Below are 72,089 nucleotides of genomic sequence, written 5' to 3' on the forward strand. Positions count from 1 at the left end.
ATATATACGAGAAAATTTTCCTTATTCTGCTTGTTCTTTTTTTTTCGTTTTATTTTACTTGTTCCTTTTTCCCTTCTGTTCTCTCAGTGTCTGTCGCTAGTGTGGCCCCCACAATCAAGCTTTCTCTGCCGAGATGCAATTCAATTTTGTGCTAAGTGCGCATAGGGCGGCACAGGGGGGTACGTCGTGGTTTGAAGTCGTGCGACAAATATCTGTAATAGGGTGGGGCGGATTGGAGACATTGAGGCGGGACATATCTCACCAGAGGTATGAGGACGAGACCGGGAATGACGTACCGACAAAGTTGCGTTCTATTTAGACAGGCAGGCTTCTTGACAATCCTCGAGAGGCACAGACGCCACCCCACGAGAATGCTGATAAGCTTCTTCTCAATCCAACGTACGGCTGCTGTTGTTCAGATGATCTACATCCGCCAGTTTCAGTTGTACAGTTTGCTAACTTATAACACTTCGGCTTCAACACTGAAGTCGCACCAGCGGACGATGTGCAAATGGCGTGACTGGCTTTGTAACATCGACAGCGATCAGCCTAGGCTCATCGCTCATTGTCGATATTACAAGCCTAACCTTGATTTGTCCGAATAATAAAGCCCGCTAACCTCATCAATATTCTATCTAAACCCATACATACGTCATATTTTTGAGATAACTATCATATATTTCAAGTTTCAATAGAATAAATATATTGAAAGATGACTGTATTTAACCTAATTAATTTTTTTAATTCTCACTGAGTGTGATACTGGCTAAAGGCCGCGATGTTCACTGAAATACATTAGTCTAAATATGTGGAAACGCCAACGAGCAAAGCCTTACTGGACTGGTTTGAATCTGAAATTCAACCCGCTATTTGACCCGATGTTTTTGGTTAATTCAAAGCTACAGATCTATTTAGCAGAGAATATTATGTTTACTTGGAGTCCTACGGTTCGTACCTGATTTCAAGCTGACGTGTATTCTATGCAAACAGCCGTACAGGTAATGCTAGAGATGCATATTTAGAATCAATCTCGGGACCTTACTTATAGAAAGACAACGCATGTGCCTTAACAACAGGCATATACAATCTGCCAACCTCTGGATTTATAGTGAGCGCACTTAGATGGCCGCTCAGTAGTGTGTTTTTCGATGTTCTGATGTCTGGTTAGCTTGATATCATTCATTTAAGAAGACACAGAGGAACAGAGAAACAAATGCCCTATTTACGGACCTATTAGAAAGTCTGCTGTTTTCTTATGAAAAATCACTTGATTTGTTTGTATTACTGCTACACGACTTGATTGAAAAATTAGCACGCCCCGCCTGAAATTCTTTATGTTCGGCCCTGTTTAGGAAAGCTTCATGGTACTAGATCTTTGTTCAGTCAACGAAGATGCTCCTTTTCGCATGCGGATTACTGCGATTGCAGCGATGCGTACATAGAGCGCAGCTCTAATAAGCGCTAATCATATTCAGTACATCGCCACATCCTATCAAGGCTAGCTAGCAGACCAAAATATAGGGGGATATGCAGTGCCGAGTATATACGCTCCTATCTGTGCAAAGAATATCCAACTCAAGAGGTTAGCACAAATAGCATGGGCTTTATATTCGTATATAGAAAATATTGTATCATCTATGGAACCTTATAATTCACGAGTGCCAAACCGAGCTCATGTTGGCAGTTGATCGTTACCATGGTCGCTACATGCACGTGTACAACACATATAGGCAGCAATGTCCAGCATAAGCGAGTGCAGCGGTCATGAAGGGGCGGCTCCTGTTTTGTAATTGGGGCTCAACGTCGAAGCCCCCGAAGAGTGTCAGCGACGAAACGCCTGAGCAAGCTACTTCTAATCAGATAAAATGCTGGTTATTTAATGAGATTTGAGCACGGTGCAGTGCGCACTCTCAAAGAATTTGCAAAGGAGTGTAGAGACATTAGCAGAACTAATTTAAATTAGAATGAACTCTTTTCTTGCTTAAATAGACTTCATGGATGTTTCAGTCCAATGAACCGAATATTCTTTGTTTCTATCATCTACTTGGAGAGCTTTTGAAATAGTTACGCTATGTATACACCGCACAGCTGTAATGCCCGGTTAGACTTTTTTCGAAGATCAAAGCTACTTCGAAGTAAACCCCTTAGATATCTGGCGTTTGAGGTCTGTCAGTGTTGGCAACACTGAATAATTCAGGTAAATAATTCAAGTGAGAACTGCTCATTTCTTACCTGCCAATAGTTAATCGAGCGTGCAGCCGACCAATATTTATTATCTCTTTTTTGGTCTTTTCCTCTTCTTTTCTCAGAATGCAACAATGCAGGAAATCAAAAACCGATGGCTTTGTACAGCCGCGTGCAGAGATCATGGATGCGGAGTTAGTTCAAGATTATATCAAGGCAATGCATTTTGACCTTTTGAAGCGCTGCCTACCGCTGTTTTCGATCCTACTCAAGCGATCAACCAGTCAACCGGCCAAAGATTATATACACCCTACATGCATGCACTCCTAACAGTCTAAAATAGTCTGCCGAAAGGTAACCTCCGGCTTAGACCCAACGTGTGTACTCCAGTGTTATTGCGATCTACACCGACCCCCCACCCTACCCGGAGGCGCCCACTCAGTTGCCCCACCGGTCTTGTCGACACCGACACGGCCACCCCTGCTAGCGGCGAATAGGAGCAGTTACGAAGCATAAGAAGCGAGCAGTGAATCTCAGGCTACAAAGTCTGCCTCTGCTGTTGTTGCTGCTGCTGTGGGTGGTGTGGGTCGTGGGTTGTCAATACGTCGAAATATTTTTCCCGATTCTCTCCCATTCTCCTTGGATACTATCGTAACCCCGTCCTCCTCACCTTGCTGTTATTCCAATAAAAACCACCACTAAAGCGCCACATGCTGGAAACGCGGTCGCCGGTGATGGCGGTAGCAGCAGCAGAGGCACCGATGAATTAGCGGAGCAACGGAGCAACTGACCAGCCGGCGGAGTAGAGGGCAGTGAGACTATTTTTTTCGAACTCGTCAACGGCGGCGAGCACCGGCAGTGAGCGTGAGACAGCCAAGTAATGAAGTAAGTGATGATGAAGTGCTTCGAGCTAGTTTTGAAAAGCGTATACACATCCATATATATCCAGACATGTTAGAGCGGCGTGAGCCTTCGAGGCTTCATGACGGGCTCAATGAGGGCAACCGTACAAAGAAAAAAAGGTGGCTAAAGGTCGAGGAGGATATCCCTGTTCTTGAAGCGAGAATACCTCGTCCAGCGTGGGTGTTTCGTCCCTCTGTTCGCCTACATATTTTATTTAATCTCAATCTACAAGTGATCAATAGGTGAGCGTGACAAAAACGAATCGGTGTGTGTGAATGACCGAAGGAGAAAAATGGTGATAAAAACTTACACAGATCAAGTAGAAATATCTAATTTTTATTTCTGTTAGAACTACTCGTATAACATTTTCTCAAATAGAACAAACAACTAGTAAGCCCGACAGACTACAATCATAATATTGGAGAAATGTGATGCGTGTCCTTCAAGACATTTCGAGGCCCTGTCCTAGGCGAACTAGCATAGCATCGAGATATCTAGACATACCCAGCTAACGAACAGTTTAACCATACACGTAATCGAATCTAGTCTTGCATATCGTGCACGAGAAAACAAAGCTGACTCAATACGCTTATGAGGGCTCAAAAACCGGTGTATTAAAGACATTAGCAAGATACACAGACGACGGTAAGAGTCTACGATCTCACAGCTGGAGATTTATTCGTCCAAGCCGATCTGTAGGATAATCAATAACGTTGAATCGATCATAAAATGACTACTTTTAGTAATCTTCCGTGCGATCTTAGGCAATAACATTTTACTCATATAAATGATATCCACATCAGTGCGTTAGAAATTCAATCGATGCGTAGCACTTTTGAGCCATACGTACGTCTAACGCTCCTAGTCAGTGTATCGGAAAAATGCTGAAATTACGGATGCTATCTGCGCATTACGGCCATCACACCTCACTAGCCGGATTCTAAGGTCGTAGTCTATTCCTTAAAAAAGTAGCATGAAGTTTCTTTGTACACTCAAAAAACGAAATGTGCCTCAGTAAATATGACATATGAGTTGAGCTGTCAGTGGCGACCGGTACAATGGGACCTTCAACTTTTATCAATTTCCTTAGTTTATGGCTTAAACAATAAACTATAAAATCAATGAAAATGGTTTGAAATAATTCTCATAATAATAAGGCACATCTCATTTGAAAGTATGAAGTTTTTCAACCGCAATTGCTGATGCAACGGAAACGATAAATGTCGTTGGTACGTTAAAATATAAAAAAATAATTTAACTTAGTGTGAATTCGAAACCTGACAAAATATGTCCGGTCTTGCAGTTCTGGTACATTGTAAAAAAAAAATATAATGGTAATCCACGAACAAACACATGCCTGCAGCTGTATAAAATCAGAGCGGGTGGTAAGAAAGAAAGCCTAACCGATAGATTAGGAAAAACGAGTGGCTCACAAAAAGCGGAAATGACCACTGGACAACATCGGGAAGCGAACGTATTTCCCTGGAGGAAATCGGTTCGCCAGAAGAGTTCCTTTCTCAGCACGGCAGGAACGGGTAGACATTTAAACGGTTTGTATTCTTTAAGAAACCGCTGCTGGATATGGCGGAAGTCAAGCTTAAACTCAGTGCGTTTCTCGCAAACGTTCGAAAAATTGCGAGATAGGCTATTTTCTTTAACTTTATCACATTGGCTAGAATCGAGATATTTCGAGCGAGCCCGCTTATATGTCGGAGGAGTCTGACACTTGCTTCCGGAAGTGTGCCGAGCACCACTTGCCGTTTTTGATTGAAAGAAAGTATATCGATGCGCGAGGTTCGCATGTTATGAAATTAGCATAGTAAGGCTACTGTTAGTGTATCAGTTCATGGTTATCAACTAACCAGCTATCAGTGGGCGGCGGTAATATGAGTTTTGTGGGGAGGATGAAACGTCAATGGGCTCACCTTCAATGAAAACACATTATATCGAACAAGTCCGAGGTGACGACGACCCGTCCTAACAAAATTAGCTGAAGCCTTGACGTTTCCACCTGTACAGAATCCAAACATAAGTAGAATCGTATGCTGACTGATAGCGTGCCATTTTCCTGCCGAAGATATAGACTAGAACACGTGAGTTTGTACGTGGCTGCAACGCATGCCGCGTCGTAAAGGAAAGCCGAGAAAGTGCGTTTCTCTCTACTCCGTTAACTAATAATTCTAAAAGTAAAGACTTGCCGGTAATTCATGCATGTCTTATTTGCTATCATTTATTTATATGATTGTATATATTATAACAAAAAATTCCCTCCGTTCCGGAAATGATTAATGGAAAGCCTAAAGAGCTATGTAACCTAATACGTTTTATGTCGGCCGCGACAGTTTTGTTTACTGATCCATCACACAGATATCTCCACCGAGAGCTGGTAGAATGGCCGCCAAAACGTTTATTTTTGTTGCACTTATAATTGACCTATAATCGGCTACTGGACAACGGCGCACGGGCTATTATGCTCGTTCGAGAATATCTCATTTAGCGGTATCTGCCGTCGTACCTTTGTCGCAGCAAATAAAGCGGGCATGGTCGTCGGCGGCTCTAATTAGAGAGGCAAAAATGTTTCCTGTCGAGTATACATTTTTCAGCTGGGTCTACATGGAAGTGCATGGCGTCTTATGTGACGTGCCACAAAGCCCGCTGAAAATAGTTAGATCGGTTATAGCAAGACATAATTGTAGGAATAACAGAAGAATAGTACAGGTAGTGGAATGAGAATAGTAGATGTAATCGCAGTAATTGCGAAAGACGGTGCGCAGCGTTCGTGGTGCTGATTGTCTGTTGCCTCATTTAGACCACAACTCCAGTTGTTTCGTTCTTACGAAAGAGGCACGGTTGAGTTCAACGGGAGCATTCGGGAGACATGGCCAAAAGGCCATTGAGTCGGAAATTAAATGCCACTATTCGCTACACATTGGCCACTAAAGCCGTGGCCGCTCTGCTTCGTGAGCCAGCCAACCACGGGGATTACCCTAAGCTTTGAAACCTCCTTCTTTGTGCCCTTGCGTGGCGTACACCATTAAGGCGGTCCTTGCCTACGACTGGACCGTATTACTGGATGCACACCGCGACCGCAGATGCTTGCGGCGGACGTCACAAGCGACTCAAAGCTACTATAACACTGTCATTCGTGTGCTAAGGCGATAAGGAACACGCCTTGATGTCCTAGTTTACTACCTTATTGCTGCTACCGCAGGCGAGACAGCCTTTCATCAGTGGCCTTGGTCAGTCAAGGCTGCAATCAGTCAAATAACTAAGATGCTGTATTGAGTGAACGAGGAATGGAGGGACGCCCGTCCGCAAGAGCTTCCGTTGAGCGTAGTATTCCGCATGAATTGTCACAAACCGCAATCTGTCAATGGATGAATGCATCTTGATGGATATGTTTACAAATATATTCACGTGTACATCTGTAAGACTGATCGAACCTGGAACATCGGATAGTACACACAAAAAATACAGGCATACTAACAGCTTCTTAATATTGTCGAAAGCTAAGGTAAATATATTGTATACAATGGTGAAGTTCGACTGATTTACAATTCTACAACTCGATTTCTTTATTTAATGCACCATGAAGTACAGCTCTTTTCCGAAAAGAAAAGCTCTACTGTTCCGTCTAGTTTAGATAACGGTACTTAAATAACGTTTTGCATATTTGCTTTTATGGAATAACTGATACTAACTATATGATCTGTACACGTTGCTTAGAAGATACGTAGTTCCTATAACCGGACACATTACAGACAAGTTACAATCGAAGTTCGTAAAGGATGTAAACGTTGAAGAATGTTGTTATTTATGACATAGAGAGGCAATAAACAAGGATGGATAAAACAAGAAAATGGTCTAGCAGAATACACCTGACCGCAACTTTTCCAGAGGTTTTTTTTTCAGAAAACATGCACTAAATCATAACAAACCTGTGTACATATTAATAGATATAATACAATAACGTATAAATACTAAACGTGTCTCGAACGAATAAACAACGATAAATAATAGAACATAACAATACCTACTAGCATAACCTGTTCTTTACAACCTTCTCCAATGTGATGCAGAAAACCGCTCATCTTCGCATGGAATCGATGATCGGCTGAAAACAAGCAAAGCCTGGAGGAGTACTCCATGGCGTCGTTCAGACCTTTCAAATGAGTCTCTCGAGTTTTTTATTTCGACCATCGCCAGCAGCGGCAGGGCCTCAGACGGCTATTAGCCCCACTAGCATACCACAACCTCCTCTCACGACCTTTACTCGACCCTTTGCTTTTCTTGTTCATCGCACTGCTTCGTTGGCATTGCTATTCGTGTTGCGTTTGTCGCCGCCTACCTTACCAAGTAAGCAAAATCATTACTTAAAAAGTCCTGCCGTGATACGACTATTGGAATCATACCTAAATTTCTCACAAATATTATCAAACACACCATTCTGCGTTCAAGTCAAGCAGCTTTCTCTTTCTCTTAGGGAAAACAGACGGAAAGGTAAGGTTTGGAATTTAAAAGCAGGCAAGCTCTAGGATCCGCTTAAAAAATAAATTAGCCCGCCCAATTGACCGATCAACTGCCGACTGTAAACAGCCTGATAGCAGTAGCAGTATGGGCTGCGCAAACGGTCACTAGAGTGGAGAGTGCATGTTCAAAAGGACTCAGATGCGATGGAAAGAACATACGCTAGCGTGCGAGCCCTAAACTAATTTTTGTCGTAAAGGACCGTAAATTCTATGGGCGAAAAGAGACCAGAAAAGATGCAGGAGACAAGAATAAAGAAAAGTAATGTCTTAAGTTTAGCCCAGTCAACATAAACCCTTCGATGTCGGCGCGTTCGCAAAGTCCGTTCCATGCGCTACCGCATCTTCATAGTAAAATGATCTTCTCAACCATGGGATAAACCGACAATGATCGATATGTGCCGACCTTGAGCGACACTGCGCGAGTCCTTCTTATTTCTACTGTTGGAATATATATACTCCAATATATGATGATACGTAACACAAGACCGCTGGTTGGCGGTGAAGAGTGCAGGGCCGCCTCGAAGCGCGCATTAACTTCATCGAAGAATAGAGAGCGCGACGCGGACGAAAATGATGAACCGCTACATGTGCCCGCAGGTTGAGGCACTGAATCTTCTAGCATAAAGAATTAGCTTTAAACCGAATGGGAAAAACCAGGTCGGTCCCACGAGACGGCTGACAGGCTTCGTTAGCGATGTTATTTAGCAGCGTTCTGCTACTGTAGTGGTGATAGGAATACTTTAGAAAATGAGGTGGTTGATTGAATAGGAGCTGAACGGTGTTTTGATAAAGATGTCTGCGGCTAAACAGCATCTTGAGCACAGCCACATTTCGAAGTACTTCCTAAACTAATGGATGAAATAAATGAATTCGTAGATCGTTGGAGTCAGTCTATTGGATCTTATTCATTTTTAGCAGTTCTTCACATAATCCTTTAGGCAGCAACTGACAGCTGGAAACTGGAGAAAATCTATTTTAATATATATATATATTCACTTCATATCTTTATTGTAATGATAAATCACAAAGCAATCACGTCTGGCATTGTCACTATGCTTTGTTTGTGTCACACAAACATAACTGCGTCAGCTTAGCAGAAAAACAAATAAAGGCCGCAAAAGGCCGGTAGCGATGTTATATAGTATTGTTATATCAGGAGTCAACTAGAAGGATTCGATATGTTTCCGTTGAGAGGACACGGTATTCGATTTCAGAGGCGTTTCATGCCGTGGGAACACAGCGGAGAAGAAATACGCATTTGGAGAAAATGTCGGTCAAATAATGCAACAAACATTTGTGAGAAGTTCTATGGACGTTGCACAAGTAAGGGCATAGGTGCTGTTTATTACGAACTTTGTATACTTGCATATATGTTGTGCTAACAAAAGCACATGGCTATTTATCGCCAGTTGTTCTGCCCGAAGTCTAAATATAGGACATCAGCAGATATTTCCCAGTCTGAACATAAAACGTGGCGTTGCGTTGTGTATAAGAAAATGTATATTTTTTCACACAAATGTTACCAACAAAAGACTAACAATTGAATGCTCGGAAATCAGACAAAATCCTTTGGGTTGATATTCTAAATTTACGGTTTAGTTGAGGAAAATAATCACAAGTATAACAAATGGTCGCCTATGCATTTAGATTGGTTCAAACATAGCGAAAAAGAGTCTGTGTTGATTTAATATATGTGAAGGCCGCTCAAGCGAACACCGCGCCTTTACCGATTCCAAGGCCCTAACTATAAGGGAGATTACTCTGATACATTCTCTTTTTTTTCTTTCGTAAATTCGGTGGTTCAAATCAATTCCAATTGCTCCCACTAACAGTATCTATGCGAAGAACTTTTGCATGAGGAAAATCAAGAAGCTGAAAAATTGGGGTTCAGTATAGGTTTCGATTGTGGACTATAGAGGTGAGTATAACCTAGCACCTCCGCAGAATCTTGCCGATGGTGAAAAGAAGCCTCATTGTTGACGCCGTTGTTGTTATTGCTGCATTGCCAAAGTAAAAATTTGCGCTGGTTCCACCATGGTATCCTATGACCCGGGTGTCCCTCGAGTATTGGTCTCTTTAGTCGATGGCTTAACTCGTATTGCGAAAAAGAGACAGGCTTTAACCCAAGGGGGAAATAGAGATAGAAGAATGATCAAAAATAATGGCAGCACTGAAACGAAGCGAATGAATCAACAGAGTATAGGACAAATTGACCCTGTTTCAGAATGTAACGAAAGCCCATAATCTTAATGTTAGCTACATAATAATGACAATAATCATTGCAACGAGCCGCACATAAAATATGGGAGAAATACTAAGCTGGATATTGCCTTCGTAATATCCCGAAAGTCCTAGATACATATATATAGCACATATGCGTACTTATAAGTTCGTTATCTTCTAACATTTGTGCCTCTTATAGAAACGTAAACGTCAGAAGATTTGATCTTTAAAATTGTGGACCAAACAGACAAATTAATTATATGTACGAAGAGAAGCTACCTATAAGACAAATAAGTTGAACTGGCATGAAAGATGCCTGTTTGTGTTATTTCAGTCCGTTTTTCAGTCAACCTGCGAGAGAGCACCGCATACGGTACCATAAATGCTGACAACTTATAACTATACTAAGTTATCTACCCACTGCATACATTGCGGTTCGCAGTAATTTATTCGACGGTGTTTTCTGGTAATATCTGCACTTTTTATCGTCTGAAAGCTAAAGCCAATGTAATTTCATACACTTGTGGACGACTACGTCCCGTCAGTCAAGCTGCTTTTGTGTTTCCCAACAAAAAAAAAATAGAGCATTTTTTAATGACTCTTTGAACTCATCGTGGATAACGAAGAGCTACTAATCCGGCGATGCGGATTTCTATTAAGGCATCAAACAAAAATCTCTCTAGGGCTGAAACCTTTTGAGATGTAGTCGAGAGCACACCTGCAGGCACGCATGACACTAACTGGTCTCGATATGCCTACGTAATCATATAATGTTGAAGTTATTATAGTAAAATCAATGAAAAATGTTTAGTAAAGTATTAGCATAAAATAAAACACATACGCATTGATAAATTAGGAACTATCCAACCTGCTGGCGTCAGGGGCCTGCATCTGCACTATTATGTTAATTGTTTTATTAATATAGATACGTCGGATTAGGTTTAATAGAGGAATGGAATAAAAAGAAACAACAGTCATATTTTAGTTTAAACACGCAAGTAGATAGAGTACAAATAAGTTTTTAGTGAACGTTTCTACGGGGTAAAAGAAAAAAGTTGTTCTTTAAGCGACACATGTAGCGCCTATCCATTTGCGGTATTACCTTACGCGGCAAATTGACTTATTATTTAGTGATAGTCGGCGATGCTCTCTATTAAAAGTAGGGATATCACTTGTCAAGACATAAAAGGAGCTAACAATAAAGCTCACAGACTTTGGCTCTGAGTGTCAGTTTTCGACTTAGTGCCAATTTTGTAACTCTCCTACGCTTTCTTCAGCCAATGTCAAAAAGAATGGGTTTTTTTTCGCGTGAAACTAGGAAACTTAACACTTTGGAGAGGTATCTGTCTGATTGTAAACTCGAGCTCAGTGGACAAAGAAACGTTTTTATAGTGTAGGGAGAGAGCGAAGTTTGTCGCGGCTTTCTTCGAAGAAGCCAGAGTTTGAGCACGTTTTTAATGCATGAGCACGCTCAAACCGGAAGCTGTGTATCGACACAAAATAGGTTAATACTTGCTACTTCATTCAGTTTTTCCCGAGAGTAATATTTTATGTGAATAGTAAAAGAATTAGTTTCAATAGTGAAACGCAAGTTATTGATGAAAGTAAAATAAAAAAAAAAATACACTCAAAGATGATTAGGGGCATGGTCGTTAAGTTACAATAAAAATTAACCGAAGTAATAAATTAGTGAAAGTAGGTAAGAAACAGCTATTTCATACATATTTATTGTTTATCAATGTACTTATATACAAATCTCATTCAAGCGCTGCTTCACTGTTAGCCTCATTTCCCAAACGGGGTTTAAATGTTTTCGAGTTTAATTCGAATAGTTATAACCATTGATTCGTTCATTGCGGATCGGAGAAAGAGGCAGCTTTCTAAGCTAACTGTACTCAAATATGACTGTTCAAAACGAAATGTATCTTAAGAACATATATGACATTTCTGTCAGTCATTATTTACTGTAATTACCATTCATCACGGTCATAGCTTCAGTTTTAGTTGTATTAATTGTAGCTCATAGCTCGCTTTATATGTTCCCTCTAGAATTCTACAAACATCTTCTAAATAAAGGAGACATAAACGAGTCGCTGCTGTCATGACTGCTAGACTTTTGCTAAGTGACGCTCTGAATGTTTTAAATTTTTATGTCCGCTACTACCGTTAGACATTTTATCAAACGGCGAGCTTCAAACACCAAACGCGGACCATCACGTATCGCTCAAATTCAGCAGACGAATATACTACTCATAACGCCATCAGCAGGACCCAATAGCACCCTAGGCAGCGTAATCCAACGGGTTCCAATCTGGGCTGTTCGGTGGCCAAACATGTTCATGCAGGAGCACGCTTATACTCACAAGGCCAACCGTGCATTGGGTGACTTAAATTAGCCGGTGCGTGATCTTGTTGGAAGACGTACAGTCTATTTTGAGATACTTACGATTGCACAATAGCTTGTAAAGTATTCAGGTAGGCTTATTTAGTAACGTGTTTGTCTTCTTGTAAGAGGTGTGGTAGCGCGACATTTCCTTTACTAGACACTGCATGAATGTCAGCCGGAAATTTGCTTCCACCCAGAGTTAGCATTACCCGCAATGTTCTGGACCGTAAACAAGTTGGTGCTTATTCCGGAGGTGTACCGAGGATAAAAATTTCTCCTCAGAGAAGAATCCAAAAGCAGCTGCTGCTTCGTTCTTAGGAGAACTGAGTAGGAAATAATACTTAATTTTTTTGTCCTAAGGGAACATGTGCCTGACCTTTACGATACATGACGTGTTTCTGAAGTGTTCGTAAACAATCTGTGGTATCGCACGTTCACTCACATCAAATTTCCCTAGTAACGCCCTAGTCGAAACAAAAGGGTCGTTTGAAATGTATTTTTTGACGGCAGCGAACAACTTTGCAGCCTGCACTGTTGTTTCATTGTTGTTGGGCTAAGCTGGAGTTTGCTCCTGCTTTTTTCGCAGTTGTGTATTTATTTGCGGATCCGTGCACTGCCGACTGTGGGTGTTTCACGCAAACATGTTCCTATTTTTATATTCTAGTACTTCAATAATTTAGTTAAACTCAAGTTCCGAAAATGACGCGTAGCCTGACAGGTTCTTTGTTTTGTTATAAGATGAACTTGTCTCGCCTGGTTCCAGGAGTAGCGGGTGAACACATGCCCGTCGCGAAAAATCACCTTGACTGAGTATTAGTAGAACTATCTAAAAATTATATTATTCATCGTTCAGTGTGATATTCATAGATAATAATGTACAGCAGGTTGTGGCACTCGAATGAGGATGGATCTCAGAAAGGCTTTGAAGATCTAAGAAGGTAAGCTCAATGAATGATATTTCACTCAAAGGAGGCTTCTTCAGTATTAATGGACATTAGAAAACTACTATGAGTAAAGTTTTTCTGCTACACGTAAGGTTTGGCATCAACAAGTATCGTTCAGACCTGTGTTGAAGATTCTATCTATTGAATATAAGCAAACGTGGCGAATAGTCGTTACAAGAAAAATGATACCGAAAATTGATTAAGGTCAAAAGTCCTTATGCCAGTCAAAACGCTCTTCTTAGCCTGCCTCAAAAGTAGACCATGCAATGCGCGGCATTATGATCAACTGACCCGTAGTAGACTTACTACAAACGGAACCGGTAAACAAATTGTATTATGCACACAGCTGGTGACGTCTTAATAAAAGTTTCAGCCGAGAATGGATGGATAGTGTCATTACGTTTGAAATTGGTCTTCGTTGCACTACAGGCAATATTGTCGATCGTGCAGGTATTTGTGCTGAAACATAGATAAAAAATAATGTTTCAAAGTACAATAAAATTGAAAGGTTATTAAGGATAATGTTAACAACGATATTTCTATTCGCTTGTTCCCCTTAGCGACTATAGATAGTAGACGGCTAGCTCGAACATGGAACAAGATGCAGGAAGCGTCCTACTTCTTCCGTTGCGAGACTGGGTCCTTCAAGGCAGCAGAGGGCCGCGTATAGCTTCGACAAGGCGTTTAGGGTTTAGTAATTGATACGCATGAAGCGTGTTGTGATTGTCATGAAGGTGAAACATATTCTTGGCTAGTAAGATTGTCTTCAGTTATAACGTGCCACCTCATGCACGTCACAAAAGCGTACAAAGGCGCTAGCGTTTTGAGTTTGGGAAAGAAGTTATTCAAGCAATGTTGCAATAAAAGCCACTTGTTACCGCTGCAACTAAATGCCAGCGACCAAACTAAATACATTATCCATACTCCATTTAAACAATCATTGTAAGAATATGTCAGCTTAGTAGAATTCATAGTAAATGCAGGCCAAAGAAATATATGACTATGCCCATCGTTTCACACTTGAACATGCTATATTATATGGAACATTTTCAAAAACAAATTATTTGCCTACCTATTACGCTGTGAACAAATTCGCTATTGAATTCGTGTTATACGAAGTGTTTTCGATACTGAGCACGATTGCCATATTATCTGCGTATAATAATAGATAAAGCTTACTATTTTTGGATTAACTAAGAAGGTGCCACTAAGTTTCTTATTTTTTAGACGTCATAGCGTATTGCTTTCCCAGGGAGTATTCGGCACCTGTATTTACGTACGTATCAGGCTAGCAGAATTCGGTAGTGTCCCACGAGGCGGTCTGCGGCTACGGCAATCTCTCGATTAGATGTAGATTGTTTAACTTTCGTCCTATGAGGTACAGAGCTTACGAACCAAGGTAGCTCTCTCCACGACAAGTTCGCAGTTTCAATGATTCCGGCCGGACACTGGATATACCGAAACGTCTCTCAGACCTTGGTCAAGCAAGGAAGCCGTGACAGCCATACCACACTGTACAGACATCCCTAATATCTGGACATCCGTGTGGATCATCTCTCAGCCGAGAAGCACCTTAAAGAGACGCCTGTGTTAAGGCTGTTAGAAAGCAGCAGTGATGATGGTATACGTCTGAGTTGTGCTGGGTGTGTGCTATACGTCGTATTGGCCCTCACGTGGGAAAAAATGATGTCCTAGGCCAGTTGTGGGCCGTTGCTGCTGACACTATTTATGAAGGCAATATTAACAACTGACTGCTGTTAATGGAGAAGAAGCCATATGATATAACGTTATATGTATATACGTACGTCTATGCATACATATCAAGCATATGTGTTTACTCTAAGCAACGTTAAGTATACTTTTACACACAAAGATTTAATTTTTCTCTACTCTACCAAAAAGGAAGACTCCGTCGATAGTAAAATTGATGGCAGAAATGACGCCAGTGGCTGGAGAGGAGGGCGGAAACAGGTTAACACTCCAGTCGCTGGCCTGACCCCGTTTTTTTGCTTTATTCTAAAGCTGTTGTAAGTAACGGCCGGCTTTTCCTCGTAAAGAAGAAATTTATAGTGTAATACCAAGACCGTGCTTTCGTGACGTTTGGCGCTATTTGTTCGGCAGGTAGCGCGATCAGTGTGAATTATTGTACCTATAATGATAGGATATTCATGCGATGTTTTCATTGACAGCGCACCATTTAAATCTCCCCAATATATAACAATCTCACCTGGATGTTGTGTTCACATTTCATTTAAATAGCAAAGTTGTTATTTTCCATTAGCCGTGTCCAAAATAAGACAGAATTGTGGAACAGGCTTAAGAGATGAATCTTGAAAGTTCTGACACTCAGTCAGACTGAAGTTATTCAACCGATTACAGTATTATGCAATACGTACGACACAACATCATATGACTATGAACTATTAGAGTGAGAAAATTACCGAAAACATATTTCGATTTTACTGGAAGGATTATTTTTCTCTCCTTAAACATGGGACATTCGAGTGTATTTACACGTGAATGAAACGCGAAAACTTCGTGTGTAAGTTGTCCAGTAGATTTTCTATTTGAGGGCCCTGCGAATATATTTAACGTGTATAATTAATCTGGGACGAACAGAGGCCGTTTTCCTTTGATAAGTAACAAGGTCACCTCATTTAACACAACCTTTTATATACTATTAATATAAACTATAATTCAACTTCTTTTTTCCTACCGCCAATACGAATGTATGAACCTAACTTGCCAGTGGAATATATTGTGATGTTTCAACTATCAGTCAGTTCTTTTCGATGAAGTTATATCACGTTCATCTCTAGTCGTATGGTTTGGCTTCCTATCGTCGGTTGTAGGCATTTTCGATGTAAGAATAGTTATCTTCAAGTTGACTTTAATGTTCCTTATCCTTTAACATTTTCTACCTTATGGCATCTTTTCTTCCAATTATGAGTATACTTTTCGTTTCAGATTAAATATATTTTGAATTGTTATTCTTTTATTAGTTCACAAATCTGGGTTAATTAGAATAGATTTATAGAATCCGAAAGAAGCTTTTAAATAATTCGTCCAACAACAAACCGTGAAAAAAACGCAATATACATGAAATGAAAAAACTTCCTCTCTGGCCTAATGTAGTACTGTAATAGGTGTAATAATTGAAGAACTACATTCCTACAAAGACCAGGCCATTAATTACATACACGTGTTTTTTTTCTGGAGCGTAGCTCTAAAAAGCGTCCTATATTTAGCACGCCTTGAATCATGGCTAACTAGCTGGATTTTTATTTAATATAGATGTCACAGTTGTGCAAGCTGCTACTTCATACACTCCGCCATGATGTCTGAGTACAAGAAGCCGTAGAACATGTATCTGTTTTTAGAATGCACAGCTTAACTGTATCATATTTGCATACAGTATATCGCTTTCGTCTATATTTGTCAAGGCAAAAACGTTAAGAAGAACAACTGATACGTCTCATTACTGAACGATGTTTTGCACGAATCGAACGTATATGCTCAGATTCCATCACCTGTTAAACCAAACGTCGTGGAACTAGCTGCGTGTAAGTATACGCTCAATGATCCCATATTAAGCTGGTGCGTGTCGCGATACTTTGTTGCATAGGACTACGCATCCGTGTTTAGACTGAGGTTGACTACTTATTTTCTCTGAAGTATTTTGTTTTACATTTGTTTATTAGTATACGTTACAAAATGTGATGAGCGCGTAGTGTTTGTATATCTATAACATGTTACAGCTTAATTCCTATCGCTTGTTTTGGCTTGGTAGCTGGCACTACTCGTTTTATACTTACTCCTTTTTAATAGGAGTAATAATCTCTATCGGCTTTTCTAAAGGATCTAAGCTTGAAGAGCTGTTCCCCATTTGTACCTTGATGAAAATCTATTTACACGGGTTATTTTTGAATATGCCATATCATCGAAGCAAGGCTATCAAGCACAGAACAAGTCCATATGTGCACCTTATAGATACCACTAATAGATTAGGCCTTTAGACTAACTCGCAGGCCATCAATTACTATGGCATTTAATGTGGAATAAGAGAGGAAATATAGAAAAGAGAGAAAACGCAAGCGGACGAGAGAGTTTCGAGTTATTTAACATCCTTGCTGACTTGCCTAGAAACTTAGTTGAGAGTTTCTACTACCGTCCAGCTATAGGGCCTTTCATAGGAACGACAGAATGGTCTCGGTTCGTTGCCGTTCTAAACGCAGAGGATCCCCCTGGAATACCAGGAACCGTCTAGAGAGTGCGGGGCTGGGTGCTTCTATTTCCTTTATCGTGGGTCAGAAAACTCAGCTGCAAAATTCCAGGGTGACCGATGTGAGCTCCACCACTCCAGCGCAGCAAACCCCAACTAGCGCTCACTCTGCCAACCCGCCTGCTTCTTCTTTGGACGTCGCACAAAAGTGGGCAGTTAATATTCCCGAGGAATGGCTCGCTGGCCCCTCTCGTCTCGGCTGAATGATTACTCCCACCTCATCCTATTTTATGCTGCCTCCTTCTCTTACACATGCGTCCTACTCCCCCAGGCATTATTCGCTTCTAGAACTGCTCTACGCCGTCTTCGATATATGATGATAACACGTAGCCGTTCATTCCCTTGGCCTGTTCTCGTGACACTGCGCCTTCCTTGAAGAAAGCAGGTTCTGTAACCGAAGGGATGGTACCAGTATACTCATTCAATGAGCCAACCGCCGATGGAAACCACCACTGGCACGTCCTTCACATCGTTTCTCGGAAACATAGACACATTTTTGCAGCTCGACACACAAACACAGTCACAGACCTCGAGGAACACGCGCCGACGAACCCATGAGCAGACGAGCTCATGCGCGTTGGGAATATTTATACCTAAGCTTGTTTTAGATTGTAGCCCGAATTGAATAAGTTGTCGTCGCCGAAAAAAAGCTTTGGACAAATAGTCCCATTGCCATTATTCGCAAGCGTACCGCCGTGCTCTAGATATTTTCCTAAAGCCTTTCTGTTCTTATTTATTTGGCTCATTTGCGTAAGCCAATGATTAGTCCCAGGTTTTCGTCCCTGCCACAATATAAGCTGGTTTACCTGCTTCATTCGCGACAAGTCGAATAAAGAACATTAAGAGACAAGCTTGCAGGTAGAGTAGACAATAAAAAGATTAGCTAGGTTGCGGAAGAAGAGGAAGAACGTTTTACCTGGCCGCATTGCGAGTTTTTTTTTAGTTGTCTCCTTCTTTTTATGCAAGAGAACAGTAGTGACTTATGAGGGGGAAAGCCAATAATTGTTGAAGGTTTCCAGATGCCCGCACACTTACACCAAAGCAATCGGAAAACTCAGCTATGATAGAAGAAAAAAACTGAAATACTTAGATATGTATAAAAGTTATGAACTAGCTATAATGAGAAGATGTATTTATATCGATGCAGTTGCGCAAACAGATAGAAACCTGCACGAACCGGAAGAGAAATGTTTACCTGAGATCAGTTAAAAGAATGTGGGGAAAATAACGTGTTAGATATGGGGTTATCGACATACAATTATACGTAATTTCGTGTCAATGTGTCACTAGTGAGTAAATTTCGTAAGAATAACGCGATGCTGACTTTTCTGTGAATGGGGCCACTCACGCTATGAAATTCAGTTAAATAGTTCCGCTTATATAAACTAGAGGTTTTGATTAAAGATTTTATACCTACATAATTTAGACAGAAACATAAAACGTCATATTATAATTATGTGTACGTTTACGAAGTAACATAGTTCCATAGCGCTTCTGTAGCGAATCTGTTTTCAGATCGAAAAGTTGCATGTTCGAGTTATGTCAGAGTTTAAACCCTCTTTTCGACTACACGTGCTTCATACATGATACTGTTTTCATTACTATTGCGTGCCATAGAATATACCTTTACATTGGCCCAATCAGCGGTTCTGGAAGAGCTATCTGCCTGCAATGACGAATAAGCTAATCTCCGTCAAGATCAATGCACAAAACAAGTACATCCTTATTCATACCTATAGATACTACACCAAAGAACCGTAACATTTGCCTTCTATGACTGCGTTGCTTAATTAACACTCTTTAAGGCGTATATTTATGTCCGGCATGGGTTATAACATATTTAAAAGAGTCTGATCCAATTTCAATTTCGCGTCATGATGTCGGCTTGCGGTTTCATAGACTGATACGAGTAAATCTGAGAATCACACAATTCCTTAAAAGTATACTTTTTCCTATCTGCTCGAGTTTTTTACTGCCATCCTATAGAGAAGAACTAAATAATCGATAAGAGGCATTGTCTCTGCTATTCCATAAAAGACCGGACAGTACGCAAGGGGTGCGGAGTTGTGCAGTTAGGTTCAGATAAAGCTGTCAGATAGTACAGTTTCGTACGAACAATGAGGGAAATATATTCATTTTTTTTGCTGCTTCACCTATCCGTGCTGCTGGTGCCTAGATCGGTGATCGTAACTCTTTTGGGTACCTCTGTTTCCCTCTTTTTCCAAGTTACCCCTCCGTCGGTTGTGCACCTTCGAAATGCTAACAGCGGAGCAATCGGTGTTCTGCTCGAGCTTTTCAAACCCTCGCAATTTTTCTTGGAGCATTGCACGACTTAAATGCTGGCAGCAGAATAACTGCTAACTAACACGTACACCCACCCACCCACACACACACACACACACACACACAAAGAACTTCCCCGCGATGCACTTGTATGGCCGCTGACTATGAGGTCCTCTAACAAATAAGCCCCGCGAGCTACGTACTCTTTCCGGTGTGTGATGCTTACTTCGATTTGTTTATGAAAGAAAGACCCCTAAGCCAGAGCATGCCACCACTACGACCATTAGCGCCTGTCGAATGCTCGCGTCATCGATTTGTTGAGTCGTCTCCATGTCGAACGAGACGACGCACAAGATTTACCGTGTACGACCAGAGCTAGTTTCGCTTGCAGTTAATGGCGAAACAGCGTCTGATTGGTGGGATAGACATCCGAAATTCTGTGTGTCTCATCAGTAGTGTAGTTAAATTAGGCATAAAGACCATAGGCTTACCTAGCTATTTAATTTAGCAATAATTAACGCCTAACATTTATTTAGTACGCCCTCTAAATATTTACTAGCATGCGTGTATAGAAAAAAAAGTATCGTCTCTTGCTAATACATTAATTTGGGAGCGACAGATGTCTCTATCTATCAGTGATATATCAATATGAATGATAGGAAGAACAGGCAAATCTCGTTTGACAAATCCCACTTCTCTAAACAACATCTGAATGATTTTTCACTAGTCCTAAAACTATACCATAAGCAACGTACCTAAAACAGGCACGGAATGGCAGGCCCCTATGTGTGCCGAAATACCGACAATACGCATCTGATCCTTATTAGTGAAAAATTAAATATGTTCCCGTGATTGAAACTTGAAATAATTTATCTGAGCATAATTTAGCTTGGACGGAGATCTAACAGGGCCAAGATTACAGACAATTCCTTCATTGTAATAGAAGAAAGCACCATAGACCCGATGGCTTTCGGCAAAAAGATCGTCGATGAAAATTTACAACTTTTGGCAGGCAGTCTGCTCTACTGAGACTTCGTTACGTTTGATGGAATAGGGCAGACCCACCCAGCCGTCGGTACAGCCCGATTTATCTAATAGCCTAGCCTTCCTTAATACAAATTTGCATTACTGATACACACGGTTTCGCTGCGTAAAAGGCAAAATCAGTATCCTACATATAGGCAAAATGTGCCGTCTTTCATCGTCAACACCAAGTTTTTTTCCCAACCAGGATTTTCGCCAATTGCCGATCCTTGCTTTAAAAAATTTGCTAATATGTACGTAATTTCAATTGGTTATACGTGATTAATTCTAAGCAGAATGGTTAATCCGTAATCGATTTATACCGCTTATACGTTATAAAAACACAAAGGCTTTTTTTCATTAAATCACATAATTTTGCTCCTTTTTACAAAATCCAGCAAAACACACGAGATTAAATTAGGTACTAATGGTTCAAGCTAGAAGGGTAGACCTTTTCAGCAATCTTATGCACACTGTAATTTATGATGTTCTATTATGTCGCCCAAAAATCGATGCCGTAATAATACTGATCAAGTTACTTCTAGGCAGCTTCTGCAACGTTGCATTGATACAATATGAACGTTGTAACTACGTAATAATACCGAACGCCGTTAAAATAATGCTGACAAAAAAATACTTTATATCGTTATTATCGACCGTATTATATATACCGCCGTATTTATGATCAACTCGGTAATCGTATCAGCTAAAATGTGCCCACTGCAAATTGTTTATCATGGCGTAGTTGTTGACTGGTCAACCAACAGGGACATTAAGCGATTTTGGCTGCGGCAGCCCTACTACTGCTACCTTGATTTCAACATGTTGCGCACGAGGCAATGATGTATAAGAAAGAAAAGGATGTTAGTAAACGATGCTCACTTCCGTATGAGCAGATATATGCCAGTTCACACTGGACAAACTACTTAAATAACATGTATGGCGATACATCAACGAAAAGGAGACCGCCATTCTAACAAGATACGTGTGCTTCCACCACAAGCCATTCAATCTGTGACATATTTGTCCTATTTTGAACTTTATATACGTACATAGATACTGACCATTGGGCAATAGTATCCGACACCTCCTAACGGTTTTTGAAATATTCACGAGAAGCGAGTCTTGTTAGCCCTAACATACGGGACATTTCGCAAATCTGTACCTATTCTAAAGCTTTTCGACAATTTAACGAGAACTATCTTCCGCAAGTCTTCTAGAGGCGGCTTCATATGCCTTTCTGCTTCCAGACATTATGACGAAGCGGTGTATGGCGCTTCATTCGGTACGCATCCCGAAATATACATACAGCATGTCCATATTCGTGCAAATGAATACATAGACGATGCTGTATCTATTAGAACGGCTGGTCTTTTTTCATCGGTTGGGTGAAATCCTTCTGCGTGTATACTGTATTGGTATCTTGATGCCCCGGCGACGTTGGGCGCGTGATGCTAGCAGGGTGATATTTGGATGATACTATGTCAGCCTTCTTGCCGTCACGGAAAGGTAGGCCCCATTCTGTTATTCACAGCCAATAGGAAAGAGGCTGTCTACGATTTGTATGTCTGTCAATGCGTTTGTTAGATTCCATTTACTCATAAAGTGCACGCAGATTGTTTTGTATTTCCGAAATGGCTATTCAAGGCGGTCTGAATGGCGGAAAATAGCAAGACAAATAGTTACAATAGATCTGCTCAATCTCTCAATATTTCGCTCGCAACAAACGTTCCTTACACTAAGAAATAGATATTTATTTTTGTACGTGAAAGCTGGCCAGGTACATTTCTGTATGTGCATCTGCTCCATTATAGATTGTCAGGCATACAGCTCTTATTTGCTGTATCTTTGCGTTTCAATTTTTTTTCTCTCTTCTTTCCTATTTGCAATTCAGTGCCGATTCGCGCGGCTGATAGTTACAATATACACAATACATACGGTGCCGGCAACTGGGTTTACAGTTGTACCTTGTCGCGCGAGTAAGATCTAGAAGTGAAATAATTTACCCTCTTACTCAGCCGACCCAATATCACATGCTCAACACAGCGAATGATCTTTGTTTCACTAGAACCGTACATTTGTTTAGATAGAAAGCAAATGGTTAGTGAGATTTGCTTCTCGTCGAGGAAACACCGTCTCCATTACTATTAAGATGCATTCATTGAGTTTTACTACCTCGCTTCTGTTTCGATGGCTTGATGACTTAGACAATTAAGTTCCTTTTTGTTACCTCGACATTTTAGTATATAGAATAATACGGTGACTTGTACTGAAAAGAATTGTACTTGCTGAAGGAAAAAAGGGTCAGCCAACAATACCGATATTGAAAAATAGCACTAGGAAGAAAGCCTTCATTGAAGACAGATTTCAATAATTATTAAGGCGTGCTTAGCGTAGAAATACGACGGAATGCGATACAGTTATAGGAAAAAAAAAAGCTAAAATATGTGACACTTTGTGTGCTTTTCCTTAATTATGAACCATAAGGATGACATTACCGTCATTAGTATATTATATAGTTGTCTTGGTACTGCAGAATATAAAGTAATGTCATCCTTCGCTTTGCATTTTACTAGAAAAATATAATCGACTGGCCTTATTTCTATTATATTATCTAACTATTTGTCCAACCAAATCCGATGGCTGGATTCAAATGTACTCAGATATTTGGGTGTTGGTAAATAATACCAAACGCAGTACTAAGATTAATATAAAAAATGTAAAAACTTGTATTTGTTATCGATTTTTCATACGAACTTCAGCCACACCAAAACAGTACGACTAGCCAGCAAGGGCTAAAAATGTATATAAACATCTGGCTCACTCTATACCTTTCTTGTATGTCAACCTTGAACCCACTTTATACGTCTTATCATCCCAACATTTTCCATGCGGTGTTCCATCTTGTGTGGTCCTGAACATCAAGGTATCTCAAGATATGTTCCAACTTGGTATCTTTTGTGCTATCTCTCCCTCGTTGACGCTGTTCTATATTTGATGCCAACAACCGCCACGGGGAAGGAGATCACATCCTGGATCACGCCCGCTAACCGTTCGGAATCGAAGTGCGCTGGTCCGTGAAATGATCTATTGCATCCCCTGCTGCGTCTTTTAGGACAACGATGCTGTCATGTCGCGGCCGGGACTTCCCTTTGCTGACCGGCACTGGCCGTCCTATCTCTCAGCGACCGCTAGCCAGGAAGCTCGGAAACTAAGGAGGCCGCATCTATCACCATCTTAGGGTCACGTGAGTCCCAGGCGCCGTGCCATATTGAAAGGCAGAGGTGATCTAAAGGGGTTTTAGGGCCTCCTCTTTGAGATGGTGTGGTGTGGTGTGGGTGGCAAGCCCTTGGGATGAGACACGAAACCTTGTTTTGATTGGCACGAGGAGGCTGCTGCATTTAGATTAAACTTCTTACTTTTTTCATCCGCTAGAAGCCACTAAGAAGATAGTAAGACAGGAAATAGTGCATAGGCCTACTTGCGGATGGTCTTCTACTGATACACACCGATCTATCCATTTACGGGATCTATTGTGCCTAACAGCCATATATTTGTAGACTCCATGCGTAACGGAATGATGTGCGCATAATCACATCTAATAGAAAGTATTCCCACCGGTATATGTACAAAAGAAATGATAAGACTAATCGTTGGAGCTTCGAAACTCGATCTTTGTTTGCCTACGATGCCTTCACTAACCCAATTTGTTTCAAGTACTGATTAATGATCATAGAGAGACGTTCGTTTTGCTTTCCAAAATTGAAACTGACACTCAATTATTATTATCACTCGTATATTAGATATCACCCGACATTTTAAAAGGTAGCGCGCATCGTTGGATCGAGTAAACCGGGTTACCACGCTCGTAAATTGAGACATTTTCGTGTATTAATTTTTCGGAAAAACATTTTGTTAATGCCCAACTTGTTTATGCTGAATTATAGCGAATATAGTAGTACAGTCACCGGATTTATGTTTTCCATTAGATGGAGTAAAGCCGCAAAATAAGCAAAGAAAACATAGTCAGCCCTTGTTAAATCCCGCGAATCTCCCCAGAAAACATGGCCGAGTCGGCCTTTGCGATTCGTTGGATTAACTTCTAACTATGAACTTTTGTTCACAGCGTTCTCGTTATATATTTAGTAGTTTCTTAATTAGAGTTTCTAATTAATAATCTTAGAGGCATAAAGCAAAGGGTTAAATAATGCGGCGGGCAGAGACACCTGCCGCCAAACAAAAACATGCTACATACTACTGGATCATTGATGCAGTGCAGATAGCATATACCTGTGTAAAGCAAACACCAGGAAAAAATAAACATTAAACAGATGACAGATATCGTGAAAAAAAAGACAAAATATATAGAACGCTAAGTTTTACATTTGTAACGTAAAAAATGCTAATTATGGAAAAAAAAAACACTAATTAATGCACTGTCTACCCGTAGACAGTTGCTAATTTTAAAGTTAGTCTGCGGTTAGGCAAATCAGAATATTCTTCTTTACTTTTTTTTCCCAAAAATAAGCCAGAGCTTAGTAAACATATAGCTGCCGTTGTATTTTATTATTGCATGCCATACAAAAAGCCGTCTAATATCGAAAATAATCAAACAAAAAAATTTAAGATTTATTATTCCTTTCCAGTCTAACTCGAACATTAGCTTTGTCTTTAATATTAGGGAAACCCGCATAGCAAGCTTATTGGCATAGCAAATTTTAATGCCCCCCGCAGCTACGCTGGTGTTATATAGAGTAACTGGCGACCATTTGCACAAAACAATAGTATCTAGTCCAATATTAAAATTCGTTTTTAAATGAGACAGGAAGACTCGTGGTCACTGTACTACCCCGGAGGCTACTTGATCTGCCACACCTACAAAACCTGTAGGATGCGCACGCTCGGCCTCGTAGTCATACAACGGTGATGTAAGCTTGTTTAGCCTTGTCAACACACGAAAGACAAGGGATTTCGATCCGGAAATAGGAAAAAAGACCACCCTTTAATATGTACCAAACGTTTCATATAGACATATCTCTAACGATTATATTATTCTAAAGTTCGATATATGTGTTCTGATAATGCGGGCTGTTCCAAACTACTCATTGCGTTCGAAACAAAGCTTCGTATTGGTACATAGTAGTGACTGTTATTAACGAAGCTCAAACCTAGTAATCGATCGACAGCACAAGACGCAAGCTGTGACGACAAAATCCCTTGAAGACCAGGACGCTCGCTCGCTCGCTCGTTCCCCTAAATGGCTTCCTTTTTCTCTGCCCCTTATATCTTTTAGGCGAAGAGGAATAAATATTTAAAGTACGAACCCCCAAGAGGGGTGTCGGGTGGAGCTCGCACGTAAAATTTAGTACTCATTACTTGCCTGCGTTAGCTGTTGTTGTTGCTGATATCAAGTATGGTTTACTTATATGCACGATGGTAGATCTGACTATCATCTTCGACCTGGCGTACGCAGCTATTTTATTCAAAAGAAATTTAAAAAAATCATGTCTGTGTATTCTGGTCTGCAAAGAATATATTTCGGTAAACTGACTACATTGTTGAGTATCGACGTTTTCAGTTGTTTACACATCCAGGTACTTGCTTGCACGCAAGTACCCCTCCGTAATGGCCCCTTAAGCGCAGCGCAACTAGTTGTGTCGTGAACACAGCTGATAAAAAGCGACTCAGAGAACAAGAACAGTTGAATTAAATCAAATTCAACTTCGCACTAAAAGTATTCTATGATTCCATCAGATATTTGGAATAGTCGGCTTGACACCTTAACAATTTTCAGGCCTCTTCTGCCCCTCCACCCAAACAGCATTACCAAAATAGGCACCGCGTGCTAATCTCGCTAATACCAGCCGCTAGCTAATCATATTTGGGTGTATACCTAAATTAGGCAACATGTATTTACTCCTGCTGATTGTTTTTTCAGGTGATATAGAATTACAAATTTAATGACAGCAAAAACCTCATCCTTCCAACCATTTTTGTACCTAAGGCCCACAAGTGATTTAGCGTATGAAACACTCACTAGAGACCAGAAAATATATGTGCATATGTCTATGTAAGACTGCATCTGCGCAAAAGGGCGCCCTCTGAGATTGTCATTCCACTCTCGTGATAAACTGTAATGACTCTTGCGCGCGATCCACAACCAGCACCATTTGATCTCGGCAGCTAGATCCATTAAATCCTGCAGGATTTGTCAAGGCACCCCCAGCAACTTTGAGCATTGCTACATGCTACAGGATTGATGAGTTTGTTTGTAAAGGCACTAAAAAAAACCGAAAACGAAGAGTCGTGAATGAACACAGTCAAATCTGGTCTTTCTTAAAAACTAGATATCTTCAATTGTAATTTGCATGTAACCGATTTAGAAGCCAACTTATTTGTCACCCCAGGATGAACCCGGTCCGCGATTACGCGTTGAGGAATTATGAAATTTAGAAGGCAATGGTTCCTTACGAAACCTGCGATATTTACAGCGCATAGCCCTCCTTAATGGCCACGGCAGCAAACTGCTTACCGGCAATTACAGGTGGCCCCGAGTATAATATGATCACGTGCGCGTTTTTCTTTGCGAAACGATAATTGTGACGGTGAATGATTGCATCGACATTGCGACCCACGTCACTTGCGTATTTCTGGAGCGTGGAGCCTTAACAAGATGTGACAAATTTAAAGTGAAAAGCAACTTCAAAAGAAAAAAAAACATTTCGGAGTCACATTTAACCGCCCATTCAACTTCGAAAGCGCAATAACCCAAAAGCAGTAAATAAGTATACACTTATCTACTTCACACTTATAGTAAAAATATCCAATAATTTTTTTTTGTGATAGCAAAAGTCCTTTTTGTCTGCTCCCTTGTTCTAGGCACCTGTCACCAAATACTATTATCATTAACTTAATTATAGATTTCATATCGACGTGCATTCCAGCCAAATAAGATCTCAATGCCAAAATGAATCCGTTTCTGACAAAAAAAAAAAAAAAAGAAGAATATGTTTACAAAATTAACAACAAAAAATACTATTACTATTGTTAACGCTGAAAAAGATAGAATAGAATATTGGCTACCTTGTGCCCTCGGTAAAATTTTCATCACGTTTCGTTTGGTATAGAAGTGACTTCATGTAGAAAAGTGTCGTTAACTGCGCTTGACTTGTTTTAAAGATATCGTAGGTATAATATTGCTAGAGAGATTCCTTTTTATTGGCCGCAGACTTCGAAACGCAGACGCTAAACTTGACAATAGCACGCAATTCAAGTATCAGCGTCTTATGGATCGTTTGCTCTAAAAAACAGCATAAGAATTATCGACTCATAAATATCGATAGTCATTAGAAAATCGGATGAAAGGATCGATAAAGGTGAGATCAACGGAGGCCATAGTGCGATGCAGTACACCGCCGACAGCTTTAAATTGGTGCCTAAACCACTGCGTATGTCCATAGCCGGCGAGTTTCAACTCAATCGAGGTAGTTATCTGATTCCTGGGCCTTCGCGACTTATCCTACTAACATGAAAATAGTGTGTAAATAGCCTGCATGCACCGTAGGCCCCATGTATTTCACGCGGATCTCTGATCCAGAGGCTAGTGCACGTGCGAATACTCGACTGAATCTCTACAGCTACAACCCGAGGCTTTAAAAAAAAAAAGATCGGTAAAATCAAGTCTTTGTTGAACCAACGGAACTTTTGGCGACTCCGTACATAGACATTTGCTGGCACAATGAATCAAGCGGTATCAACCATAAAACATCGAGTAAATATTTGCGTGGAGCAAGAGTTACTGATATCTGTTATCATTTGCTAGTCTTTTCTGTCTCTGTCTCAGATAGAGTGCCCGCCAAATAACAACTGTGCGAAATCCCAATTTGACAACTACGATGAAATTTTAGACAAGGCCCACCAATGCAGGGTCTGAGCCTAATGACGTCCTTTTCACAGGAACATTTCCAGAAACCTCTTGTGCTTCCTGAAGGCTCGTAGTATTCCTTTCCTAAATAAAAATTCAGCTGAGCAAAAACATATAGGCTATAACAAGCAATCAACTGTACGACAACGTCGGCTTTACTCGTTCAGTGAAGGCGCCAAAATCGCTTTGAAATTTTCCATAGAATTTCATTGAAAATATATTATTAACACGCTCAGTTTTATTGTTTTAACCTCTCACCATGTTTAGGTTCACACTAGAACTGACAATTCAGTCACATCGGCTAAAAGCGAGATCGTTATGGAGGGCTGTCTTTAGAACTGTACCGTGACTGGATCTAGATTAATGCTAATGCGCACGTACCTGGTGACTGAAAAGTTTCGACTATAGTACGTCATATGAGGTCTCACGACCTGTTTACCTATCGGGATAGCATTAGATCCAGTAAACATGTTGATAAATTTGACGTATCACGCTTACCAACTCATTATCTATTTGCTGACTGGGTGGACGGCAATGGAACTGAACGACCTCTTGACTACCTTCGACGTGAGCTACTCGATTTTATGGGCAAAACCGCAATCCTTTCTCGTTATCACTTTCTGCTTAGCTATACGAGACAAGAACAGGATGAAGACCTTTTATATGCGTAATGCACGACAGTGCTTCATTTGCGTGATATACTGATGGACACACGGCTGGTGCCGATATCGGGAGCTGTTTCGTCTGATGAAGCGGGGAGCCGCGGCTATACTGCATTTGTTTTTTGACCATTATAGGCGTCGAGGCGTACGCACGTTACGTGGTTTCTTTCTTCACTACGTAAACATACTGCCTATGCCACACGCTTAATACGGCAACTAAATAATTTGACTTCTTCCCTATATATATATGGTATGCCCGGTACAGCTTATTTGCTCCTGATTACCAACGGCATTATATGGTGGCCAAATGCCGATGTTAGTAGTAGACAGCTCTGTTCGCTACAAAGGTAAACCTGCTTATAACGGCTAGTTGCACTCGTAGCACTCCCCAAAGGGAAACTGGCGCACAAATATCATCAAGGCCTACTACCATCACTGCCTTCAATTAGGGCGGTGATCATATGCATTAGAAGTGGTCTGATCTTGCTCCTAGCGACGTTCGAATTGCTACCATCAATACCGGTCAACCGCAAGCTAATCAATTGCGGACGAATGGCCAAGATTGCGCCGCAAACGACACTGCACAGGCGATACCCATTCGCTATAACACCCTTTTATTATATCATGCTTTGCTCACAAGCAGATGCTCATTAAGCTTCGTCCGCACTCCAGTCACCCGCTAGACAAGTCGCCTTTCCCGTCGATGGACTATGCGCACGCTACGTGCGGTTGTTGTTCAACTGCTTGAGCTGGACAGTACGGAGGGTGCTCGAGAGGAACGCTCCAAGGTCACCCGTTAGCCGGCCCTGTTTAACCATCTACCACCTCGCATTCCATGCGAGCCCTATGCCTGGTAACGCACTACGTGGCTCAGCTAAGGCGACAGAAAGAACTGACGTTTTCCGCCTGCCATGGTTAAAGTTCGGTATAAGAGTGATGTGGTGACATAAAGCTTGGTGTTACCTAGGCACACAATGTGCTTGCCATCTGAACGCATAATTCCATGGCGAGAGGCCAATAGACTAACGCTCCTACGTCTGTTTCGTGTCCTCTCAACATTCCTCTCCCTGTTAACAGTTGCAGCTGGCTTCGTTTAACTCTACTCCCTCATTAAGCGTATACTAGCTGCTTCCGTCTCCTCTGCTGATCTGTGCTATGTAACATGTAAACTTCGTGCCCTGACAGATAATCGTTTAGCTCGCTTAGCTGTGATCGTGCATATAAAATACATATAGCCGATTACCTTTGTCGGGTATTGAGTTTCAAGTTCGCCTTCTCTTGATATCTTCTCCGAAGATGATGCTACGTAGATGCGACACAGATACAGATATCGCGCGTTGCTTTCAAATCTGGGCGACGCAAGTCAATGTTCCGGCACCCAACACACATAAGTATTTTACCTGCCAGAAAGGTAAAGCCTGGAGAGCTAGATTCTTCACTTTTGTCTTTTCGACTGAAAGCAGAAAGCACCTACATTATAATAAACGACTCTAAGAGCGATGGTACTACCTTAAATATTTCAGGTCTTTGCAAGCACGCGGACAAACTGGAAACCTTTAGTTTACCCAAGGCAAGTATAATGGCTGCGCGTTGACGACAGCATCTGGCCCTTCAATTATTGGCTAAATGCACACACCATACAAAGTCAACAGACTTTTTCTTCAGAATATCCATAGAGACGCGGAAGAGGAGAGATCTGAGAGAAAAACGGAGATGCGATAATTACATCGGCCCGGCTAAGGCGAACGATGAAAAAGACCAAACAGTGTTGATGTCGATAAAGGGCATTGGATTTCGACAGGCAGGACCCAGCAGAGCAGGTGTACGAGGTGCAGGCAGAGAGAGGTGAAATCAGAGGGTGGCTAAATGTAGTGCGGAAGCGGCTAGTCGATATCGGCTTACTAGATACTCATCGATATGTCTGAAAAGTAAGCGGCCCGGTCGTCCCCGATGATTTTTGGATTGGATGAATAAAAGCAGGCCAGCGATAGGTTCCGGCGTGGGGAGGACGTTTTCCAGATAGCTGTGTAGGAACGTTTTTGGGCGAAGCCGCTACTTGCTGTTTCCGGAACAACAAGGGCTATGTTATGACCGATAGCAGTCTTGAGAAGCCAAATGAAACAATAAAAAAACGCTACGTCATGTGGCCGTATTCGAGGCTGTTCAAGTGACCTGACTCAGTTAATAATTGAGGTAGCGGCGGGTTCATTATATCTGTATTTATTCTAAAATATGTGAATACCTTATCAAACGGATATTGGCCATGTACCTAAAAGTGTCAATTCGGGACAAGCGAATGAAGTTTTTATGCTACCGCCATTTTCTCCAACTATCGGAATGTGCAGCGACCCAGATGGTCCTCATCCCTGCATAAATTCTGGTATATGTCATTCTACGTATTTGTCGTTCAGGAAATTTAGGGTTTCTAACTCGATGACTTTTAGCCTCTACTCCTTGTATATTGAATCTCAGCTGTGAAAGGTTCTTATAAGCATCATCCTTCGGTTTCTCGCTAAAATTCGTGAAAAACAAGCTTTTACATTGTGAAGTGTTAGGCCCTGTATGAAATGCTATATGCCACGTTTTTTTCCATTGGTTGTCAACTGTCTAGTCTGTTGTATTAAACAACCTGTACCCCTGACGGGCGAAAACTTTTATTATTGTGACCGCCGCTACTGCGCTGCAGGTATTGTTTCATGCGTAAGTATCCTGACTCAGGGAACTTGTATCCAACTCGCTCGCTAAGTTAGAGCATACACTACACAACACGTGTGACGAATACAACAAACTTCAAGTTTTAGTGATGATTTATTGCGCAGCTGCGACTAACGAGCGCCTAACTAGGTGGTAATAGTTCTTCAAAGGGTTCTTTTAGCAAGACATTATTTTCTCGGAGTTGCCTATATGAGAGGGAAGCACTGTGTCCGCTCTTATTTATTTCCATTTTGTAGATCACATTAAACGCTTTTTAAAAAAAAGACCTTTGTAAAATTTTACATTATAGGGTTCCGGTCAATCTGTTCTTCCATACACGATCATCAAATATAGCACATATCTGCATTTGTAGGCCACCATCAAAGCCTGACTAAACAGTCTCTGGTCGGATTTGGTAGTGTTGGTAAATATTACCCCAATACCATATCACATTTGGACGGTAAAATGAAAGCAACAGGAGTTCCGATTTTGCCTGAAAATGATGCTACTCCGTATTTTATATATAAAGTAATTAATCATTATGATCAATTTCTTTATGATTTTCACCTTTCAAATAACGTAAGTTAGCTTTAATAGTAGGTCTTATCCAAAAGAGGTCATCTGTTAGTCAGCTACAACTTTATATAAATTTGTTTAAATTTACAACAAAAGTATTATTATCATTATGAAAATAAACCGTGTCTCGTTTCAAAGTTTTATAACACTTGTTAGTTTCATTCCCTCTGATAATGAGTGAAATGAAATATAAACTCAACTGATGTGTTTTTGGTAGGTTGGACCCATAATGCGCTCGATTTCCACACAGATTTCACACAGCGCTTACTTCTTTTTGCGTTCATGGGCAGCCTTGTTGTTTGCGCTGCTAGTGATTCGCGTGGATGGGCCGTGCGTGTGCTGCAGAATGTGCAAGCTAATACGTGCTCGGCTGTCTGGAAGTTTGTCTTATCCAGCAAGCAAAGACGAAGAAAAGTCCCTTGTTCTGCCCCTAGACCTTCATTCCCTTGGGGCCCTCTTGCGAAGTACTCATGGGCAAGTTCCTGTTGTTCCTTAACTGCACTATCTGTTGGCTAAGTAGGGCTCAAGCTGCTGGCGGACCCTGAGGGCGCCCAATAGTCACTTTGCTTCTTTTCTGCCGGCGCTTCATCTGGCTTCGCTGTCTAGTTTCTTCATCGTCGTTGGCTAGGGCCAAGACCTAACTGAGATGTCTTCCCTGACTCTTGAAGCTGACGTCAGCACTTAGACGATGGGGCCAAGCAGAAGGCAGCGCTCACAGAAGGTACCACAGCTGCTTCCATTGCCGCTCCTGCTTTTATAGTCACCATCGAGAACGAACGCGAAGCCATTGCTCAAGCCCGACCGCTCTCTAACTGCTGGAAATGTCCGTTTGCGCTGGTGGCCATCCCCGGGCTTGTAAGTGCAATACTTACCTGACAGACAGGATCAATGTCTCCTCGCTGCCCACACCACGTCTTTGAAAAACGTGCTAGGTCATAAGTCATAAGTCGGCTTAGAAGTCAAAGCTAGAGTCGTGCCATCTCAAAAGAGTGAAGGCTAGGGGAGAAAACACAGGCTCCACTGCAACGCAAATCTTGAAGGCCGCCCATAGCCTAAAAAGCCCAATGACAGGAAAACACAAAGCTAAATACTGGTATATCTGGCGCTTTCTGGACGTCTTCCATGTATGATAGTGTTCGATGTCCGATGTAAGAAAACATCAGTTTGCAATTCCATAAAGTCAATGTATGATAGCCAGCATATGAGTTACCCATCACGTACTACTGGCTGATGAAAGATCCCACTCAAAACAATTTATTGGTTTATTATACTCAAACGTACGCGAAAGCCGATGGTGATACAAAAAAAGTTTGCGTATCAGGGAAATCGTGCTAGTCGCCTCATTAGCATAGCAAAGAAGCTGACTCTTTCCGTCGCATTGATACTGATATCGATACACAGTGTAAATCTATCCTTCCTATGAAATTAAACAGAAGATAGAAAAGCGGGACAGGCGTAGGGATTCATATTCACGTAATGATATGTCATGTTGTTTGGCCTGAATTTCTGCGCCCTCAAACTGACATAGCCCTATAATGTTTACAAACTCTGGCAATACCTTTAATTAAACTAAAGCTTTAAGACTTTATAAAGTATCCGTTCAGAAACTTGAAATAGCTCGGATTGTGAATTGCAAAATCATTGCCGTGAAATGTACTTATTTTGAGTCTGACGGAAATATTTGTGCTCAGCTAATTCTACATCAAACTTACAAAATTATATTCAACAAAAAACGTGTCGGTCAGCTTGCGTGACTGGCTAATATGATCCGGGTCAGTTTATGCAGACTCTCTCAAAAAGACTTAATAAGTTTGTAAACTTTATGGGTTGTCTCGCTTCGTCGAATTTATTCGACATTGAAGTAGCTAATAAGCTTCAATTTGGTTATCGTATTTTTTACGAGACTGGAAAAATTCGGTTATTACAAAATAGTATTCGAAACACAAACAATTTACTTCAATGTTTCAATGATTCCTCTCATCACATCTCTAAAATGACGACCGAGTCCGACCAGTGTGCCCCGGTATACGAGCATCACTATAACATGCATACTATAATATTTAAACGTATGTTCTATTTAAATTTTACAGTATGCACCCTTTCAACTTCATATCTGGCCGTAACGCTGGTACAATCAGAGAGGCTATACTGACATCTTCGGTAACTTTCATTGGACGAAGTTAGCAGTTTTAACAAGACAAGTTCTCTTGAATCTAGCTAATCTAAGCATATTCAGCTCAGTGGCACACACCTGTCAGATTGATCTCTTTAGCTTAGCCTAGATTTTCACTCTTCGAGTATTTAGCAAATAACCACTCAGTAACTATACTTCTTGGTTGAATTGGTTTATCGTTAATAAGCTAATATATTACTTCGTCTTATAACCTCTAGTTACTCAGTATCATGCTTGCGTGCTGTCGTGTATTTAATAGGAGCATTACTTTGGCGAAGCTACGCACGATCCTCCCGTCATTAAATACGTGAGTAATTATTTTCGTAGAAGTACGGTATAAGTTAAATTGATGAGGGCCCCATTTGCCTGCATTCAGAATTCAGTTTAAGTGATTAGAAAATTTCCGTTGCGATCTCAGATTGGCTAGTTCTATGAAAAGGTGGAGTTAAAGGGCAAGAGAAATCGGAAAACACGGGCGTGCTATCCGAGCTTGTACGTTCAGTAAATTACAGGTAGCGTTATCTATGTGTACATGCTAAGTAGCTAGAGGTACGTGAAAACTACTTGAGAGAATACCCAAGAACATCTATTAGCCGCAGTTCTAAAATTAATGAAAATCCAAAACGTGAAGTCTTTTTTGTACGTATTAATTAGCATGTAAGCGGATGTTTTTATCAAGGAAGTAGAGTTGTAACAAATCGTTGTTGGAGTAGTTTGTCTTAGCATCTGCAGGGACTGCAGATATTTCTAAGGTCTGTAATAAAGTCGTGTTATGGAAATATCGACTTAAGAAGTTATCGAAACGAGAGCATGGATTAAGGTTGAGTCGAATTCAAGACTCCACTAAATTCAAGTTCTACAATAAGAAAATAACTTTCATCCCCCTCTGATTTAGAGTCAGTCGACGCTCCACCTACGTTTGAAGCTAATTTCCGGTGGGTCGACCCAGCTGAAGCGCGATTAGATCCGTTGGCTGACTGAAATCAGAAACGGAGTTCGTTTTCAGAGAGACACCATCAACCGCAATATCTGCGTTGAAAAGTAACGATAACCGATAAACCTTACTAATGGCCGGTGCGAGTCGGTGACTGCAATCCCATTTCAACTACGTTCCTACGGCTAATTCTCGCACGTTGTCATACGAGTATGTTCAAACGATGCGATTGGTAAACGTGAAGTGCGCGTTCATTGCTATTTCCGCAACTATCGACAATATGTAAAGAGCTACCTGTTCTACATAGGCTACTCTATGCAATACGCTTACAGGCATTCTATGACAAGGCTCTCTAAAGCGGATGATGTACCCGTTTATATGAAATCACCTATTTTTGGTTAGGACTCAGAAAAAGAGAATATCTGACGAGGTATAATCTAAGAGAACAATGCAGGTACTACACTATACGACGTGTGACAAGAATAAGATGGACGGGGCACTTTACGCGGTGAATTGCATACTAATCCGTTTTGTAGGGCTCACAACTTCAGTAAGTTCATCCTGCCGGGAACTGTATTTTATAGTTCATATTCTCTCGGTGGTTGGAACTAATACAGTTGCTGAAAATTAAACAAGTTGCTAAAAACTTAGATGGTTCGTAAAATCGTTCATCGAAGGCACAAACAATCAGTAAGAGCAAGGTGGGTAGAAGTAGGTGGTCGGATGGTTGATGGTCAGCCAGAAAATAGATGTTTTCGAACTGCGACAGACAGGTCAATCATCTTCTTCATTCGACGAGACCCAGCGCGGTTTTACACTCGGTCAACCCCCTTCAGGCTGACTCCCGTTTGGCCTACTCTATAGCTAGCCAGGATGTCCTGCGTCGGCCAGCCGCTCTATAAACCCATTGAAAACCATTGATGAATACAACAAATTTGATGCCGCCGTTGTTACTCGTCTTTTCTAGCTGGCGTTAGTCCTGACGTCTGACCCGCTGGCGAGAATTCTCGAGAGACCGTTTCGAATAGCCCAATGTTGCTGGTGCTGTTCGCGCTGCCTCTGATATTATCGTTACCCCTCTGAACGTCGAGCAGTCGAGTACAAGTTATGGGCGACATGTAGAACTTCCATAATCAGAATAACATCATTCGCTGCAACAGCTGCTACCTTTGACGAAACTTTTTAAATATATAAAATGCGTATGCTAGCGTACTTCGAAAAACCTAAATGATTCTTAGTCATTGATCAGAACTGAAATTATTTAATTAAACCTGTTTATAATTTATGATCACCTAAAAACTGTATGGAATTGACAAGAAAAATTTTTCCGGATCACTAACCTGAACAGAGATTCGTAATGTCGGAATGTACAGATGTAGGTTATATTCTGCCCACACATATACTGTTAACTAAAATAACGACCGTCAAAGGAAGTAAGGTTAGAGAAAACATTTCCACTAGTAGAAGATAAAAATTATATCTATGCTTTATTGCGCATCCGTAATTTTTTGATAAGTGCTTCCACGAATACCCGGCGATGCCGCTGTTTTATTCTCTTTTCTCAATTATTTAACTGTTTCAGGCGAATCTGATGGTGATAAAGTGTTTTGAAACTCTTGAACTAAAATGATGACTTTTGCATTTTTTGCAGATTTATCCCGATGCTCCGGCAGCTTCTGGACAGCTATATATATATCCGCATTCTTATATGCAATTTCACTACCTGAGGTTTCGCGAAATAGATCTACCGTAGGATTGTTTGCCCAGTAGGTGGCCTTTATAGGATACGAAACGCCTCGTAATCATACAGACTTAGACCGCGAGAATAAGCGAGTTGAAGCTGAAGTAATTGAAGCATGGCGATAGGGTCTGGCGTTGTAACCGGACTGCGTACTTCCAATTGCCGTGCTAGCAATGCACGAGTTTCTTGCGGGACTCGAACTGCATTAATTGCTCCATTCGCGAAGGGTATCTCATATTAGATAACTCCTATAGTCTATTGCAGGTACTACTATAATTCTTTTGCTTCGAATTTACTCAACATTGCCATCAAGCTCGATTCCGCTCTAGGGCAATGCCAATCGTTCGTTTGATAGATATCGACCTGTACCTCGTCTATAGGAACCGGTTGCTCTAGGCGTCTTTTTGCTACTGGCTAAAATTCCGCAAGTTACACGCAAAACATTCTACACGCGCTTCTAACTGGCTTGGCATAAATTCACGGTGAACCCATTTTGCTCCTGCTTCCGCATTTTCAGTATTTGGGTAATGGTCACATGTGAATTGCCAGTTTTGGCCGATACAGCATTTAGACTGCTGTCATGAAAAGTTTTCTTGGTTCTGGCAATTGTTGCATTTTTTTTCTTTGGGTCCCGGCATGTGATCACCTGCTTACTGGTTTTCAGCACCTGATCGATATTGTAGTTGCTCAACTGTGTTTTTGTTTAAGGCTTCCTTACCCAATGTCTTCGTCAGTCTTCGATGAATTTCCGTAACGCGGTGGCCATCGAGCGATAAAACTTGATTAGCAAACGTTGATTCTTCAAACGAAAAGGTTTTCTCCTGAACTCGTTTCTCCTAACCGTCCATACGTTTCCACTAAGTTGCACTATTTACCAGCCAAATTTTATCTCCTAGTAACGCATAATTCAAAAGCTAGTTAACTTCAAAGTCCGCCAGGTTCGCCTGTAACAGCCTGGCACTTCGACGCATAGTATTTTCAAAAATACGTATATACTACATTGATATAGCCTTATGCACGCAATATTGGCTTGTCCTATAGGGTGATAAATCATCGTTGGCCGGCTTTGCGACAACACGGCTAGTCAGGAAACGAGCTTTCCTGGTAATAAGAACTGCGTTGTGGTTCAGCCTGGTACACGAGGCTAACGTGGCTGCTGTTGTGACACCCTCAATCGAATGCCTTCCTGCTGACACACATTCATACAAACACATATAGGAAACGAGTGAGGCCCTCTCAGCAAGGCGGCTCTTATAAATCGGTGTGTGTGAGGTCAAGCGTCTGCCCATCCGAGGAGAGTGTCTACAGGAGGCGTAAAAACGGCTGGAAAATTGGCATTTCTGCTGCCCTAGCCTGCAGGACGCAGAAATCGCCAGAAAAAGGCCTTATTGGATCAGGTGAGGCCTTAAAAAAAGTGTACGATTCGCATTCATATACTATAGAACTTAACTCTCGACCCATGTCGCCGTGTCGAACCAGTAGTAGTAGTAGTAGCAACAGCAGCAAAAATACTTATCATCCTAATGTAGAAGGATATTGTGGAACGCGAAGGAGCTTATATGGTTTAGGGAAGGCAAGCGAGTATTTGTAGCTAAGTAAAGATAGATGAAGAATCTGGAAGGAAACCAGATAAACGTATATATCCATACGTATAGTACACATCTATCCAACAGAGACCAGATGACGCAGCGAGAAAGGACGCGGCTAAGGACGTTTCTTTTCGTTTTTCTTTCATATTCGACGAGTGTGTAGAGTAATCGGTGGGGTGCGATCATTAACGACACGCTAGCATAATCTTTACAGTGCTTTTGCTTCGCTCAGCGGAGTTATCGGCTTGCCGCGATCGTGCTCACTGATGTGGGACAGGACGTTAAAGGCCGGTCAATAACAAAAGACGAATATATTTATATACAATTACAGCAGTATGCTTACGGCGCGACTATCCTCTCCACTGCTACAGCTATCGCCGTCATGATGGTGCTTATAAGGTCTTGACGGGGCACACAACGCCGCTCGCCTACAAGGACACGTTTGTTGGAGCCTCGACTCGTTGGCTATCTCGCAAATTTTTGTCAGCGATGTCGGTCGCTGGCCCGGTCCGGGGAACGAGAGCTAGCTCCGAACAACGGAAAAGAGTGACAGGCACTGGAAATGGATCTGACAATACCCATCATTCGGTCTGCGCATATGGTAGATATACAGCGGTATGTAGGAGGAGTTCCTACTCCACCTGATGTAACCGTACTAGTTGTGGAAATAGTATTAGCAGTAAAAATACTGCTGTGTCAAGGAAATGCGTTGTTATTGGTAGGCAATCAATGCATCTTAGCGTGTATTTTTAAACCCAGCCTATGCATAGTGTAAGCGTTTTGACGGTGTTTCGTATATCGATAGTCGGTATAAGTTCGCGTATGTTCTCGCTGAATAGAGAGGTCGACAAATGGCTACGTAAGCCATGCAACCTCGCATAAACTTTCTACCAAACGATAACTATTGACAAAATTATCTTGTTCACATTCTGTTTTTAATTCACTAAGAGCTGAGTCATGCAGATTAATATGTTATGATACAGCCTATATAAAAGTAATATTAGATTTAAAGATACATGTAGAAAAATCAAAGAAACTTCTTACCTGAAACATTGCTGCTTATTTCTGTTGTAAAATTAGCCTGAAACCCAGTGTACGCTATATAGCGCAGTCGAAAACCCATTTAGAGTGATTTTTCGGCTTATCAGGGTAGTGTCAAAGCAATTCAGGACACCGAAAATTATTGCGCCAGTAAAGAAAATTTTGCAAGATTCATACGATACTCTGTGAAATAGATATTTTACCGTTTGTCTTAAATGAATTGTATCCAATCTTATCGTTTGTAATATATATAAAAGATAATTGCTTTAACTATTTTTATAATAATTTGTATATAGCTTCGACTTGACTAGAAACCATTGTGCCGAACATGAGTTTTATACTCCAAAACAATTAAGGAAAATTCTCTGGAAATTAAGGTATCTGGAGTAATAAGGACAGCTTTAGGCGATCATTGCGAGAGAAATTCGGATTGAGAATTTGCAATAATACCGGTGTAGGGGTTTCTCTACCTTTCTGAGTTCTGCACAACAGGAATAAAATTAAACCACGGGAAATGTTTGTTCATTTTTGCCATAGGATATTGATGGGGTTTTTTTTCCTGGTTTATGCCGAAAGGTCGAGAACTCATAAACTTGTGGATGCTTTCAGGTGTTTGCTCGATTTCTCAGGTGGCCTACGAAATTTTAAAATTTAGTCTGGTTTACCTTAAGATAAAGTGTTTATAGCAGCTAAAGGTAAGCCAATGTGCAACGCGATTCTGTACCGATCGAAAGCTTCAACATAAAAACAAAGCCCTTGGAACAACTAAACATCCTAGTGACATCCCTTTTAACCCTTCACTTGTCCGGCGCAAACTCGTTCTAAGTGGTACATTGTCTAATTCACTAGTGCTTTTAAAAAGGGAACAGCTTCTAGAAATTTACCAGACTCCTGTGGTGTTACACTGGCTCCTTTTTTCGTCTCTATCTCGATCTGATACCCAATATGATCCTCGCAGCCTTTTGACTGTTAATCGACGGTATACTCTACGAGCTATTGAAGGCTCATTAGGGTTTGAAGGGAAGGGAAACAGGCAGGCAGGCAGGCAGCAGGATCAACAAAGGACGCCACGCGAGCCGTTGTCGCGTCACCATTTCCTATGAGACGTTGCTAAATCGAGTGCTATATAGCTGTCAGGGGCTACCAATTAATCTACGCTGAAGGAATGAACGCACCAACCTCTTTTTTTCAGTACCTTGCGTTTTATGCCCTTCGTCATTCTGTATTTCTTCACACATTTTCTGTTATGACCTCTTCAAGTGACTTCGGTGCTCCCCTTTACCGAGTTGAGCCGATTGCGTGTGAAAAAGTGAAAGGTAGCGATCGTACGATGACTGATACGTGGACTGTTTTGCAATGGGAGCGTACACACAAAGACGCAAATGCGCCCACATCCGATCTTACCACGACAGAAGTTGATACGACGGCTACGCTTCAAACAGGAGAATGCTATTGCTTTAGACACGGTGCTTACTAAGCCTTTGTAACGGCAGTATGGGCTGCTGCAACGTAGGCCTGACCAAGAGGAAGTTTGGATACTGCGAAAATGTATGTCAGACCAATAAAGCGAGAAGTTGTGCTAACTAAGTATTACTTTTCTCTTTTTTCTACAAATTTTAAGATATTATCAACAGCAAAACATACCGGCATCTACCTGATCTCACTACTATAGTAATCCAGCCATAGAAATGTTTATAAAATGAAAATCTTAAATTTTATATAACGAGTTTCCTTCGTTTCCTAGCTAAAATTGCCGATGCCATAGCTTCAAAATATTACTACCTTTTCTTTAACATGTTCACTAGCTTCAAAGCTGCCCACTTTTACCTAAAACTAAATTAAACTACATTTATATCAGCACACAATCATTGGCAAGGCCGCAAGGTTACTGGAAGCCATGCAGCTCAGCTACCTTCTCCTTAAGCATCGTACAAAATCTGCACGGAGAATATTCGAAAAAAAGCTATGTGAGCTTGCAGTATCACGTTGTCATGTAGGAGCGTTAGGCTGTTTGCGATCAGTCGGATGACGCTTAACCTTAGCGTCTATTTGTACAAAAGCTCCGTGGAGTCTTGTGCTTCATCGGCGTTCACCTTTATTCCAACCACTTTGGAGGTAGCACTTGATTTACGTCCTAGAAGTATCCAAAAACACATCATGAAAATGCTGAAATATAAACAGTCTAATTCTTCGAGTAGATTTCGTTTGGAACACATCGGAATCGAACGCAGTAGCCATTGACATGAAGACTGCGTATAGACAAATTCAGTAGAAAATCGTTGACGCCCACACATTTTAGAAATAAGGTCTACTGTTCTTCTCATAGCGACAATGGCTTGAATCATGGCCTGACGTTAAGAACGGTTAAAACGAACCAGCGTCTTCTTAGCATTTTAACATAGTATTCACCCTTATTGTCCCGCAGGAAACTCTCGAAAGAAATATCTAATATCCTCAAAGTTTGACGTCATTCGCTGCTAGTCCTGCGGCTCGAATCGAATAAGCTGGCGGGTAGATTTTTGGCATGTTTTAGGTATGGTAGTTAGGTCATTAGGGACTACTTCGTACGGTAGGTAGCCAAACATTTCTAAAAGTAGACCCTTCATAGCACAACTAATTGACTTCTTTAATTACGAGAACAAGTGCCATGGTTATTCTTTATGCAATCAAAGACAAAATCAATCATTTAGAAAAAGATTTTATACTACATGCCGGCCGGCGTTCCAATTGAGACCTCCCGAAAAATGGGGGACTCGAGGGTACCAGCTGCTTGTTTTGACATCTCCCGCGTACATACAGATTATTTGTGATGTACAGTTGCTTTTTATTATCGTCGAACCGAAGTTTATATCTTAATTAATTAACGATGTCGGATCAAATAGACTTTGTTGAGATATATAATTCCCGAAAAAAGTGCCGGAAAGACGAAAACGCTAGAGGGCACATAGAGATGAGACGATGTATTCTTGCTATGCTGGTACAAGTACTACTAAATCGATTTTTCTGCAGCTCGTGTAACGCACGATCGTATGCGGGAACGAACAACAAATGTTGAGCAGCTCGTTTTGCCTCCTTTTTACGAACTGGGATTTCTTCTTTAAAGGTCTTCGTAGGTCAGCACGTTCGTTGTTTTATCGACAACTATAAAACACAGACGTAACTTCACAAGCAAGCTATACCTGCTTCCCTAGTCTAGTGGCAACCCAGCCCCTCCATTTCGACAGCGTATGAACAGTACGAAAAACAGCCGAAAAAAGAGAGAAAAAGTCCACGTAATACTGAATGAGAAAAATAGATATAAGCCCTTCGAGGAAGACAAAAAACGTGAACGTAAGAAATAGCCTCGTACTGTACACATACAGTCTCTTAAACTAACCGTCATCTCTGCACTTCTACATTCTTTTACCCGGTATAAAATTTGCCACTTTTATGCTCGTTTTATCTTTTCATGGAATTGTAGCTGCTGTTTGCCTCGTTCTGGGAGTGAGAAGCGAGGCTTGTACGGTCGAATCGGCGGCAGTCATCTTCTATCTACCGCAACTATAGAAGAATAACAATAACAGTAGTAATGAAGTTCTGACGTTGCGAAGTTTCTTCTTTATGCGGAAAAGAAGATACAAGCTTCTTACGATCTTGCTAACGTTTTTAGCACACCGATTCTTTAAGCTCACCGGTTTCTCTTGACTGTTACCGGTCCATACGCTTCACGCGCATATCGCGATTATGCACACGTACGTGAAGTGACGTGTGTAAGCGGAACACGTTAACAGTGATAAGGATGACACCGACTGGCTTTTGCTCCTCCGAACAGTTTTGAGCGTTGTTACATACTTTTTAGAGAAGATGCAATCGTATATTGACATGAAAGCGTCGTAACGGGTAAAAGAAACACACATAAAACCGATTCAATCTTAAATAATAGTATACTTTATTTTTCACATTTTAACTTTATGCTACATCTGGCTATTACACCGTGTACTTACAAGGTTAGCCTCCCCATCCCTTACCACCACCCTTCCTTCCGGCGTTCACCCATTTATTCTATCCCGATACTCGACGGCCTTTGTAGTTTGTTTTTTCTATTCTAGTTGGAGTTACTTTTGCTGGCAATCATTCCCTTCTGGCATGAGTGCTAATCCTCTGGCTAGTTCGTTCGCCTTATCTGTCTCAATGTGCGCCATGCCTTTAATCTGCATGAGAGATAGATATACGTACACTTATAAAGATGTCTGCTTGTCTCCAGAACACACTGAGTGTGTCACCTTCGGCAAACTGTTGTGCCATAACTTCCTAATTCATTGTTTCATCCCTCTGCTAGTCATCAGGCAAATATTCGACTATAATTACTTTAACCCCACTTTGCCTAGATCTTTGCCATATCATTAAAATGGGAGCTGGCTAAGTATATCTAACTACACAATACGCTACTCTTTCTTTTGAAAAATGTCTTTCTTTTCCTGTACATCGTCACTGGCTGTTATTTCTCACGTCGATCGAAAATATCAACACTTTGTTTGAACCGTACTTAGTCCGCGTGTTTGTCCTGTCGCACGATGTGTTGACATGCCGAAGAACTAGCATTGGCTAAGTCTTTTTTTTTTCGGTCTTTTGGGCGCTTCAACTAGCGCTACTGCGAAGCAACGTACCCACGTCGACTATAGGGCAGTAGCTTAATTTACTTTACTTAGCTAACTACTCGGTGTCGGTCCAATCTTCGCTTCCTGCATGCGCACCATGGTCCACGCGTGGATCTCAATAATTGCTTCCTCCAAGGTTAACAAGAAAGTTACCATCGATCCTATTCTCGCTCGAGTACGCTCATTTTCCGCTCTAGGCTGTGCCTCTCGCCTTTGTCCGATTGGACTCCTTCGGGCCTACTTGCGTTTGAACTTAGTTCACTTGTTTTCTAGCCGTCCTTTGCTTGTTTCCAATTTTCAATAGTGTATAAAAGCGAATTTGCCCAGACGCCACTTTGTTGTCATGTTTGTATATGAGTGCATGGTGAGTGAGCGTGTCTGTGTTTGATGCCTTTATTAGTAATACATATGCTCGTTGCTCTCCGTCTATAGTCTATTCTTAGTATCACTGTATAATCGTATGAGTGTATATTGGATTGGATGTAAGTGTATTCTACTGTGTTCTTGTTTCGCCGATGGGATCTGTTGTTTGGCACAGAATGGAAAGTAAAGTGGACTTGGATAGTTTTAGAACGATAGATATAGATATATATAAAAATAGAAAAAATAGAGATAAGAATTCGGCACTGGGGTCATAATGCTACTGGCCGTAGAAATGGGGACGGACAAACAGGAACAGTATTGCTGCATCGGATGGCGGAATAGCGAGAGGTAAAGTCTACTAAGCAGAAAACGTTGGCATGCGCGTCGGTTTTCTGCTTTTCATTCGACTAGCGCATGCCTTACGCTTGCCGTTGTTCTGGGTTATACTCCTTTCGTGGTTACTCATGCCCTATGGGTACATCTAAGTGAGTGTGTACAACGAAGTTATTCATGCGGGCAGTGCTCGTGAAACTTTAATGGGTGGGTTAGTCAAAGCCCAGGAATTTCCATCATTTCGTATGAAGACTATGAAATTATAGAGGTTCAGAATAAAGCTTTGGAAACAAGTTTTGCATAAGCCTAGGTACACATGGCGTGTGCTCGTGTTTTCATTCATAACGGAGCTCTGGCTATTACGCCTGATCACATACACCATCCATAGCACTTCCTATCTTGGCAGTATTATCACGCATTGGCGAATCTACATACAGCCATTGAAGCTCGTCATCAAATACTTCTATAATGTAAGTATGTTTATGTGTCCTGTATTGTATGTTGCAAGTTGAGTGTGCCTGTACATTTGGGCATTATATATATATATATATATATATATATATATATTAATTCTTTTAGATCCTTTCTTTCTAATCTACGCTTTTTTTTCTCTTCCCGAATCCAAACTCTGATTACACTAAACGGTACATTTCGTACCTTTACTGATTAGCACTTCGTAAACGTATTTTTGTGCATGAGGTTTTCTTTGGGTATAATACAGTGGCGTGTGCCGTACCTGTAGCGTGGGAACTATCGAAATCACGCGTCACGGATGTCAAAGTGTCTAAGAACAGCGGAAAGAACAAGCTGCTCGTACTGAGTCAACACTTTTCGCATCTCTGCTCTCTCGCACCACTGTCGCTATTTACCCAGACCAGGTCCGAGAGATGTGTATCGCTTACTGACAGCCTATGGCACGCTGTGATGTTGCGTCTAGAAAGCGAGGGTGACGCTAGTCACGACAATCACATACAGTAGCAACGTTGTAGGTCCAGCCGCTAATCGCAAATGGCTGGTCGAAGCATCTGAGGCGAATATTCGTTGTTCGAATACCTCTTGCGTTTTGGCCTCAATGAAACGGGACGAGACCGGTGCAGCACCTTTGTTAAATTCACTTGATAATGAGGCTGAAACAGAAGAAAGTGTAGTAGACAATCTAATTAGCGTTTGTATGAATTTCACATCTGTGTTCGAATTTACTTCTACGCCGCCTCAACATACACAAGCACGATACATGCTCAGAATAATCTAGAAAACAAATGATAATATATATATATATATATGGGTGTATTGACATTTCCAACAAGTTTCGGGTATATTTCCTATGTGAGTGTCCTATATTAAATTATCATCTGCGAAAGATAGTACCCACAACAACGGTGTGCGTAGCCATTACCGATTATTTTTTACCGCTGATTTGAGTGGAAGAGGTGCATTTGAGGTTTGAGTAGAAACAGAAACTAGAAGAAACGCATTTGGAACCAATGGAGGCAATTTGCAAATTCTAGAGCGTAGAAGACATTTGCTGTATCACTCGGGCTTCGGCATCCAGTTTGCTCTAGTGCAGATGTAAGTCTTCATATTTGTATATACGTATGTGGCTTGCTTGCTGTCAAATTTATTTAGCTCAGTACGGCACTGTGCATCTCGCTTTTGAGACAAGCAGCGTATGTCAAGAAAGCACCCGTCGGAGAGAGAAAATGGCAGAGTCGAGAACAACTATAGCCACAGAAAATAAGAATGAGGAGAAATACTAAAAAGAAATTGCATGGAGAAAACGCAAATTCTCATAACCCTGCTACGAACGCCTGGTAAACGTCCGTTAGATTGTTGGGCCTCAGCCGAATTCTCCAGCCCAGCACAATGGAGAAATCAAGCCCTAAAAAGCTTCTTGGCGAAAAAAATCTACGATGTTTGCTATAGCTGCTGTTGCTGCTGCTGCTGCTGCTGCCACCGTTGGTAAGTGAGTTGGAAGAGAGAAAAGACTGCGGTGCAGCGTGAAGCATAACCCCTTTCCATATGGCCTATCTTGTCTACGAGCAGGCTCCAACGGTAAAGCACGATAGAGTAGATATACTGCTCGTTTTTTGCTTCTGTCTGTCTCTTCTCGACGGTAACACTCTTGATCCACTCAACGCTTTCAGAACCATTCCCTGTAGAAGGAAGACACGTTGTCGAGATCGCCGCTGGCACGAAACGGCAGATAATGGGACAAGGGGTCTAGAATGAAACACAGAACAAACCATGGAGGGACCCACTTTTTCGCCTTGATACGCGCATCACTCTCTGGTGTTATCGTCCAGTGTTGTGCTACAATAGCGGCCATATTGTTTTTGTCAGCCCGTTATTCAACTCAGGCTTGCGACCCGAAGCCTCGTTTTTTTCTGACCCTGTTATCTCCACAGAAAAGTTGCGGAAAGACTGCATCAGTTGAGCAGTACGGTTTTTTTTTTTTTTTTTAGAAATTTTCATAAATCTAGCTTTACGCTGAAATGAAAGTTTATTGGGTCACAAAGTCTGCCTTAATGAAGATGCGTTACTTTAGCATTTTCTGTAAATTATTTGATATCACTGCCGCCTACGATATCGGCGTTACGTAGAGCGATATACTCTCCTTGTCCGGAAAGAAAATATTCCAGGGCAGAACGATATCGAATCGAATAAGGGCGAGCAACTTTCCAATACGTCTGTACGTATAAGATAACACCACCCTCTTCCAACGACAAGATTGTGTAGACAGCGAAGGACTGCGAATCGATCCATTTGTAAAAAACGAACCCTATATATATATATATATATATATATATATATATATATAGACACGGTATTTCGAAAGTTATTGGCGAAACTATTGAAAATAACAAAAACCTAAATAGATAGATTTGCCTCGTATATAATATGTCAACTGGACAGTTACACCTAACGTAACAAAAATTGAAGTATCAATGAAGACCTACCTTTGTTTAGTTTGAAGAAATCGTCATCGAAGCGTACCTTGAGCATCGTTGACAGTTCTACACTGTAAAGGGCATTTGGGTCCTTGGGCAGCGTCGCGGGGATTTCGCGTTTGCGCCGCCCATAACCCAACTGACCATTGCCACATGGAATCTGTGAATAACGAGTATTAATTGATGAATGATTTTTGTTTTCACAGTTAAAACGTTTGATTTGCTAACCGTGCCACAAATTATGCCAAGTTTTTATCCTTCAAAACGTGAGAGTGTCATACATTTATTCTTCGATTTTTCAGGATGGCGTTAGCGTCTCACTGCTCGCCAGGCGAAAGATCGATTTTAATAACTGGCGTTTGCAGCATTCTATATATTCTTTACAGAACTTACTTAGGCAATTTATAATGTTTAATAGTTAATAATAAGATCTTGCGGGGCACTAGTTACTATTTCTATTTGTCTTAATTGTAGTGCTAGCTTTTTGTTGAGTGTAACTTAAACGGTTCCCAGTCAGCTTGCTCTACTCATTTGCTTAGCCTATTATCAGAAATCTGTCGTTATCTGTTCCTACACACACTAGAACAAACCTCTGAACCTAGAGCGGATTCCGGCGTACAATGGGAAGGAGGACTAACCGATATGTCAAATCCAAACGCAGTTGCCGAGGACAGGCTAGGCAAACCCCTTTAGCTGTATCAAAACAGCCAGAAAGTGCACCCCCGATGCATTAACCTACGACGAGCTAGAATAGATAGCCCATCAGTGTATTCTCGGCGGCTGGAGGTAGTAGGGTATGCCTACTTTATGCAGAACGCATCGCATGTGCAATGCCATGCGTCATTCCCTCTTTCATCGTTGTTCTCATGCATAAACGACCAGCCTCTATGGGAAAACTCAACCAACCGCCTACCGCGTTCTAAAGACGAAGTCAATGAGGCTCTTTGCGCCATCACTAAAGCTAACCGTAATGCTGCCACAGATCGCAGGGGATTTTACGGGATCCGGCTATATCGAGGCTATACTGCTGCTCTATCTACGTCGAGCTGTATATGCAGCCGTGATCCGACTACTTTACAGAATGTGTGTTTACCCTGAATGCCGCAGCATAGCTGAGTTCGTGCGCGATGTCCATACTCGTAGACTGACAATGACTCTGACCGGGCATCAGTGTATAAGATATGGCGGAAGACTACGAATATGGAAAAAGTATAGAGGCAGCAGCAGTAACATAAGCGCATATGTAGCAGACATATGTACGCTTAAAATACGTTAAAAAAATCTTACATACATAGATATCTATGAAATGAGATGTTTTATGTGCACAGAGGTAGGTTTTCTATTGCTGCATTTGACCGAACTGCCGGCCCTCTTAGCATTACGGATCTTTCTTCTTCTGTCCATTTTCAAACGAGCGTAGTAAAAAGCACAACACCAATAGTAATAATAACACGTTGCTTTCTGCCATCGGCACTAGCGTAAGCGTGCGCCCAGTCAGCTAGGCAAGACCATGACTGCGCAGTAGAAATACGTTTACACGTAGACAAGACGAAAACATATATTCGATGATCATTAGGATTACTAGCCTATTAGAGTGCACTATAAGAAGCCCTTATTTTTGCCCAATACCTTCCAATGAATATCCTCGGTTCGTTTAGGTATGAAAAATAAATGTGGACGCATACACACCCACACGGAAGGCAAGTTATCGTCAAGCTGTTTTCCATTGTTTAGAGTTATTTTGCAACCGTCTTAGCAAAATTCGTATCATTTTTTATCAAGCACAGCTTGTATCTACAGTAGCTTATATAATTTCACGGTTACACTGTTATACCTGAACACGCATGCATAGGCAGGCATGAGAATGTGGGAATGCAGTATTCACTAAAAGATGTATGCACCACTGTAGAACTTCACAGGTTAACATCATAACTACCCGTAAGAACACCAAATGACACTAACCCGTTGTCAACTTTAAAGATACAAATAGGCGTATGTGATACGACATTCGTACATGTATGTTTAGCTTATTTCTAAATTTTCGCATGCCCCTTAGTCAAGCAATATGGCTTGTTTTTATTTAGAAAATCAGGCTTCTTGTGCGTTATTTGCGAGTAAAAACGTTCCGGCAGCGATAACGCCTTATTGTTTACCCCGTGCCAACAGGCTAAATGGTCCCTGCCAGAATTATTTCTATTATCTTATTGCGACATTTGTTGTTTTAAAAGCTGCTTGAAAAGCTTGTTGAAAAGCTACTTCTCGCTAGTACTAGGTCTAGGAAAGAGAGGTAAGGAAAAAGTGCTATTTTATAGAAGAGCCATTCTGGGGTAAGTCGACACTTCAAACTAGCGAATTATTTTGTTACGACGTTTCACGACGTCGCTGTCCTATGTTTCACTTACGCTGGATGACAGTATAATTCTTATGCACAAAAAAACGTAAACTGAGAGAAAGGCTGTATGGATGGATGGTCGCGAGACTAGATCTTGATCTGTAGAAGATTAGACATGGCTAGCGACGCAAATTTGTGACAAGCCCTTTGACGCGATACACCCTTTTTGGAGAAATAGATACTTTGTTCGCCAATGAACACTGAAACAGAAACAGGGTGTTTTCAACCACCTACTAAGAGGAATGGTTGGCGCTTTATCTTGCAGTAAAATACAATAAAAGTATTCGTTCTAGACTTGATCATAAATGTCTACAGCATAGATTACAATAGTTGTTCGAGTTACTTTGGGTAACGTTCTTCATGGGTTGTCCAACGAGCGTGTTCATTTTTCAAAGTGGTAGGTACTTTCGCTCACCCAAGCCGCCTCAAATTGATACCCAAAACTGCCATCTCAAACGAACGGGGTCGTCGATTCGAAAACGGAAATATTTCATAGAATTCACGCCGTGCCGTAATAACTTACCCCTTTACATCTATTTATACATATGGACACCGTCCCGGAGAACATCACGTAATTCGACTCGGGGAATTTAAATGCTTTAAAAGATGCGCTAAGTGTATCTCCCCCGTCAGGCGTTTCGAAATTCGAAAAGATGTATGGATCAATCGAACATCTGTAATAAAAAGTTGAAAAAAAAAAGATAAATGCATTACCCTAGCTACAAAATATGTGCTACACTAATACTTTACGAGAACAAATAGTCTCCTGCAAATATGTAAAAATATCTACAAAGACAAAACGTTTAATAAACTGAAAGCAAAATTGCAGAGAAGTTACTTTACAGTATATCGTGTATAACAAGTTGTTGGTGATGAAAAAATTTCACTCTGCTATCCAGTCAATGAAAAATAAACACAACTCTAACGACTCATCTAGAAATGTGCATGAATTTAGTTAGCAAAAAAAATTACGTCATAGTGTCTTACCCATTCATAATGATTACTTCTTCTTGTTTTCCTGCACTGTCGGACACCTTCAGGAAAGTGCTCAAAATCCCGTAAGTTGCTGGAAATTTTAAATGTCCTGAAGTTAGATATAGTTATCTTCACAGAATTGTGTGTCTTAGTTTTTGCCAATGAGGAACTACTCGGTTAAACTACGCAAATGCATACGAACACTTTTCAAAATCGTGCAATTTGTTATCGATACCAATGACCTCAAGAAGATTAGGTGCGTAGTACACACGCATGGCAACCTGTATTTGGCCCATTGCTAACTTTTAATTAAATAATGATACATAGATAAAAGTTAAATGACAGTGCGGCTGGTAGTCGGGAAGACCTATTCAGCCCATTAGTCAATTGGAGTTCAGTAGCCAGATGACATATTTTTATATCCCTCATTTTCTCTTGGGAAGCAATTCACACATTGATCAGATAATGTGGGTTTCCGTGTCGGTTGAGGCCATTGGCGACCAGCAGACGATATTACTAAAATTGAAAGCTAGAAGCCACGAGGTAGCAGACCCACAGAACACAACCACACTTTCGCTCCACTTCAAGCCGACGATAGGGTCAACTGTGATTCTTCGAATCGTTCATTCGGTGGGTGCCATTGGTCGTTGTCGTCGCCATCGCCTTGTCCTCCTCCATCCCTTGAAATGATAGTAGTTGTGGTGGGAGCAATGGCTAATAGATTGTTTGACCCGATACCGACTATCGGTAGCCTTTGTTCCCGTGTAGACTTGCCAAGCAATCACAATCCACCCACCGGCCACTGTCCTTTCCCTCTCACTCCCGTACCTTGATCTTCTCCTACGTTTACTCCCAGAACCGAAATCAGCTAACAGCTGGCATTACTTTCGGCGTTATTGTTCCCCTGGTGATTTGTACCTAAACCAGCACCTGTTTGCTGCTCCTGTCTACTTAAGTTAACCCACACATTAGCCTCTCATCCCCTTTTCCCAAAAAAAAGAAAGAAGATAATGGCTAGAAAGCGACATATTCTTGCTAAGTGATAAGGATTATTATATTTGCATAACTGGGTAACGTTGTTGTATCGTATATATAATAGTAGGTGCGATATATGTATAAACATATGTACATATATATGCTGCTCTCTAATAGAGAACTACAAGATTAGTGTTCTATTCAAAAATGTATATAGTCTATACTCACATTTGCTTTTCTGATCAAGATAGATAACCATTTCTAGTGGCGTGCCTGGTTGCACGTTGAACGTTGTGTCTAGCAACCGGCCATTCTGGCGGATACCTATCTCGAGGTAAGGTACAGGCGCATGGGCTTCGATGTACTCTGTGATGTTCAGATGACTGTTAGAAGTCGAAGTGAAGTCGCCGTGAAGTAACGATAGCAAGCCAGAATGGACCGAAACAAAATAAAAAAAAAAGCACAAAACAACATAATGAGACGACCGAAATTATTCAGCTTCATAATTCCGATCTTATATGCGCTTTTAATAAGCCTCGATTGTAAGTGTTCATTTTTATTTTCGTTATACTTAGAATCTGCTATGCAGACCTGATGTTATTATGGGATGCTGCCGTGCGAGCCTTGCCATAGAGTGAACCATTCGTTTTCCATTGGAAGCCCTTAATATTTTCTACTTTACTTCACTTTATCTAGCTCTGATATTAAAAGTTAATAAATGATGCCAGCGAAAGACTGCTAGTATTGCTGCTCGTTTGCCGTATGAAGAAAAAACAAGCGCAGACGACGCTGACCAGGAAACAGGAAACCTCTCCGTTCACCGTTCGTTGAAACAGAGGACCAGCAAACGGTTTGCATTTACTGTTGGCAGCTAGGAAGAATGTCTTTGTTGTTACACACAGCTCATTAGCTTTGACGGCGATTGCAGCAATGGCACAGACCAGTAAGGTAAGCCTCCGTCGACACCAAATAGAAGACGGTGGCGAGAACAGCCGGGTGACGTCACTGAGCGCCGTCAGTCGCTTCTGTCCAAAACACAAAGCAAAAGGAGAAGGCTCCTGACACCAGGCCAAGAAGTCGCGCATCCTGCTTCGCCTGCTGCTCGTTTCAGACTAGCATCGATCACCACCACAAAAAGACCCATAACAAGGACGACGTGGCCGGACCAAAGCGCACCAGGATGTACGGCAAAGCAGACTCACCCAACCTTGGATAACGACTAACAATCGTCCAGTCGACGAAGTTCTCTTCTGTTCTTCTTCAGTTATTCGCTCGCCGCCGCTTGCCTTCGCTATTTCCGTAGGCTTACTTTCTTTCCCGAAATCTGTATCGTGTGTCTGTCAGCAAACGGTATTTTGTGTGCCTCTTTCCGCGCCTTTGTTTACTAAGCCTGGGTACGCAATGTAAGAAACCTAGTAGGCAACGGAGTGGCAAACAACGAAGTGGTTAGGCCGGGAACTGGAAGGCTGAAAAACCGGCACTGAGCCCGTGTAAGGAACTTGGCTTGTTTAACGTGTCGGCTAGGACTAGGCTGGCTGTTCTCGTGACGCATCTCAACCTGCAGAAGATACTACGTTCTACTGTGTTCGCCCCATGGCGTTGGTATTTTCCTCCAGCACCATCCTTATATTCCCTCTCTGATTGTCTCTCTTCCGTGACCACTGTCCCCGGCCTCGTTTTTACCGCCCTCTCATACCAGTCAAAGCCAATGCAGCCTCTTTTTTTCGGCCTGCCCTTTTTTGGTCTGAACTCGGTTGGCTCAGGTAGGCATCTACAAACTAGTTTCTCTTCTCTGCGAATACCGAACATGACGAAATACCGGATGCGAATCTGTACTTTGGCCTCATTTGTTCGTTACGCGGTGCCTCTTTCGTTTGCTCGTTCTTTCGCCCAGTCGTTGCCACATTTCCTATGGCGACACACGGCACGTCGTTGTCTCTTGCAGTATCCACCTGCTTGTTTCTGGTTACTTTCGCTGCATCATTCTGCTCCCACCCGCTACAGTTTGATACATGATGTACTTTGTCAAGGAGCGCCTAAGTGCGGACACGAACGCAGAATCAAATACGAACGACCCAAGGAGTTCCAACGGTTGTTGTCCCAGAGAGAGGCGCACACACAGTTGCCTCCCTCGGGGACGAAAACAGGGCACACGTATAGCGAACGGAATTGGGGAGAAGCGGCTTGGAGAGACGAAAGTACTACGGCTTTTCTCGGGCCATGTCAGGATCTGCAAGAGAGAGAACGATTTCGTTTTTGCTTGCCGCGCTTCAAGCAGCGGAAGAAAGCGCTTTTTCCCATTCGCCGTAGAACAACGTCTTTCTCATATCCAACCGAGCCAATGGGAGAAAACAGGGACTTAGCGGAGAAGTGGGCGAAAAGTTTTGCTGCCTGGTGGACAGAGTGCAAATCAGCGCTGATGACCACTACGACTTGCCTGGCTAGCTTCGATGTGCGGCTTTTCCAACTGTTATACGACTGTACTGTCAGTGTGTGGGTTTGTTGGGCCACTGACGATGCTCTGCTCCTTACAACTTTCAACTGGACGTCACTTTGTTACACACGGCTCCACGTCATAGGCCTCGCGCTTAATGACGTTCAGTGGTTTGGCCAATAACGTCGTTAGCTGAAATGTAGAAATGACAATGGCGACGGTGCTGATTGTGACTGACGACAATGACGGCGAAAAATTGCAAATTTAGTCCGTTTAGAAACTATGCTGGTTGTTGTGGGAATAAGCGGATAAAGCTAAGCACGCGATGAACAACGAGTGCTGCGTGATTCTGCTTCGACGGACCAATAGATGGCAGCTGCCGATTGCCCTACGGGGGCACCTCAAACTCTCTCTGTTGTGAGACGAGCTATTCATTCGAACGAACCAACTCCGTATTGCCCTCGAGAAAGTTGTTTCGCTCACTATTTTACCGGATGCTCGTGACGGGGCGAACGACGTGATTTGCTATCGAATGGGGAAGAGGGTCAACTAACCAGACTACAGCTGCAACGAGCACGACATTCCATTGACGTCGCTCTGTTCGTCGCCATATTCAACGAGATCAACTGCCGAAGCCGTGTCATCCAACCAAGCCAACCAACTAACGCCCAGTCAGCCCAACAGCGAATACACTGTTCTCTTGTCGATCGCCGGTCGGATAGAATATAGGCTGCCGGTGCAGCCACCATCTTATACTACACAGGGCTTCTACCCCTTTTTCGTATATTTCCCCCTGTGCCTCTAACTTGTCTGTTATAGCCTTAGCCGTCGTACGGTACTGCACTGCTAATATCCGGACATAGGCGTCAAAGTAACCAAATGGTATAATGGCGCTCTTCGAGCGCAGAGGCGCTTTTTTGTGGCCTTTTGGGTCTTTGACTTGCTGCCTTCTCAACAACGCTGGATGCGTTCCAAATATCGACTACTGAGAACGTCCGGAACTGAAGAGGAACGGAAAAGTTAATGAGGAACTTATATGTACATATAATAAGTCGGTCAGAACGTGATTCCGTTCTCCAGCCCACTTAAACTGCTAAAAAACTAACTTTCAATAAAATAGTTTATAGCTTTTTTGACCGCTCGGGTAACACACAAATTCCTCGGCTGATGTAGGGAACGTACACGAAGGCCATCTATTAATAGACCCGTTTTCAAAGTTCTGTCTCTGGTTTTGAATCGCTTACTTTCCGAGGTTAACTGTATAAGTTTGAAAACCTGTAGTTTTCAAAGAGCACGATCTGAGCTTGCATACAAGAATTTTGATCCCAGATGTGCCAAACTTGCCTGCATTGCCACAGTTCCATGAAGGCAAATACTCCCAGATAATTCGATCATTTTGAATACTTTACCGCTTAAGATCACATTAGACGTTTTGAATGGTTGTCTATTTACTGTTTGACTAACCGCGTAAAGTCGGAATATGCACTGAGCATTTTACAATTTCAAAGTCAGAAACTAAGAACAGAGTAAGAACCCATTTTAAATCCTACCCAGTGTTATCGCTTGTCTTCACTGAGACTCATTTGAGATTTGATTACTTTATGTAGAGCTCTAGGTTATCGTAGAAACCGATTTATCTTCCTACTACAGTTTTCGTGAAGAAATAACTTTTTTGCTACTATTCAATGAGCAATAGTACGTATAAGGTCAAATCCTTAGAACTTCTATTGAGCTTATATGAGACCCACATTATTTTCTTTAATATAGTCCCTAATACATGCTGCCGAATCATGATGCGACCTACTTTTATTTGTACAGAAAGCCTTCGAGGTGGTTGGGCCAAATTTTCACGCAATAGACCACGAAGTTTATTGCCGATTAAAAGAGAAGCTTTCAACTCCGAAGTTCTGACAACAACAACTTTAACAAATGTTGTCATACACTACGCATCCGTCATCAATTTCTTGGCCAACCCAAATGGTCGCAGTTGCGTATCTCTCCATGGGGAAATTATGACTATGGAGTTTTTCGGCCACATGATTTGATCGTATGGAAATAGCTACAGACTAACAACAGATCTCAAACCAAATCGAATATACGAATAGCAAGGATTAGAAGTTTTCGAAATCATTTCTTGACTTAATATATATATATAGATCTAATATAATCACTATGAAAATATATATTGACTGAGCTTAATTAGTGATTAGAATGTCCAAATTATTAAGAAAGTAGTTTACGAATCAAATAGAACTAAACAAGCTCCACCAAGTCGGACTCAACCTAAATCTGACCCCAGCATTATTCTACGAGAGAATTTCACTGCCAACACTACCGTCGCGACGGAAGAATAGAAGAAGCAAAAGGACTCCAGGAACGGGGATTTGAACAAAGGACACAGATTTACCGGTAGAAGATCCGATCCAACAATGAAATAGCTGAACCTCGACGTCGATGTCATCATTGAACAACGAGATTAATTTCGCAAAGTAGACCTCTTCATTTTAAGCAGGGTAAGAAAGACTAGACCAAAGGGAAGGCCCGTCCACCGTATGTCGAAAAAGTCGGCCACTAAAGGGAAGTTAGAGAATAGGGTTTAGGGAAGGGGATAGAAAAGACCTAACATGATTTTAATATCCTCATTGCTCAGATAAAGGAGGAAGATACAACTCCAGGCAGGGCACATCAAAGCTGTCCCCTTCGCGACCCCACATCCCCCACTAACTTCAAGATCCTGGCCCTAACAAAGTTAAGGTCGTTCTATTTGAAGCAAAAACTTCCAAAACCGTAGAGAAAATAGATATAAAGCTTAAGCAAGAATTCTCTCAATCGGAGGTAAAGAATTGACTGAATCTCTTTTATTTGATGTCAATGGCTATGTCTACCTGATCCAGTTAAACCATAACACTTTTTGTCTTTCTCTAACGAGTGCTGTAGAACTCCATTCCATTTTGTCTGACAGATAAACATCAAGAAAAAAATAGGATAGCTTATGTGCAACCTTAGGTCGATGACCGACGAAAAATATTAAACATATCTGGAAATCGGGAATAATTTTTTATGTAGAGGACTATATAGAATCAGTCCTATTTTATTCTAGTACTCGGCTCCACCATTTATGAATTATTAAACGTAACAAACAGTACACTTACGTAATGCTAGACTAGAACTGGTGTACAGCCCTATTGGTACTATTTCAGGCAAAATCTGGCTATATAACTGCTACTGATTAGCAGATTACATCGTTTACACGATATAAGCTATATCTATCAGGCAGTGAATACATAATATAACAACTCTTTACACAATGTTCATTGTGAAACATAGATGGTTGTTTGTCATAGGTAGTTTAAGATATAAGAGGTGTTGAAATTAACAGGCAAAGCGTCTCTTGATAAATCTGTTACTCGAATTTCTTTAACCAGACACTCACATATTCGTTTTAACTTGCCCTTAATAATTTATAGTCAATATGTAAAACAGACTTATAGTTAATATGTAAAATATCTAACAGTATAGATATAGGCAGAAAACACTTACTCAGGCTCAACAAGCTCAAAGGGGAACTGCGAACTGGCAGCCCTTTTGGCCCTATTGAGAAATAACCGCCTCCGGTCGGCAAGCTGGCATTTAAAGAAGATAGTTTGCCGCGATTTACTGCCTACAGTTACGGCATCTTCATCGCTACTGTTTAGCTGATGCTGCTCTTCTTCAAGCACGATGCGATGAAAGTATGTCTTTAAGCCCTGCAATAAATATTAAAAAAAAGTTTGTATCAACGACTCGCTATAAATAATCTTAATTAAATTTAGCCAATTTGGTCCATTTACCAGTAAAAAGCGTGAAGCTCTAAGCCACAATTGGTAACTAAGGCTGCATAAATGAATAGACTGACAGGATATTCGAGACACCTAAGAGTAACTAGACATCACATAGAATGAAAGGCTCTGCCAAACAGGCGTGAACGCGGGAAAGCATAGGTGTAATCTCAATATTTGTCACCTTATAAAGCCATAGGAGTACTGACTAGCTTTCCGTTAATGTCAAAGCAGTTATTCCTGGCCCATCTAAGCAACCATTTGCTTATGTCAAAGACGTGTATATATATATATATATATATATACGGCTTTTATTTGCAGTATGTATATATATATATACACTGCAAATAAAAGATCTGGATATTCTGTACATAACTATACAATGAGGCTTAGTTTTTTGTTCTAGCTTTAGGTAGCTTCATATAAAGGATCTCGGCTTTCGGTGACCTTCCTGCTATAACATATGCGCCGTTTGAGGTCAAACTCTAAAAAGAGAGAGCACTGAAGGAGCAATAAGCAAGAAATGTGTACAAAATCGGTCCCAAATATATATATATATATACCGGTTATCAGCAGTGCATACAAGTCTGGTGACCTGTCTGCTTCGCTCCTTTCCGCTCAACGCCATTATTTTCTCCTCTAAGTTGTGCATCTCCTTTCCACAACGAAGACCCCACAAACGCAAGTAAGAAAACGTTTTCGTGCTTTCTGGACCCCCAGCCGATAGTCATAGTTGTGGTCCAGTGCTGTGTAGTTCGGTCAAACATATGTAGAGACAACACATCATCCCGACTCAGATGTAACAATTGCAGGACATTTGTACAAGACCTGCAGTCCTATTACTTGCATGAAATAACTACAAAGCGTTTGTAGCATGTTTTACCCGATTGTCTTTCACCCATATTTCAGAAGCCAATTTATATCCGCATTATGCATTGTCTCTGCCAGCAGGATTCATGGTCAGCGGAGCGCGGAACTCCTCCCTTATACTTATTTTCCAGTCATTGTTCAACAAAATAGAAATAAACGTCCCTACTCAACAATACAAAATCCTAATCAAAACTAGAACTGTAAAAGCCAGGCTGGAGGAAATGAGATTTTCCTATATTAATCAGTCAACAAACACCGATCCCTATAGGAATACGTTACACAATAAACACAGAGTTTAGGAAATGTAACAGGTTACATTGTCGAGATATCCATTTAGTCCACCAGCTTTCACGTTGTAGAAAAAAAGCAAGAGGCTTTCGGGAACGTATCCTGCTAATAATCACGATGAGTTTTGCATGCAGATGATAGCCCATTCATAAATGGATATATTAAGACAAGCTCATTGAAATCAGACCGAATATAGAGAAATAATCGTAACATTATGTTAATATCTACTTAGGTCTTTCGTTTTCCGAAAGCGTGACACCTGCCAGAAACTTTCAAGCTCAAGAACAGCCCTTGAACCAAGTACAGGAATCTGATATGTGGCAAAACTGTGAAAACATCCTATGCGTAATTTAAAGTAAAAGAACCAAAGGTACGTTACTTAGATAAAGCCTCAATTTCTATGGCTGAATCGGTATTTGCGAATAGAGCAACGAAGCTAATAGGAAGGTCACGTTTGGAACTACAACACCCCTCGAAGTCGAAACACAATGAGATAATGCATTAATTTAGAGGTAGAAAAATTTAATTAGCGACTATTTGCCGACGCGTTTCTTGAGATAGAATCACATCCGATACTGAATTGGCGAGAGGCAAGCAGGGTAGTGCGGCATATAGACAATGAGTGCACCTCGTCGGTTTCCTTATATACATACATTAGTGTACGTAAATGATAAGTAAAACCAATGGCGCCAAGCATCATCATGTAGTCAACATTGTGAAATATATAGTTACCACAATATGCTCTAGTTTAGCTCAATTGTGCCGTAGTGGAAGCTTTGCATACTCTTACAATACGTATTGGCTTGCGAAAGTAAGTTAAAGTGAACTTACAGTTATTTTGTTGGTCATCTTTCCGACTCCGCATCTGAAGTCACCACGGATCGGGACGTCGAAAACTGCCGCCTGCCGATTGTTTGTGTAGTTGGGCACACAACCTGGAACGTATCCGATAATGTCGGCACACACCAATAACAATAATAAGAAAAATTTATCCAGTCTTATCTAAGATTAGCACACTTTTTACGCCAGCCCCTTTGACCTTCATTCGTAATTAGTACTTCTATTTTATTGATATCCATTGAATATCAGCAAAATAAACGAACTTTGCAATACAAATCGCTAATAACAGTAGTAATTCCAATATTCGTAACAAAAAGAGAGAATACGTAGCAAATTCTGAGGATCTGCGGGTAAAAATCTTATAGTGCCTAAAAATGAAACTAAATTTTAGACGTTTTTTTTTTTTTTTTTTTTTTTTGCAACAGAGTCGCCAGCTGGAGCCGGCTAGGAGGGAACAAATGAAACTAGGTACCAAAGTAACGTAACGACCATAACAACGGCGATAGCAATGGTAGCAGAAATGATAATAGTGACTGTTGTTGCACTAACAATACTAGCAAAGAGAGACAGATAGATACCGAATGAGAACGGCTATAACGGTCCAAAAGGGAAGTGCAACACCGTATATATATTGGCGGCTATCAGCACCACACGCACACGTACAGGCACCGTTATGAATAGAAGGGGTAGAAGAAAGATGGAAGGCGCCTCAAAGCAACAGAAACACCATTACCGATAATAACAAAAACAACAACCAGATGTAAATGGTTGTAGTTACAGACAATTTACGGTGGTGCTCTGCTGGTAACAATCGCCCGTTACCACCGTATCTCATGTTGATCAATATCTCGGACATAACAATTTACAACAAAAGCAAAAGCAGGAAAACGAACAGGTGACGTAAACTATTTAACGCTATAACAGCATTTGTCGTAAGCGTTGCAATCCTATATACATATATATATATATATATGTATGTATATATATATATGTATATATATAAAAACGAGGAAGCGAACGAAAACTATAGAGTAAAATTTCAGTAACCAATGAGGTGATTGGCATGTAATTAAATGCAATATTAACACAGAAAAAATCGGAAACTGATAGGAAATATTTTCAATTTTTTCATTAATAATGCTAGAAATATTATTGCTGATGCAAGTGCTGTCTCCTCTATAACTTCAGCAGTAAACCTCAACTGACGCAATTCAAAACCGCTTTTTGAGGAGCTAATATAAGAAATATGTTACGTAAAGTTCTGGTAAACGGACACTATCTCAACTTACCAGTCATGTTGTTTAACGAAAAATAAAAAAATACTTCAAACTCGGTTGAAAGTTAACATTTGGTACTCTTAGGTAGTTCTTATGCTGCATCAAAGCAGTCGGCACAGAAATAATTAGCATCCAGGTTATCGTTACCTATTATAAACCCGCTTCGCCATTTTTGTACTGCACCCTTATCGACACAATTCTCTGACGTACCATATATAGGACCTAACCTAAATTATTCTAATTTGTGCTTACGGTCGCAGAACTATATAGGAAAACTAGACGGCCATCTCAAAGAATTTCGAGGCAGTACCAACACAGAACAATATCGTTGATATTTAGATGTCATTAGACGAAATATGACAGTAGAAAATTACTCGTTCGAGGTTTACGTCCGATACGATCTGACCATTTAATTACAATTGGTACATCTAGCACTTTCGTATCAACATTATGTGATTGAATACCCATAGGTTATTGAGCCAGCCAAGGGTTTTTTGGTCGGTTTCGTTAGAGAGGTAAACGCGTTATAATCCAATGCAAAGCAGTCTACACGGGCCACTCAATGAGCATTCGCAGAGGTCATACACTACTAGGTCACACACATCGCAGCAGCATTCGGGTTGGACAGGAAGGTTGCATGTCATACGGGCCAATTTCGAAACACTGTCGTCGCATCCCAAAACGCCATTTTGGACCTAGCGGGACACCTGGGGTAATGAGGAAGGAAAAGGCTTCCCCATCTCGTTTTATGCACAAAACGAAAAGACCCGTCCTTTGTATGAGAGAGAAACAGACGTAAACTTCTTGCGGTATATAACAAGTTTGTCAGCAATCAGTGCTTCATGACGTCATGCTTGGTTTGTGAAGACAAGCAAGAAGAGGCAATGGCAGAGCTTACAGCATAAGCACTTACAAACGGCTAAGCTGTTAGAGGCATTCGCTAAGGAAAAATGGGTTGTTACCAGTGCACCTGCCCAGTAGCGGCTCCCACCGCGTTGACTCATGGATTGTTGATAGTATAGACAATCGTATGTACCATCGAGGGAACGACAGGCGGCGCTGGCGAAGCCGATGTCTTTGTAGGGTTACTGGCCAACTACAATAGAACGATTGCCACTATAACTCCATGTCTTATACTTTACATGTAGTTGAACAAGTAGAGTTATAGGAACGCGCGTGTGTGTACAAATGCCCCCAGAACTATATAGGTGAACTAGACGGCCATGTTAACGAATTTTGAGGCAGTACCAGTACAGAACAATATTGTTGATATTTAGATGTCATTGGACGAAATATGACGGTAGAAACGGGTAAATGTGTGTAGATGCAAGAGATGCTCGTTTGTTTCAACTGTCGTCGTCATCATTACGCAGTTGAATAGGCTCAACAGAGCGTAAAGATAGATTGAAGCGTCACGCACATATCAATGAGCAACAACGCCAACACGGACGCACGTTACCCAATGTGGATACGAACACAGCTGTTTTAACATCACGCGTCTCAGTTTCAGCGGCTTAATACTCTTAAGATTCAAGGACACACGGGCGACATGATCATATGATTATACATACGAACGAGCATTGGCTTGTATTACTACAAGGAACTGAATTACAGAACCAGATTGCATAGTGCTACGCTAAAAACTATATCACATGAGGGGTTTACCCTGCCGGTAACGGAAAAGAAAGGCACCCAAGTGATGATTCGTCACATCGGTTATTAATCGTTGACAATTCAACTGATTCCTTTTCGGTCATAATTTAAATAGGAGGCATACTTGGGTTAGAAGAACTGCATAATCGACCAAGCGATTACTCTGAATCTATGGTTGTCCCAAAAATAATTGTTTGCTCTCCTGCTTAGGCCGACAACGCTAAAAGCTACTCCTATACGCGTTCCTATGGTGATTTACATATTATGCACTTAGTAATAAATAAAGGTGGTTGGCTACAGTGTATACGGCTGAAGCCTTTACTTCGACTTGGCTGCGTGAAACGCAACATAAAAACTAAGAGTTCAGATACAAATAGAAAAAAAAAAAATAAGAACATTGTAGTTAAAAAGTCAAAGTTACTATAAACCAATCTGTCTTGAGTGGCCCTGGCCATCAAAAACCGAAGAGCTAAAATAAAAATGTGTAAAAGTATTTGCGTTTTAGCTTCAGCAACTGGTAATTGTTCTCCTAAATGAAATAGATGCTCAAAGATTTCCAGGAGCTGTACTTGTAGTAAACGATGGTTTGCTAACACTGCAATAAGTCTGCATGCGTGTCGGGTATATTACATAATGCACTACAATAATGTCTCCGTATTGAAATGAACAGTCACACATAAAACTACGCGCTTGATCGACACGCACACACCTACGATGCAGGTGTGTGCGTGTCGATGTTCGATACGCATCTGCTGGAGTTGAATCTACACAATTTCATATGCACAGCTCTTATTGTCGGTGTACAGGCACGCGTTAGAATAAATCACGAGGTTTTCGTACAAGATTTCATCGCAGGTCCGGCACTTTTCCGGTTGTCATATGTCAACGAGGCTTCATTTCAATTAACAAAACAACGTCAAAGCTTATAGCTGTACCCATGATCGCGCAGATACGTATAACAAACACGAAAACACACGAACTGTTGAAAATTCGTTACATCGCACCGCACTGACCAGTTTTCCACTTCTCTTTCTTGTGCCCCCCGCCGAGTTTTCGATCCCATAGGCCATACAAATTCTCATGCATTCAAGCTAGGCTAGCCAAAGCAGCATATTCACAATATGTACAATGTCTCTCTGCAATGAATCGGTGAATAATCATAATGTTATTATTTGGTCCGCCATCATCGTTAATCAGTGGCCAATGGCTGCGTTTACCCATCGCTTAGTGTTTGGACAATGCACAATTCCTCCAAGCCCAGTCAAGGTTCATTCACACACCGCATAATAGTCTGGTGTCTCCCGTATCGCTTCGTCTAGTGCCTTTGTGTCTCGGGTTGCATCCCTCTGTCTGCCTTCTAGTCACGAGAAACCCCATGCCTTAACTCCTGAGTGGCAATGGGTCTCCCATAAGCCACCCACGTCAACTTCTGTTTGTGGTCCTACGGGCCCCAACCAGCTCAAGCTACAAAGGCAGCACATCTTGTGCTGCAGCTGCACACAGCACAGATGTGTCTGGTACCTGATGGGCTCTGTTTTTCACCACCCGGAAAAAAGACCACTTGTGGCACGTATCCTTGACAGACTGGCAGAAATCTAGTACGACTCGTTGCCTGTTACACGGACCATTTAGTCCCATCTGTCCAGCCAATATGCGTTTTCAAATAGTCAGCCGCCGCTCTCTGGGGATTACAGAATCAGAGAGGAAGAGATAAAATGAAAACGACATTGTGGAGAAGAATTTGAGCCTATTTCCCAATCTCTATCCGGTTGGTTATAGCCACGGAATAACCTTTCCTAACGAATGGAACGGATGTTGCCAAAATGGGAACCAACACCGAAATATAGATAGACACGCATACATATGTATAAACCCAGTGAGCAAACAATGTTTGTTGTTGGAATTGTGCTTTCCCTCCTTCCGTCCATTTCTGGGTGCATATGTGCACAAAGGGCAAGGTAAATATTTACCTACTGTACATGTTAGGATAAACATTAGACCTTGTGTCTTCTTTGTCCATTGATCCCGTTGAGAATCCTAAATCCTGCCGCAGCATTATACAGATACCGACACACAATGAACCTGGGAAGGAGGCTAGGATGGGAAGTCCTGCTATATTCACCGTCTTGCCCTCTCTCGTAGCGGCGCCCCTGCGGCGTACTCGTAACTCCTAAAGGGTATATTCCTTTCGTGAATAGCCGGTTATTCGCCCCCCTCAGTCACTCTCGTTCTTAACGTGCTGCTCATGCGCGAGCATTACGTTCACGTGAATGCGTGCAAATACGATTGCACGTTTGTCTGTGACAAACGTTCGGTACGAAACGGCCAAGGAAGAACTGCTGAGGAAATTAGCATCTAATGTAGCCTAAACTTTCTAGCAAATGCTTGCTCGTAAGTGAGAAGAAACTACTTTGTAACAACCTCTTTGTAAGGGCAAGAGTATAAGTTCAAATAGAGTTCAGTTTTCGGTGAAAATGTCGGAATGTCGACGACTACAATTCTATCCAATCAAGCTTCTACAGCGCCTTAGCGGGTTCCATGCACCTGCATAATATAAAACGTAATGCTTTATAAATATAGCCACAAATCTAATACACAAACTCTACCTTAGCAGTGGAACTCTCACTATACCCACGCAAAACAGGACACTTATGGTTTGCTTAACTGAACTTGCAGATAGCTAGAGAAGGAACAGGCTGTAAGTTGAATAACGCTGTTAATAAATTTCCGGGTGTCAGAGTAGATGAAAAATATTGCATAAGAAATGGTGAACTTCGAAAATTAGCGAATATTACTAAAGTAATTGCCCTGTCTATCGCCAGAATACAAACAGGGTTTACAATTAATTGATTTGATAATACATAATAAAAAAGCGCCTAGTGGTGCTCTAAATCTACTTTAGTCGATCATTCTGAATAGGATATAGGTGGCGATAAACTAAAAAAATGTCGGATATTATTTTAACATAATCTTACCGGCAAGTAAAAACCCAAATTGTTCCAGTCGGACAATGAAGCTTGTTCATCTGTACGTCACACAGCTGGTTAGAATAGAATGGTGCGGAGCGTGATTCTTTGCCAATGTTCGTAACAAGTCTTCATTATAATGAAGTTCTCGTTTTATTGGTACAACGCTAAAAATTCGTAAGATATAAATGCTTCAGAATCATGTCTCACTCACCTGGATAGCCCTTAAGATTTTCGAGGTAGACATCTGTGAAGTTGTGTCCATCGAGGTTCACTCGTATCCGAATCTGCTGTTCACTGCAATCTACCTTGTAATCAACTGAAAGCAAACGAAAATAAATAATTTTGCTTTTCAACATGTGAAAATGGTTTTAGGAAATTATATTAATTATGCCCTGAGAGCAACCCACTTTAATATTGTATAAGGATTCGTAACAAACCGTCGACATTTCACAAATACTATTTTCAGCTCTCCATAACTACGTCCGGATCCGCTTTATTTCAATTTGCAGTTATTCAACATTTCACCTGATGATTGCTTAAAGCCCAAAGCCTACCCATATGCAGAGCATTACGTTTAAGTTTCCTCAGTTTGCTCGTACGGCAACAAGGCCCCCTCGTTCAATGGCAAGCGCCGACGTCTATCTGCACCACCCGGTTTTATTTAATAACGAATGTGCTTCCGCTAATAGCCTGGCGCTATAGAGGTTTACAGGCCACTGCAGTTTGGTCTAAGAAAGACAGAGGCCGATACATTTTTTGGGCTTAATCACTGTCCGTGTCCATACGGCTCACAACTAATTACTACTAATAGTATCTGGCAATGGTACGGCTCTAACGGGGCACGTCAAGCTTGCTCAGACTTGAGTCAGAACTCACACTCTGCCGCCGCTGACGCACGACTATATAGGTTTACGCATATAACTGGCTTTGGCAGACTGCTGCATAGATGGTGACGGAGCGGCTGTAGCAGCAACGGCGATCAACAGTTTAGAAATGTTAGACGCTTGACCGCTACAAGCACAAACAGATATACCGCTTTCGATAAGAGTGGCTGGCTGACCGACCGGCAACGCTCACTCTGTCTGTCCTCCCCACAGACAAACATCAATTTTTACCAACTGTATGAACAGTGCATAATTAAAATTGACCTAAGCAGCATAAAGAGGCAGGGAAAAAAATACTCTTATACATATATATATATAGGCAACATTATTAAACCACGTCAGAACTGAAAACAGTAACAGATACTTCACAATCGAAATCCTTCATACGAGCAGCGAGTGTATACAGATGAATGATACGTTTATTAATTTATTACTCATAGATTTGAATTAACTATTATCATCGTTCTTATCATTATGGGACGGCGATTGTTGGCAGCAGCGCCACTGATCTGCAATCAAATATGGGTTGGGTTACTTGAAAAAAACAATGGTTAATCATGGACGGATGCCTCCCACGTATACAACTACTAATGCAGATGAGACTCAAATTCGCCAAAGGTCGAAGAGACTCTAACGCAGACTACTCGATTTCAGTGTCGGGGCCATATAATTTTTATACCTTAATTTGGTGGATTTTAATAAATGAATCTAAGAGGGGGTAGATCAGCCATTTCTATCCACATATTTTTACCTGCGTCTATCGCTTCTTCTTCATTATAAATACGCTAGCCGCTGTCATATTTATGCAAAATCCTCTCAATTGATCTGAATAAGAATTTTAGGAATCCACAACAAGAATAACGTACAAAAATTAATAATATACCTACAATTATTAACAATATATAATATTGACCTGTTGTTATATATTAACCAACATATACATGTTGCAATGCCCTAGGGGATATGTAGGTGCTATTAGATACTTGGTCAAACAAGCTGACTGACGGTTAAACAATATGCATCGCTGCTATAACATTGTGTTGGAGATGCTTATTGCAGAAGATAAACTGCTGTTTACACTAGATCTCTCTGCTATGTACTTTTTCTGCTTCAAAGGTAAAATTTGAATTATTACGTTATCACATGTATAAATGTATATTCTATCGCAATGATATATCTCTGAGCAGATCATCTTCATTAAACTGCTTCGCGAACAAGGCATAAATGTGATCAGAGTCGTATCATAGGTACTTTCAGATCATTGCATTCAATGATTCAAACGCGTTGGCATGAGTTCACTCATGCCAATGCGTTTCTAGTGAAGGGTAATAACGCCGGCTCCAATCAATCCTTTCGCTATGGCCGCAGAACACATGTAATACTATGGTACTTCGTTCGTGCGGTCCTGCTAATGCCTTTTGCTATTGGATCTTGTCGTTCGTCCTGCTGCCGTGATACGTCTCTTCTCGCCCACATTTCTTATATGTCAACCTGCTGCCTTAGCGTCCTTTCCAGTCCAAAGGAATGAGCCATGAGTACAAGCCATAAGACTTATCGGGTCATGCCATGCTGCTCTGAAAGTTGACATCAAAGAATGAAGCAGGAAAAAGGGAAGAACATGATAGCGGGAGTGGAGAGGGCTCTATTCCATACCAAACAAACGAAGTTCTACCCGCCAGCTTGGCTAGCCTGGGGGGTCGGTTCTGTTGATTCGATCTTTGCAAAAGCCCCCAAGCTTCCTTCCTAAGCCCCTCGACTAACTTTGTCTATCAAGCTCCTGCAGTTTCGCGTAGCTCCTCACCATCGCTAAATTTATGAGTACGCCTTTTTTTCCCCTGTTACCACACTGTACTCGCTGACTGACCGCGCCGCAGCGAACATGCGATGCAGGGCATAGGCTCAACAAACCCAAGCGAAAGATCATTCCGGTACACGCACTCGCTGTACTGAAAGGAGTCCCAGAGCTTTGGAGCAGAATTCTATCAAAAGATGGTGAGAGAATAGAGTCAGAAAAAGACATACTGAGAAAGAAAGCAGTGGAAAGATGGCGACCAAACTAGAAAGGTCTTCGTTATTTTTTTCGATCAGCCTTGGAGCGAATCCAAACGATCGTCTACAGTTTGCACCTCCTTCTATGAGTACATGATGAAAAAGAGTCGAAAACGTCTCTGAAGTGACATTATTATTGCAGCCATACTCTACCCGTCATACGTTGCCACATCTAAAACGAGAAACCAAACAGAGGTAGCTACTTTAAGCCAGTATTTTTCGCTCCTTACGGTAAAGAAGATCTACTCTTTTTATAGCTAGGCCAATTTTTTCCGGAACAGAAAAAAGGTCAGGGCCTACTCTTCTGCTGGATCAACGTTCTCGGTGAAAAGAGTGCTGGCTCAAGCAACTACCAATCCGTAAAGGCTGAGCTCTACAAGCGGCGCCTGCAAGCCGGAAGTCTCGAAGACAGAATGGTAGGCCAAATCGGCCCGGAAATGAATCGGGGAAGGCCTTTTGGTAACGGCTAACAATGCTTTCTGCAACAACTTGTTTCTAATGGAAAAATAACCGTCTGTATTCGGCCGTCAAAAGTATTCCTATTGAAGCTTAACTAACCGCAACTATTATCATGCCAGAAGGTCCTTTAAAATCTCTATTGGGATGCATAAGCGTACTGTCCAAAACACCCAGCTGATAGGTGCTTATAAAGATAAAGCACTATCCATACGATTGAAATAATAAGAGCTAACTGTATGCAGAACGTACGATATTAAAGTATAGAACGGCCGATTATAACAAACACTCGAATCGAATATGGCTTTTCTTTCGATATCGGAAAACGCATCGTGCGAAATGGAGTTACTAATAAAAATGCGGCTGAAAATAGAAAAAAACAAAAAAAAATCGCCAACAATAAGAAGAACAACAACAAAGAAAATGATGATATAGCCAGATAGACAAAAATGTACTAAATCGAGATCAGCAGATTCCTAATTAGCAATTCCGAGTGAGAAAACTACGAACGAACTGGCAGATAGATATTAATGGCTATTGGTATCGTAGCTGCGCTTGTGACGTAAACACATTCTGCCCTTTGCGGCGCTTGGAATAAATAAAAAAACAACATCTGTTAATTGCTATATATAAGTCTATTTAGTTTTAGTTAACCGTAGGGACAGTGGTCAGTTAACCAGGTATGGTAGTACATGATACAACATAGAAAATGTCCACGATATAGTCCAGTCGATGCTGTTATATCACTGACACATGTGAAGGTTACAAGGTAACGCTGGTTGTTTTCACGACAGGATAATATCTACTTATTGACAGGTAAACAGAGCGCACCCTCCGCATATGTCTGTCTGCGGCCGTGCGCGTTTGTCTATCACTCTGTGTGTAAGAATGCGTATGAGATAAAGGGTATTTGTTAGTTTTGCATCTTTCGTATCGACGTTTCTTCTGGTACGATTCGAAGAGTTATATTATAGAAATATGTCGAATTTGGCGACTGCATCTTTCTTTTTGGTGCAACTGCCGGCATCGTTGCCGCCGCTGACGCTCCCTCGCGTCCTCAGTACAATTCCGTTGCTTGTCATCAGTTGTTGTTTATGCAGGTTATTGCCGTTTTTGTCGTCGTTCTAATGGAAGAGTTGATAGAGAAATTTAGCAATAATGACGTTACTTCATGCGGAGAAAACACGCAGGATTCATTGGTTCACCGTCGTGTCCAAGTCCCGCGCGCGTCCCAACGTTCGGGCGTCCCGTCAGTCCGTGCCCGTTCTATTTAGCAGTGGCATCGTGAACAACGGCAGTGCCCAGACAAAACGAAAAGTAACAACACTAATAATGACAGCAACATCCAATAGACGTGAAAGAATGGAAGATTTGTGTCTGTGAACCCCTTATATGTGTGCATCCTCAAGAACGTTATGTACGCAGGCACAAAAGCGGTGGTCAATTTTTCATTCTGACACCACTGTAAGGAGCACCGCGCCAAAAAGCTAGAGGGTAGAAGAGCTCGCGCCGTCTTCAGCAACAGTCAGTCGGCACGCAGCTGCTACTGCTTACTTATTTACTAGCTCAGGCAATAGGAATAGCATCAGCACGTGCTGTCTATCGTCTTTTAACAGGGAACCGAAAAACGAACTCTCTTTATCAAATTTGTCTTCTTGACCCCCCCAGCTGGCCCCCGCAAACCCCTTCAGCGTCATAACTCGTGCCAACTACAACCACAATGACAACAGCCCAGCAATATCTAACAGTTCTTTAGGCAAGAGGCGCATAGCCAAACCGACCGGGCGACTGACAATCGTTTTGTGCGTCTGTCCCACATAACAACAATGATATATAA

General features: G+C 41.4%; 1 protein-coding gene and 2 long non-coding RNA genes across 4 annotated transcripts in view; 2 read left to right on the top strand and 1 right to left on the bottom strand.

Moving 5' to 3' along the window:
- Positions 1–2,869: 2,869 nt before the first annotated feature.
- LOC111262080 (uncharacterized) lies at positions 2,870–8,510 on the top strand. The gene is made up of 2 exons (XR_002681382.2): positions 2,870–3,069; positions 7,167–8,510. It is a non-coding gene; the product is annotated as an uncharacterized LOC111262080 (long non-coding RNA).
- A 30,333-nt stretch (positions 8,511–38,843) lies between these two features.
- LOC111262077 (uncharacterized) lies at positions 38,844–41,681 on the top strand. Its single transcript, XR_002681378.2, has 3 exons — positions 38,844–38,858; positions 39,382–39,665; positions 40,701–41,681. It is a non-coding gene; the product is annotated as an uncharacterized LOC111262077 (long non-coding RNA).
- A 2,314-nt stretch (positions 41,682–43,995) lies between these two features.
- Positions 43,996–72,089, bottom strand: part of LOC111262076 (uncharacterized) — a 120,760-nt gene continuing 92,666 nt past the window's right edge. For both annotated transcript variants that reach the window (XM_086968955.1, XM_022836057.2), the window contains exons 3-10: positions 67,075–67,179; positions 60,956–61,059; positions 58,689–58,894; positions 52,943–53,097; positions 51,752–51,830; positions 51,288–51,438; positions 48,382–48,532; positions 43,996–46,551 (exon numbers count right to left, since the gene is read on the bottom strand). In XM_086968955.1, the coding sequence (XP_086825081.1) occupies positions 46,358–46,551; positions 48,382–48,532; positions 51,288–51,438; positions 51,752–51,830; positions 52,943–53,097; positions 58,689–58,894; positions 60,956–61,059; positions 67,075–67,179 (1,145 nt within the window). In that variant the 3' untranslated portion in view covers positions 43,996–46,357. The remainder of the gene's footprint in view (positions 46,552–48,381; positions 48,533–51,287; positions 51,439–51,751; positions 51,831–52,942; positions 53,098–58,688; positions 58,895–60,955; positions 61,060–67,074; positions 67,180–72,089) is intronic.

This window comes from Varroa jacobsoni, unplaced genomic scaffold (genome assembly GCF_002532875.2).
Source record: "Varroa jacobsoni isolate VJ856 unplaced genomic scaffold, vjacob_1.0 scaffold_626, whole genome shotgun sequence".
NCBI lineage: Eukaryota > Metazoa > Arthropoda > Arachnida > Mesostigmata > Varroidae > Varroa > Varroa jacobsoni.